The following is a 72,089-nucleotide window of genomic DNA, read 5'->3' as shown; positions in this document are numbered from 1 at the left end:
GAGAGATTCAGCACAAATAATTACATTTTTTTTCTAAAAGATAATATTTCTAGATTTTGGTTCTGTATTTACGCTTCAACATCCTACTTCTACGTGCGAGAATGTTAAGACATCGCTCCAGCAAGAATATTGCGAAAAATGATTCTAATGGGGGAATGGTAGGTTCAGGAGCTTCATATTTCCATTCATACTCTACAGATGAGGCTCACAACAACCACTATTGCCTACATCGCAAGCTTTGCCTGGTGTAAGAACAAGCGAGCGCTGGCCCTGGCTGGGTCGACGCCAGCCGAGTATTCACTTTTCACTAGCTCTCAGGCACAGGCTGTGCTTCCTACATGTGAGAGGCTGATGAGCAAAACTCGTGTTTTGCTGCATTCAGGGCAAACTCCAAAACACGGCTGAGATTTGGTCGCTGTGGCACAAGCAATTGGCTTCATGCTGTGGAGATAGCCACTTCTAAAGCCATACTGCTGTGAAACATAGGCTTTGAAGAGGTTCTACAGGAGTTGGTTACCCTCCGACTCGGGAATTGTTAGCTCTGAGCAACCAGAGAAGAATCAAAAGAATATATGGAACACAGAGAGCTGAAGCTATCAGAATGCAGCAAAGAAAGCCCGGCTGAAAAGGTGAGCTCACAAGAGTTATCGGGATACTGCAACACCACCACCACCACCGACTGGCTAACCTCCCTGTCTTTCCGTCTATTCCTGCTTCCTTCTTTTCTAATGCAACAAAATGTAAGAGTGATATTACTGCTTCAAAAGAGCTCTTGCATACAAGGGCTGTGAATGACATGCTAAAATTACCTGGCCAAATTATTTTCAGTGTGTTTCAATTAAAAAGTGGAAGATGACTTGCAGATTACAAAACGGTTGATTGTTAAAAAAAATGTAGGGGGTAGGGCTATGTTTTTGCAGTATGCACAAGGGAAATACTTTTTGCTGCCTGCTTCTACTGCAGGGCATTGAAAAAGAACATGGAGGATTGGGAGATTATTGTCACACTTACTACAAGTTAAAGGATCCCTCCCAGTCAAGAGGTAAGAGTGAGTGCGGTAAGTGCGTCCTCTTCTTAATTGGCAAACAAGTACTTCCTTGTACCATGGTGTCACTTATTTATCCAGTTTTCCATAGGGGTCAGTCGTGTGCTTGTGGACTTGACAAGTTTGAATTATCCGGCGAAAGCTAAGCTTAGGGCCGAAATAACGGAACCTTGAATGCATAGAAATGCATGATTTCTGGTCTGGATTCTTAGCAGGGATCGAATTAACCAAATAAATTGAATTACGCGGAGTTGCATTAACAGAAGTCTATTGTATTTAAGAAAAATTCTCCAGAACTCGAGCCTAATATGTTATTTCTAAACAGCATGACATGAAGCTTGCCTGGAGTCGGCCTCGTAAAAGAAAGGCTTATGGACTGTATTTACAGGGCTTCATAACAGACATATCTAAATGCATGCAACATTGTTTGCAAAAAGACACACTTCACTGCACACCTTGTAAATGAAAACAAACTGCCTTAAGTTATTTCGTGCACTGTGACAATGTCAGCAATGAATTATGGAACAGCATGTCCCCAGATGCACGTAGAATGTCGAGTTTGTTCAAGGAGAGAAGAGCAGTGCCATAGCACTGCATATGTTTTAAAGGGGCAACGCGATGGGGCAATAGGCCAAATAATAAATTGTTTTGCATATGTCGAGACCACAAATTTGCATGCATTTCGCTAAAAGTGAGGCATGCAGAATGAACCACTGGAAACCATTTGACCAAATTTATATCTGCAACGTGCATTCACTCAGGAACTGGTGCCGCAACTGCAGCTCCCCTGCAGAAGTGTCGTTCGCAACGGTACTCATTTTCATTGTTCTCTGTCAATTAAGACTCCAGTAAGTAATGTTGTTCTTTACATATTCAAGAGCGGTGAATATTATAAGCTTTCATATAGTGACTTCTCAAATGGAATACGAAAGGAGAAGCAACCACTATTTGATTTCCATTCGAAGTTTTAAATATTTTGACGGCACTAATAAATATCTGATGTATTCTCCCATTTTCCAGGCTAAGCTGCCGCCCAGTGTCAGGCACGCACAGCATAAAGGAATGTGCGTATCCATTGATTACACTGCCACAGTCAAGTGTAGAAAGGGTGACTGAATGAAACATCTATTTCATGCACATCCAGCCAGAGTGCAAGTGTTTGTTGGATAGGACTTAATTATGTAATCATGGAATTATGTTTGGCGATAGCAGCCATTGAGAACAAATTGATATTCGCAAATGCATCAAAAAAAAGGTTGCCTGGGTACATTATAGGCAAGTTTGGGAATATAAGATCACCTGACAGATCAAGCTTGTAGCCCACCACTACGTGCCATAATGGTCCGGTCACAAAATACAGCACGCCCAGCACGCTGACGGTGCGAGAGTGGTGGAAACGGCGAAATCAGGGTTCAGCCTTATTGAGCTGGCCTGACTAAAATATAATTTGTGGACACCAGGGGCAAGCATCTGTCTGGTTTTTCTTCACCCACAAACTGGTGACTCGGGATCTCGTGTCATCGCTATTATCTCTAGGTGCCTCAGCCGCTTTGCTGGAACTACTACTGCAAGGAGCTTGAGCCACGTTGTCTTCGTAATCTGCCTTCTGTCCAGTCAGCCATGGCCTCGGATTCTCCCGATCAAGTACTGCTGCCAGCTCACTACCCTGGGATGCCGAGGTCTCCACTCTTAAGCTCCCAGAGTACTGGTCATCGGGCTCGGAACATTGGTTTGTTACAATCGAGTCCTCATTCCGTAGCCACCGCCTCAGTTCACAGTTGGAGCACTTCCACCTACTACTGCTGCGATTGTTCACGATGTTCTAAACTCCCCGCTTGTCCACCGCCCCTATGACCACCTTAAGGCGGCGATCATCCAGCACACCGTTGAAATGGAGCAACATCGATTACAGCAACTTCTTACAATGGAGGTGCTCGGTGACCGCAACCCTACCGACTTATTGTGTTGCATGAAAGCTTTGGCTGGAGACCTGGCTCCTTCAAGTGACAGCACACTTCTCCGGGAACATTTCCTGCAGCGCCTCGAACTGCAGGTGCGCAAGATCCTGACTGCGTCTTCATTCTCAACACTGGAATCTCTGTCCCAATTGGCCGACAAAATAATGGATGTTGGTGCTCCCTCCGTAGCCACAGTCCACAGTACATCGTCCTCCTGACCCTCCGTCCCACGGCGCAGCCGCTGGCAACAGCTATGCACGTCGCTTAGAACAACAGCAAGTAGCCTAACAGGTGAGGTCACTGCCATCCGAACAAGCTGGCCACGTTTTTCGTGATGACCTCGCCGCCCCAGCCCCGGTCACTTTAACGCCATTCTTCTCATCCCGTTAGGCTTTGCTGGTACCACCGTCGCTATGGCTCTGGCGCAAACCAGTGCCGCCAGCCCTGCCCCTACGTAGGAAACAGTTAGGCCGAACCCTGAAAATGACCACTGTTCCCGGCCCCAGATCAAGCCACCTTTTCAACGTCACCGAACACGTCACCAAAGTCCGCTATCTTGTCGACACTGGCGCCGAGATTTGCATCCTTCCTCTTACGTAGGCTGAGCGCCGCCATCCTCCCAACTCGCCTTCTTTTACAGCGGTCAACAGATCGACCGTCCGGACCTACGGACAAAATTCGGCGACTCTTGACATAGGCCTCAGACATAGCTTTCCCTGGCTCTTTGTCATCGAAGCCGTATGCCAGCCCGTCATCGTAGCCAACTTTCTTTGGCATTACAATCTCATCGTCGACTTGTGGCACAGCCGCATCTTGGGCTCTAAGATGAGCTTAGCCGTCCAAGGAGTTTCCTGTTACGCTCCACCACTTCGGATTCTCCAGGCGCACACGGCTAATCACAACCCTTGGTCAACCATCCATGCCGAGTTTCCAGACGTCTTCCGACCCCCCTCCTTTCAGTACTCGGTCGTTCACGGCATGACACATCATATCGTCATGACTGTCCCTCCCATGTCTCCTCGGGCTCGTCGCCTCTTGCCGAATCGTCTAACTATTGCCAAAGAGGAGTTTGAACACATGCTTGACCTTGGCTTTGTTCGTCACTCCTCCAGTCTTTGGGCCTCGCCACTCCACATGGTGGCCAAGGATACCTGTGACTGGCGCGTGGCAATTACCGTGCTCTGAAAAAGGCCACTGTCCCGGAACAGTACCACATACCTCACACTCAGGGTTTTATGTCGGCACTGCATGTCTGCACCATTTTTAGCAAGGTCAACCTCGTGAGAGCATACCACATGAATCCTGTGGAACCCTCAGGTATTCACAAGACCACAATTAGAACACCCTTAAGCCTGTTCGAATATCTTTGCATGCCTTTCGGTCTTCATAATGTGGCCAAGACCTTTCAGCATTTCGTTGACCAAGCATCACACGGCTTGACGTGCTGCTTTGCCTATCTTCACGACATCCTCGTCTACAGCACCCCTACCGAAGTTCATAAGCTCCATCTGCGTCAAGGGCTCGCAAGACTCACCAACTTTGTTCTTGTCATTAACAGTCCAAAAAGCAAGTTCGGCGTTACGAGTTGGATTTCTTCGGCCATCGCATCAACGCACACAGCATTTGTCCACTCCTGACCCGCATCACATCCACCCGCGAGTTTCCTCAGCCATCCACCACCAGGCAACTGTGCGAATTCCTTGGCCTCGCGAACTATTACCGCGGCTTCATTCCTCTGTGCCAATATACTGCAACCTCAACAAGACCTTTTCTCGGGCCTCAAAACACAATATACTCCGGTGGCCTGGAACGACACTGCTGAATACACGTTCAGAGGAATGAAAGAAGCCATTGCCGGTACGACGCTCCTCGTCCACCCCAAAACGCGATGCCCCAACATCTTTCATGATTGACGTATCGGGCACTGCAGTAAATGCAGTCTTGCAGCAGTTCGTTGCTAGTGCTTGGCAGCCCATCGCCTTCTTTTCCAAAAAGCTTGCACCCCCTGAGCGCCGCTACAGCACATTCGCCAGACAGTTGCACGCCGTCTATTTCGCTGTGAAGTATCTTAACATATTCCTGAGGGACGCTCCTTCCGTGTCCTTACCGACCATAAATAAACCACTGATTTCTGCTCTAGCTTTCAGCAGCAGCTCCTACGCTCCCCGCAATATCAGACAGCTCGCCTACATTTCTGAATTCACCAGCGTCATTCACCACATCAGCGGAAAATCCAAAGCCGTTGGCGACGCACTTTCTAGCTCGCACCGCCCTCCATGCAACGGACCACGGCCGACCGGTAAACGACTTCTAGGCCATGGCTACCGCCCAGAGCGTCAACACCGAGCTCCAGCTGCTTCAGACGAGATATCTGCTTCGTCACTGCAACGTGCTCCTTGTTTGTGATACATGGACCGGACGTCCTTGTCATTATGTGCCTCGCCCATACCACGGCGACGTCTTTGATGCCCTCCATTCTTTGGCTCATCCTGGCCTTCGCCCAACTGATTGACTTGTCACTTCTCGTTATGTGTTGCGCAGTGTCAACGTAGACGTGCGTTGCTGGTCTTGCGTGTGCCTCAGCTGCCAACAGTACAAAGTGCATTGCTACTCTGCAACTCCTCTGTGCACCCCCGCCCCCGGGCGCCCGCTCCAGTCAATATTGTTGATGTCGATATTGTCGGCCCTCTTCCTCCCTGTGGGAACCATTGCTACCTGTTAACCTGCATTGACAGATTCACCAGATGGCCTGAAGCAATGCCCCTCCTCGGCATAACGGCAGAGTCGATAGCTCGAGCACTCATTACACTCTGTATTAGATGCTACTGTGTCCCTTCCACCATTATGATTGACCATGGCCATCAATTTGACTCAACCTTACTTGCCACTCTATCTCACCCACTCAGCGTAAATCACATCAAGATAATCAACTGTCACTCGATATACAATGTGATCATCGAACGTTTTCACCGCTAACTTGGTTGTCACCGCTTTGCTTATGGCTTCAACTTCTCCTTTATCATGGATCGAGCACCTTCCTTTCGTTATGCTTGGCATTTGCACTGCTCTTCGCAGTGGTTCTTCCACCAACGCAGTCGAGCTTACGTTTGGCACAACTCTGCGAGTCCCTGGCGAATTCTTCGGCGACTCACCCACCGCACCTGCTGACGTTTCCAACTATGCCTACAGTCTACGCAGCGCTATGCGTACGTTCCTCCCCTATAACAACGTTAATCCTGACGTATACGTCAACGCTGGCCTTGAGAACTCCACACACGTCTTTGTGCACCACGATGCACAGCGTCTTCCCTCACGGCCTCCGTGTGATGGTCCGTTCAAAGTACTCAAGCATGCGCCTGAAAACTTTCTTTCGCTCATCAACGGCCTGGGAGATGCGGTCTTAAGCCTGCCTACTTGGACTCTGACGCTTTAGCCACTTCTGCTGTCACATTTTCTCCCAACCAGCCCAGTCCTACTTTCCACATGCATTTCGCACCACCGCCATCTGCGCTTGGCCATTTCCAAGCTTACGACTTCCTCACTAGAAGGTGGGCCCTGCAGTGCACTACTACCTGCCACAATGATCCGGTCACAAAAGACGACGACGACACGCCCAGCATGCTGACGGTGCACGAGCAGTGGAATCTGCAGCATCAGGCTTTCGTTTGATTGAGTCAGTTCAACTAAAATAGAATTCATGGACACCAAGCATCAGCGTGTGTCTGGTTTTTCTTTACTCACAAGCTATTTTAGCCCACAAGGTTATTTGCTATAATTGCATCTGACTGTATACAGTGGAATCACGATGATACGAATCTCACGGGGTCACGAAAAATATTCGTATTAGTCGAAATTCGTATCATCAAAACAATTAAAACTAGCTAAATTAAAGAGTCAGAGGGGAACTCACTCAGGCACACGTATGTAAAAAGCATTTATTTCTTGAAGAAAAAGTCTCTAATGTCCTTCTGCTTCTTTTTCAGGTCACCTAGCAGGCTTTGTTCAAATCCATAAAAACGCGTGCACGTGTCGTCGCTGATCTCATCCGCGGCCATAGCACGCGTCAGAACTTCGAGCGCGTGCAGCGTTTCAGCCGCCCATGGTAGTCCTTCGCCGTCGCCCACGTCTAACACGAACGCGTGCCGAAGCACAGCAGCTACTCCGTCCGATAGCACGCGGAAAAGGAGGAAAAGCACAAAAGCAACAAAAGCGCCGGCGCTTCAAACTAAACTTCAAACTCTTCCGAGCCCAGTCGCGGCCTCCGCGCTGTCCGGCGCTGCGTCCGCGCCTCCGGCAGCCTGAAGGCCGCCCACAACCCTGCTTTTTATTTGTTTTTACTTTCAACGCGACAGCGTTAAGGAGCTCGTGTCGCAGAAAAGCCGGTGCCGTCGGCGTTGGTGTCGGCGTCAGCGGCGTTGGCCGTGAGCGATAAATCCCAGAAGGCACTTCATAAAAAAAACATCTTGCAAGATGGGTTGGTGGGAATCGAACCAGGGTCTCCGGAGGGTGAGACGGAGACGCTACCACTCAGCCACGAGTTTTTTTTTTCTTTATTGCCTGACTTTGACAAAGAAAGAACATCAACAGCAATACACAAATCAAAACATAAAAGATACAAAGAACACGTCGTATTAACATACAGCCTGGTAGGGGGCTGGCTTCGCCACATTAAAATTCTTTTAGAGCCATCAGTGGCTCCACCCTTGACAGCCACTCGGGGGTATCGCCGCCGGCCTTCAAAATTTCAACAAAACGATGCACAGTTTCGCGGAAATAAATTCGCGTAGGTCGTGCGTCGGGATCGCAGTAGTATCCTGCCATTCGAGAGCGCCAAATACTGTGGAGGCCAATTAACATTATTAAATCAAACGGAAAACCATCCTCGTTAGTTATGGGTAGATACCGTATTCCATGGGGGTCGAGGGGAAATTGTTTCTTTAACGTTCTTTGTAGTACGTCCCAAAAAAAAACCCCTCCCCAACAATGAAGAAAAACGTGATCTATCGTTTCTGGTTGTTTGCAGATAAGGCAGTGAGATCCCCATGGAAGAAATAAGCTCTTTACCTGTAAAAACATTTTTACTGGCAACGTTCCAGTGTGTAACTTAAAAAAAAAGGTTTTAACCCCTGGCGCAATTTGCATTTCTTTTACTCTCTTTAACACGTCCCTACCAGGACCTCCACTGTACAAGGCTCTGTACATTGGCTCCGGCAGAACGACATCACACAAATCCTTGTACAATTTTTTCTTTTTGACAGTAGATAAATATTCATTTGAAAACCTCGTTGCAAGGAATCGTACACTTGCGACAACTTCTCTAAAATATCCAAAAATGCCTCCCGTGAGTGTTTCGGTTGAAACAACAAAGTCTGGCAACGCGCGCCCGAGCCTTACTTGGCATGCGGTGCGCAAAAAAGGATCGCTGACGTCACGAAGGAAAAGAAACCTGTTAACAATCTGCCGCAAAAAGAGGTGTCCCAGGCACGCTGTCCGTTCCTTCAAAACGGGACAAAATCGCCTCTAGTGAAAGCGGTGTTGCCTTAGAAACGTGCCGTAGAAAGTTATACTGCGGTGTATATCGGTAATTATGACCATGTAACTTACAGAAGTCGCAGTTTCACGAGTAGCGAAGTAGGTTACCGCTACATTTCTTCTGCGCTCTGCGCACACGCAGAGCCATCTTGCGGCAAACACAGAAGACCCCCTCCTTGAAATGTACGGCGCTGCCCCAACATGTGGCGCGCCACTCGCCCCATGATCGCGTCCGTCTTCATGGCGCGTCGGGGCCCGGCTATCTGTGCCGATCGCGACGTTTGGCTGGCGTAGCGCGTTTGAGTAGGCGGTGAGAACGGGGTGCGATGACGCTGTCGCGTTCCACTCTTGAAGGCGGAGCTTAAGCGTCCTCCAATTTTTGGCCTTCTCATCAATAAAAGTTTTTCACCACCACCGCACCAAAAGAGAAAGGGAGAAATCGCGTGACTGCGCGCTGTTCTCTTTCGCGGCCGTCGGTGGGTGCGGCGTTTATTAAGGCGAAAGTCTTTAAAGGGACACTAAAGGTTACCAGAAACTCAAGTTAAAGTGGTAGAGCAATGTTCTAGAACGTCTAAGGCGTCAATATAATCGGGAACAGAGCTTTAGTAACCGAGAAATTGAGGTAAATGCATGACACGATTTCAGACCCCCCAGCGACATTCCGGTACTAGCCCGATGACGAAAGCACTCCTCATAATTTGTGTTACTAATACTCAACTACTCGGATTAAAAATATCATTTCATTCGATTATAAGACGGAAAAAAATGCTACTTGTCTACGTCTATTCGATTCTAATAAAAAATAACATTTTGACGTTACCCTTCAGTAATATGGGTGTTCGAAAGGTTTCGTTTTCGCTCGACTCTGCGCGCTCGACTCTGCGCCGCGCACGCTTTGGAGTTTCAGTAGTTTGGTTATCGCCTCGTGCTGTGAGGGTTCTGCTGGCTCGCGAAACTTTCATTTGGAACAAGCAGCGAGAATGCCACGTCCATGTGATGTCATGGGAAGCCCTCGTTGCTTTGCCGCTCCGCAGAGCCGGTGTCGAGGCCGCCGTCGTAGTACGCAACGACGTCGGCAGCGCGAGCCCTCAGCAGCACGTCGCGCTCGTCAGTGCTCAAATCGCTGAAGTTGAGCCCACCATCGCGAGCCAATCTGTCGGTGTCAGGGTCCATGGGGAACCAGCGCTGGATAGGCGGCGCGTCGAAAAGAGTGCGTTGCACGCCGCCCTGGCGACGAAACGCGGCATATTCCAGCCACACAACCAGACGACACACACACATACGCAGCCGTATTATAGTTCGTATGTTTCCGTTTTCGCGCCGCTTCAAGTGGACAGTTTTTGTAAAGAAGCTAGCGCCATCAAGTGAAGAAATGACGAAAGAAGCTTTTTAAGCTTTATATATTTTTCACAGTGCGTCGCGGCGAGCACGTGTGTTTCTTTAACGGTTGCGTCGTGTATCGATATCATGCTTGCGTGGCTGCCTGCCTCGCAAATCTAGCAGTTATGGCTCCGGTTGTGCTGCGCTATGGTTTCGCAAGTATTAGTTGGCCTGAAGATATTGCATATTTCTCTGGCTAGACATAAAAAATTCTGATCTTACTTCGCCACAGCAGTCAATGGAGAAGAAAGCTTTGTCGCATCAGCTGACTCGCGCAAGCAAAGGTTGGAGTGCTCCGCTGCTTGATCCGTAACAATCCTGGCTACATTTAGCACAAATTACATAAATTTGCCGGATGCATCTCAGCGCCGATTCCTCATCCGCATGCGCATTTTTATAAACATATAGGTGGCTTAGTCGCGCGTGCGCCGGCACTATGCGCATACAACTCGTACTACAAGGCAGCTTCCCTCCCACATAATTCTTGGCAATGAATGGATAATTTTTACCTTTCGTATCGTTCACTTGGTGCGGTGGCGTTGGAAGGGGCTTGGCGGTGGCATTGCGAAGGAAAAATGGTACATATGCCGGATGGTGCATGCTATTACTCATTTTGTTTCCGACGAAATACCGACTGCAGATTCTGCTGTTTGGTACTGTCTGCCATGGCTGACCGTCTTCAGTATCGAATAAACCAAGGATACACGGGAAATTTGATTTAGAAACCAGCCCGACACCGCTTGACAGGGCGACAAGACGGGAGCTTACTCCGCTCGCCTGACTGCTTGGATCCAACGCCGCCTCCATTCTTCTTCGTAGGGTTTAGATGGAAAGACGCAGAAGGATACATCCTCCCTCATCCCGACTTAGTTGTGGCACTTGTATACGCAACAGTATCGTCGGCTCCCTTTTGTTTTCCTTCGACTTTCAGGGCACGCAACGCAATTTTCGTCCGCGGGGGAAGCTGCATTGTGCACGTTCTGACCGCCAGGGCGGCGCTGCCGGCGCCGTGAAAATACGTGAAAACTCCAGCGCTGGTTCCCCATTGCGACGAGCGTCGAAGTTTGCGTCATAGAATGAAGTACCAGCTTATGGGCGTCTTGCGCTGGAGTTTGAGGTATAGTAGCGGCGCCTGGTGGCGGTGCGGGAGACGACATCTGGGTCGTACCAGCTTGGGTCGTATTGAGCCCTGGCTGTGGCGAAGCACGTTTCTAGGCCGAGTTTTGCGTCGATTCGCACTTTTTTATGCCCTGTTGCGAGTGCGAAAAGGCTCGTCACTTCTCACAGACCACGCCGACCACGCTGCGAGCTCGCCGCAGCCTATAGTTTAACGAAAACGGACTCTCCGTGTGCCGTGGGACGTAATGCTGGGAGCAGAAGGAATCGGTGATGCCGATCCGGAGAGACCTAGCCCAGCCTCGAAAAGGCGTCACCGTCATTATATACTTCTGCGTCGTGGGCTGCCATGAACAAGAAGGCCTGAATCCCAACATCAGATTCTACCGTTTTCCTTCAAGGCCTCACGAAGTGGAGCGTCGGGCGCGCTACACAGCTGCAGTTCGTCGCGCTGAGTAAGCGAAACTTCGTGCCATGCTGACTGCTTCGCCTGTCTTGAAGCTTGCTTCATTATCTGCGTTCGAAATTTTGGTCTTTTGCACCTACAGTCCCGACAGCAGACGGACATAGCAGCAGGCATGGCTGGTAATTCACGATTCGAGACCCGGCCACAGCGACAATTAACAATTCGACCGATGCGAAGTGGTGAAGTGTGTGCAAATGAGCACAGATGGTCGGGCTCATTCGATGACAATTCACTACTCCACTACGAGCAGCACAGGTTAAGAGAGTAAAATGCGCTTATCCTTGATCTCAAGCCAGCACGTTGAGGCAGCGCAGCAAGGCAGTATTGATTGCAGCACATCGATGTTCGAGCGCTGTCATTAAAAGCTACATCAAGCGAGCAGCGCACAAGCTCGCGCTACAGCGCGATTCGCACGTACGTGCGAGCGCATATCCATTGCATCAGTTTAGCGGCATGCAGTCAACAAAGATTGCAGGAGGCCCGCCGTTTGGCGGCATGTCGAAAGACCGCTGCCGTCGCGACGCGTACGATCGTGCGCTCGAGCAGTTCGTACATCGCGGCGCGTACCGTCGTGTGCTTGAGCAGTTCCGTACACATGATGTCTGCTTATCGCTGCTGTGGATTCATTTATAGCACGCATTTCCTCGCGTTTGTGCGCCTCAATCTAGCAGCTAGCGTGCAAACCTTACCTGTAGTTCCACTTCGTACGCGACTCGCTTCACTTGCGATTGACACCGTGCTAAAGCTTCGCCGCCTAATTCTTGAACGGCGTACACGTATTCGGCACTGCATAATTTCTTGCCTTTACGCAGCGTGCCACCCCTGAAAAAATCTTCGGCGCCCGATATACGCAGCAGGCCGTGCTACAACACAACCGAAAGTGGCGGGTCCATATTGTAAACGTGCTTTCCGAAGCAGACGACCGAACTTGGTACGACCGATTTTAGGACAGAGGGCGCTTTTTAGCACCTTTCTCGCAGCGCCCCCTGGGCAATGCAAGAGCCCCACGGTCGCGCGTTTCTCCTTCCGCTAGCCAGCATACTCCCGCTTTAGCTCTGCTGTCGGCTCTGTCTTGGCTCTGTTTCTGGCCGCGCGTTTGCGTTTTGCGTAGAAAGGCCGTAGCGCCGTCTGCGGACGCCGTTCTACTCACCGATGGCGCAACGTCACTATGAGACCATGATGTCAGTACTCCTCGATCGGAGGGCGGGCGATTTGAACTGCGCTAGAGGTACGCGGACGCTTCAGAACGCATTTTCTCTTAAAATAAGTCTCTCCTTGGCACGAAACAAGCGTTTCGAGGTTTCTGGGATGGTATTTCAACAGTCCACGTTGACTTAATAGTAACCTTTAGTGTCCCTTTAATGACTCATACTCGCGGTCGCGTCCGTCCGTGCGCTGGAATCGTGCCAACTGTGGCCTCTCCTCCGCGCCGCGGCGCAACCTCCTCCCCTCCTTAGCAACCGGCGCGCCGGTGGAGGGCGCAGCTTCGCATAGCAACCATGACGTCACAGTAGCGGTAGAACGCGCGCGCGTCGGCGGTGGCAGCTGCACCACGCTGCACCGCCGCTCCTTCGCCAGACCATAGAATAAAGAACAACTGCCAGACATCTCGTTGCAGTCGAGTAAGTGCGACGCATGGCTCCGAAGCGGCCCAGTGATTCCGCGCCAAGCGGTTCGGGGAAGCGGCAGCGGACGCCGGATTCCCCCAACGCCAAACGGAGCGAATGCGCATGCGACGACTGAACATGTCACCAGATGCGAAAGCAAGGGAGGCAGAACGGAAACGCCAACAGCGACTGATTAGATCGCCGGGTACCAAAGGCAGGGAAGCAGAATGAAAGCGGCAGCAGCGACAGGCGATATCGCCGAACACCAAAGCGAATGAATTGTAGCGCAGACGGCAGCAGCGACTGACTCTGTCACCGAACAGTAAAGCCAGGGATGCGGAGCGCAGACGGCAGCAGCGTCTGGCTTTCGCCAAGCACACTTTAGAATTTCCAAAGTGACTTCGGTAATTTTCGTATCAACCGACGCGTGTCGAAAATTGATTCGTAACAACCGTTCTCTAGCACGTTACAAAGTAATGGGGCTCAAACGGGCCCAGAAAAAATTCGTATCATCCGGAAATTCGTATTAGCCATGATCGTATCATCGAGATTCCACTGTAGTTTAAACATCGCAAAGTGAGATGAGGGGATGTGTACCGTTCGTGCATGCTTCCACGTGTAACATTTCCGATAAAGGTACGCTTGTAAACAAATTGCAACAAAGTAATTCACATTACTGTCACTTACTTAGCATATTTATTTTCTTATATCTCAAGCTTCTTCCAACATTGCAAGAGGCCATTTTTGCACATGTTTTATGTAGTTTATGCCCACGCCTATCTTTGTTTTGTGGTCTTCAGGACAATGAATGCCACAGGAAAACAGCAATATAACAGAAAGTGCCCTTATCAGAAGCACACAGCAGCCAGTGTTCCCAACACAACACAAGAATAAACACTCTGCAGCGTAAGCCTCTGAATAACATAGTTATGGGCCCTCACAAATATATAGACAAGGTGCCCTCTTTGCCTTATATGTTCGTAATAAAACCAGATAACGATACATATGCTATGTATAAATGATGTACTACGATGAGGTGATGTACTAAAATATGTTGCTACAAGAGGCACTACTGCCTCACCAAGGCCGTTAATCACGAGAGCCTGGAGGCATGTTACATACAGGTCACTACTATCGCAGCATCAGCCTCTAGTAAGAGGGTGTGCTACAAATATCGTGGGTTTATAATGGACAAGAAATTGACAGCTTGAAAAAAATTCGAAAATTATTCATTATTAAAATTGGTTCTGCTCGGAGAAACAATACCGGATGAAAGGGAATGTGGAATCTGTATATTAGACGAAAGTGCTATTTTGGTTCGGCTTCTGCTTCCCAACACTCCATCAAGACGTTGAGAACGGTCAGCCTCTCACCACACCTACTACAGAGGGAAGCTTGACTACCGGTCAGCAGGCAAAAATGAGTACCATATGCATGTTTTATTCTCAGTCGACAGAACATGACATCAGTTTGTCATACTTTTGTTACAGAAGGTCAATTTTGTATGTGCGGTTTAATTAAACAAAATTTATTAGAGGTTTCACGGTCAGAGATGAATTGCCAAAAGTTTCGCAGCATTCTGCGCAAGAAAGGCTTGAAGTCTGTGGAGGGGATAGCTATGATAGTGTTACAGGCTGTCATTGTTATGGATGTAGCAAGTTCGTCTGCAAGCATATTGCCCACTATGAATCTGGCCTGGCACCCAAAATGCTACGATATGTTGGTTAGATGCATAATTGTATTCAGACACGATTAAGGGTCATTGATTACGGCATTCCTATATTTCTGTAGACACTAAAGCTCTTACTCCACTTAGGAAGTCCATAAATATTACAGCTTTTTGTAGTTTTAATGCCTTTATGTGTTTTACAGCCGAGAGTAATGCCTAAGCCTCTGCAATAAAGATGCTCCTTTCTGCGTTCAGAATTATTGAATTCCGAGAAGGATGGTCCGACTGCAAGTGAGATACACAATTAGGTGACTTTTATGCGGCGGTATGAAATTCTGGACAGGAGTACTTTGACTGGAGTTCCAGAAAGTGCATACGGATATGCATCTCTGGAGCAGGCTTTGTAACTTTGACAAAGCAAGTGTCGTATTCTATCAGTTGCCACGGCCACGGTGGCAACAACCTTGTTGGGTGCACATGTAGTGGGATATTTATTTCCTCGCTCAGCTTCCTCACGTGTAGTGAAAAAGGTTTTCTCGTGGAAGGTCGGTTTTGAAAGAGTGTGGCAGACGTCAAATTATTAATGGTTTTATAACAAGGGTGTTCAGGATGACCTCAATAACCAGGCTGATGATGATGATGATGTTCAGGATTAGATTTCACTTTGAGGAAGTATGTGAATCTTAACTATGTTCTTTGCAGGCGGAGTGACCATTCATTAGACTCCATGTAAAAACTCCGTATGAGACTAGTTCTGAAGGTGGCCGTGGCTCGGCAAATACCTAAATGGTGAACGGGATCAAAAATTTTCAATGCAATTGGAGCAGCAGATTGATATATTGCAGAACCATAGTCCATACGTGACAGTACGAGGTTCCTGTACAGGTTAACTAGGCAGCCCCTGTCAGTGTCCCATGTCGTCTGTGGCTGGCAATGGCTTTAATTTCATTCTCATATTGCCTGAAACACAGCAACCTACACTTTGAAAGTGCAGCTGTACAGACCATCACAATCACAAGTTTCACTGCCCACACACAGCAAGGTATGCAGACTGTTTTTGTAGCAACTTCTTTCAGACTGGCAATTAATCCAACATTTCTACAACTCTTTTCAGGCTTCAATAACCTATCAGAAACTATGCTTCATTAAATGGTGATGACATCTAGAGAGCAATCACAATCATATGCAAGAAAGTTTTTTCAATAGTGTTGAAAACTACATGTTCACTCAAAATGGACACCAAGTGTATCCCCTTGCTCTTGTATTGTATTTCCCGGGACACATACAAGGGTTAGGGGGCCAGCATTTTTAACCTGCACACCCTGTTATAGAGCTTCTAGAATATATGCGACTTTATTGACAAAATGCACCTTAACCAATTATTCATTTTTGTTGTCCGAGACACCTGTTGCTTTGCATCATTTAAAAGCTATTAGGTTTTTAAATGCTGAGAGCATTACAAATAAAAGCCAGGCCTTATTCTACTCTAGTTGATGCTAGTTTGCATTCGTCACCTTATAAAGGCTTTGGTTTGACTCGAGTCCTTGATGATTGAGGCATGATTTTGCATGCAGGGTTATGTCTATGGTATGTCATTTCATCTATGTTGAGTTGTTGTGTTCATGCAGGTGTCAGGATGGGAAGCTGCTTGAATTTATCCCACTTTGCAACACGTAGATTCCATCACTTAAATATAAGGGACATGCGTACTTTTCAGTTGTCACAAGTAACACTGGAAATTATCACTTCCGAATAGCCTATCTAATCATTTGCCAATGCAGGCAAGGAAGTGTGGATGCAGAGACTGTGACGTCTTATGAAAAATTACTGTTATGTGTAATGCTACAAAAAGTAAGCAACTTTGTATTAAATGAACTTGCCACAGAGGACGTCTGAAGATTCTCAATAATTTGCCAATAATATCCCATGCTGACCTGCGCCACAGTGAGTTGCAAGTGCATATATGTCTCCAACAAGAATGTACGAGGAAGGACTAAGATGAACCAGATTTTCAATATCGCCTCTAACTTGGTGGTCTGGTAGTGTATATAAAGAACACACTGTTGTTGTCTTGTTAAATAATATCGCCCGTATGGCAATAGCTTCAAGTGGCGTATGGATACTCCCATGTTGCAATTGCCATTCCATCTGAGTAATGTGGAATAAAAGCACTTCAATGTTGTCAGTATTTCATAAGAGACATCTAAGATATTATAGTGCTTCTTGCATTGCCACTGAAACCTAGAATAAGAGAAATAAAAAAATTATGTGTGGGTGGTAGTCAAACTAAATGGCAGGCTTATTTGGAGCAGTTACTCACAGTCTATTTTTTGGCACACTCAGAAACGTGCTGTGCTCTTGGTACTAAAGTGGATGGGCCAGCTACTACTTCAATAGGTAATGCTAAATGATATTCACCTCATTTCTGTAAGAGGCGTTTTGGAGTTTGGCATGAGTCAAGACAGCTTACCTTCGTGGACTTGGGCAGAACACTGGAAATGTTCAGAGCTGGAGGAGGAGATTGGTGGACCCTCCACTACAGTCCGCCCACTACAATGAAATTTTCACTGTTCCAAACCACCTATCTGTAGTGGAAGATAGGCCTAGGTCAGCAAGGCTCTGCTGTCATCCTGTGGAAACCACAATTCTGCCTCGCGACCCTGCGAGCTGCATCGCACAATTAATGCCTGAACACAGTATGTGCCCTGTGCATAGTTTGGAGAAATATGTTTTCTCACACTTGTACCTAGATTATTTCTTCTTCTGAAAATGACACATGCACGAGGGCAGTCATCATCAGCACCACTGCAAGTTAAGGCCCTTCACAAATGCATTCGCACAACCGTCTAAGTTGCATTCATGTTCACTGCATTTAGCGCACATGTGATTTTCCCAGACTGTTGGTATTTGGAGTATCTTGGGTTTGAAATGTCCAGTGCCACTGAATGCTGAGGAAAGCTAGTGTCTTTTGTGGACAGACATATTCGGTTAAATGTGAGGCCTAGGTGTCGTATTCATATTTCTCTTGGCTTTTTATCGTTGTGCACAAAACAGGAGACCCGCTTGGCCATGCAGCGTTTCTAGCATGTCTGTGTCTTTGTCGGTTAAGAAATCTCTCCCCAAGAGAAGACCTTGGATAGCATTTAGACTGCGGTGCAGTGAAATGGTCTGTTTAGCAATTGCAGCGAATACAAAAGTGGGTTTGTTTGTATTAAATATACTTGAACCAGAGGAAGTTTCAAAATGCTCAATAAGTTTGCCTTTGGTATCACATGGTCGCCCAACCCACAATGAGTGCAAGAGTTTAGACATCTGGCAAGAATGCATTGGGAAGGAAGCCAGTGAACCTGGCTATAAAGACAGCCTCCAAGTAGGTGATCTGGTGGTACATATCAATACCACTCTATTTTCACCTTGATATAAACAATTGCTCAAATTACTACAGCTTCAAGTGACGTATGGAGGTTCACATGCGATGGAACTTTCTACGGTAACTGCCACTCCACCTGTCTGATGGGCATGTGTCATATTGATTTTAAGAAATTTGTATGGTTCAGGACAAGGTGAGTCTCTTGAAGACAAAGTACCTTTGACTTCCAACATCCTATTGTGATATTCGTGTTGCCCCCAAAAAGTATAGGAGAACTAAAAGCAAGTGTTGTGCATGTGTGGTACTCAAACTTAGCAGCAGAGTTATCTGGAGGAGTTAATCGCTGCCTATTTTTCTTTACGCTCTCCGGAGGATGCTGTTCTCTCGGTGCTCAGGCTGATAAGCCAGACGTACCACAACAGGCTCTAGCAAAGAACTGAAGGCTAGTCAAAGGCGGCCGATTCCTCCCCGACCTATTTTAATGTAATGATAGATGATCTTTGCATCGTCTCTACAAGGGAGAACATGGCGTTCGACAAGGAGTCAAGAGAACACACCTCAGTGAGCTTGGTTTTAGTACTGGCGGAGGTGGCATGGTCCTTCCGGAACAGTTTCCGTGGAATTTTTATTGTTCCGATCCATGCATCTGTGGCAGCTGCCTAGGCCTAGGCTTACTGGAAGTGGAGCATTGGACCCGGTCAGCAAGGCTGTATTGTCATCCCGTCGACAGCAGATGCTGCCCCACAACCCCGATGATGATGTGTGGTGTTTAATGGCGCAAGGGCCAGCTATGGCCAAAGAGCACCAGGACATATTCTGTGAATTTTCTACATATTGAATTCAGTTGAAAATGTAGATATAATGTGGCTGTAAAGAGGCAAAGGATTGGGTCACTGTATAGAGTGTAAAATATGTAAGCAACAATATGATCATGACTCATGATAAAACAGCATAAAGATTTCACTATAAAGAAGCGATATAACATTATCAATACAGGCACTACTGCCTTCACAAAGCTCTTGAAGGACTGAGAGGCACGCGCTGTAACAACTGATCTCATTGCAGCTATAGCCTCAAGGGTGAGGCTGTGCTACACACAATGGCCAAATTATTTCCAAGATACTAGCGTAATCTAAAACACAAAAACTGTTTTCAGGTTAAAAAGCGGTTTGTGAGCAAGAAAAAATGCTGGGTGAAGTGGAATATGTTGACGATATGCAGAGTGAAATTACTTCTTATCCTCAGTTTTTATTTCTCTGCACCGGACGAGGGCATGGAAAACTGTAAGGCCTTTGCTGCACCATTGACATGTAGGTGGATCCCTTCCAGTCACTAAATAAGAGTGGGTGCCGAATGTATGACCTATTCTTAATCGACAAAGCAGCACTTCGTTGTATCGTGATGTTTTTTCTGATATCCAGTGCTCTAATCCGGGTTTGATTAAGTCCAGTTTATTGGATACCCGAGTATTCCACTTTCTGCCAGTGCATCTTCAGCTTACGACATAAGTGTGGTTTAAGATCCGAGGCGGGGATGGGTACATTTGTGTCGGTGTCGCCAATAGCTGCTGAGGTAGCATTCCCGTCAGCAGCTTCATTGGCCTTTTCTACCACTGTGGCCAGGTACCCAGCTTAGCATGATGAGTTGTTTACCACTAAAGGCTGAGCATAGTAATGTATATGGTTCATTAAAGACAGTGTTTTTATGCTTTCGTAGGTTCATTAGGGCTCAGACTACACTCAATGAATCAGAGAACACAACGGCCCTAGTGAGTATTTTAGGATTGTAGCGCAACTCAGAACGAGCAAGAAAGGAAGGTGGAAGGGGTAATGAAAAGGAACGGAGAACAGGGTCACCGCCAGGGTGAGCGCTCACCCTGTTCCCCATTCCTTTTCATTCCCCCTTCCACCTTCGTTTTTTGCTCGTTCTGAGCTGTGCTACAAGCTTAAAAAAGTCACGACATACCAACTCGCCCCAAACTGCTACGCTTTGGCCCTAGCGATATTCGTTTGCTTGGTGTGTTTAACTGCAAAGAGTATTGCATATGCTTCAGTGTAAAAATACATGTATGTGGATTCAATGTACCAGAAATTAAAAACGATGGTCCTACTGCTGCATAAGCAACACCAGAAGGGGACATAGAAATATGTTGCAACAGAACTGCTTCTGTGTAAAATTCAGCACAGGAATACTTCTGCCGACGCTCAAGAAAATGTGAATGTATGTGTGCCTGAGGTGCTCGTTTCGATGTTTCTATGAAAGAGACGTCACACAGGATATTCTGACACTCCCATGGTGGTAGAAGCCACGTAGGAGCCATTAAGACATTCTCTAGAAGCGAGGCGCCCGTTTCTTCGGACAGTGCTTCCAACTGAAGGGTCAGAGGTGGCCTAGTAGTTGGGTGGTTACAGAACAGCCTAGCCGTGGACAGGTCGTCAATAACTGAATGGCATGGATGATGGAAATCTCATATCACCTTCAGGGGATAGCGGAAACTTAAATATATCCTTCGGAGATGTAGAGACGATTTGTTGAATTCAACGTACAGGCTTTCTACAGGACTAATCCTGAATGCACCTGTAGCAAGACAGATACCCAAGTGGTGGAAGGAATCCACAAACTTCAAAGCACTAGGTGCGGCATAGTTATAGACAATGGCTCCATACTCAAGGCCTGACTGTATAAGACTTTCGTACAAGCTCAAGACGAACCTTCTGACTTCCCCAAGATGTGCAGGACAAGAGCTTGAGTAGATTTATTGTCTTCAGGCACTTCATTTTCGTATATTTTAATTGAGCGATAAAAGTTAATTTAGAATTTAAAATGAGGCCTAAAAATTTATGCTCATGGCTCACAGATAGCCGTTCTCTATTAAGGTCATTAACGGGGTCCGGTATTACACCTATTACTTGTGAAGAGAATGCACATAAGCTTTTTGAGGGTTTAGTTTAAAACCGTTCTCGTCCGCCTACTTAGACAATTTATTCAAGCCAAGCTGCACTTGTCGCTTGCAGGTACTAAAATTACATAATTTGTAACCTATTTAGATATCATCCACATACAACATTGTACGTGGTATGATAGTCTGGAGCGAGTTCATTTTTACAACAAATAACCTACAGCTCAGCACTCCACCTCGTGGCACACCAGTTTCCCGAGTAAATGGACGAGGCAGGTCGTTACCAACCCGAACATGAAATGTGTGGTTGGAGAGATAACTTCGAATCAAGTTTAGCAAATTGCCTTGGACGCCCATACCAGCCAGGTCACGAAGGGTTCCGAAACACCAAGTAGTGCCATATCCTTTCTCCATGTCTAAAAATACCGACAAAGAAAACTATGCACAAAGGCAACACGGATATTTGCCTCGATGCAAACAAGACTACCTGTTGTGGATCTACATTCCCTGAAGCCGCACTGGAAGGGATCTAGTGTTTTGTTGCTTTCAAGAAGATGGATCAGGCGCTGGTTAGTAATTTTTTCAAAAGCTTGCGTAGGCACTTTATTAGAGCTATAGGCCTATATCTGCTGACCAAAGACGGGTCCTTGTATTCTTCAAGAACAGGAACTATGACTGCTTGCTTCCAGGCGGACAGAACGTAGCTGGCAAAGAATATGGCGTTTAAATATAGGAGTGTTTCGTGTGCTTTGAGGTGTAGGTGTTCAATCACCTCATAAACTATTCGATCGTTTCCAGCAGCCAACTTATTGCACCAATTTAGTGCAGCCTGAAATTCCGCCGTGTTAAAGATGGTTGCAAGATTCACTTCTTTTCCCTTTCCTATCCAGAGGTAGTTGCTCCACTTTTTGCTGGTACCTCAGGAATGTATCTGAATAATGGGATGAACTAGAAATGTGCTCAACATGTGCCACTAGAGAATCAGCTTGATCCCCAGAGTATTTCCCTTTGTGTTCACTAATGGTAGCGGATGAGTCCGCCGACCTTTGATTTCGTTCACTCTGTTCCAGGCTATTCTTTCATCAGTATCAGAATTAATGGTGGAAATTATTTTCGCAGCTTCCCCTTTTGGCCCGGCGGCATGTCCCTCTCCTCTCAGACTTTATTTTCTTGACAACGATCAGATTCTCTGTAGTTGGAGAGTGTCGAAGATGGCTCCAAGCATTATTTTGATTTCTGTGCGCTTCCTTACACTGGTCGTTCCACGAGGGAACACGTCGCTTACAGGACAATCCATTTGTTTCGAGGATACCACGCCATATCAACTATAAACGCCATGAAATATGCCACTGCATCAATATAAAGTGTACAGATGTCATTCCAGGCCAAATGCGCAAGTTCCCTGTACCGTCTTCAGTCGGTACAATCAACTATCCACCAGGGAACATGTAGAAAGCACTCATCACCTTTTGTTAGCTTCGGGACAATGGGGAAATGGTCACTCCCATAGTGATACATAATCCACTCCACTCCAGATGTGGCAAGAGTATACTCGATGCGATGTTTAAATCGATAGATGAAAATGTTTTGTTTGCGACACTAGAATGTAGGCTCTTTCCCTTTTAGCAAGCAAGCATCTGAAGAGAAAAGGAGGTCTTCTACTAAGCGCCCTCTGGCATTACGACAATCTCTTCAAAGGGTGTTGTGTGCATTCAAATCTCCTACGACAATATAAGGTTAAGGCAGTTCATAGATAAAGCTATGAAATTTTGCTTTTGAAAGATGGCAGTTCGGAGGGATGTATAGGCAGGCAATTACGAGCAGCTTATAAAAGAGCACCTCCCGGACCGCAACTGCCTCATAGGGTGTTTTAAGCTGTAACTGCTGGCAAGTAACACCCTTACCTACAGCTATGGCCACACTGCCCGACGAGGAAAGGGCGTCGTTATGGTCTTTTCGATGAATGGCATACTGCCAGACAAAGTTTGTGTGTGAAGGATTAAGAAGCGTTTCTTGGACACACAGCACCCTTGGACCGTATTTGTGTAAGAGTTCCTTAACCCATTCGCTGGCAAAGCCGGCGAATCGACGGGCATAGCTGAAGTGGCATTCTTGCCGAAGCCGCCGAATCGCCGGCCTGCTGCTTTTAGGATTTCATAAAGCTGTTGATAGACAAGAGCACTTATCACCACATCTGAAGGTGCTTGGATATATTACTGATTGATGGCAGTACCGAGTTGTGTCGTTTGAACTCACTTTTATGTTTTCGTTTTTTTTTTCGTGATGATCTCTGGCGCCTGAAGGAATGGTGGCGCCCAGTGGATGGCGTGCTCTCTCCAAGCATGAGACACCTGCTTGTCCTTTCATTTTAATAAATGTTTCTCCTCCTCCTCCTCCTCCAAGCATGAGATGGTGGATATCCTCTTCGATAGCGACAGCGATGACTAGCCAGAAGGCAATCCCAGGTGTGTACGGTTAAAGCAAAGAAAACTGAAAGCAACTGGGAGTGCGAAAAGTGTGCTGCTGCTCTGCACATGCCTCAGTGCTTCCACATTTTTCACACGGTGAAACGCCTGTGATCTGTAAAAACTTTCCACAATAAAGTGCGAATATTTCTCAAATGTTGATGAATGTATTTTTATCCAGTATTTATTTTTGTCCAGTAAATAGTTTGCTTAGGCGCTCATGACGCGCGAGCGCTTTCGGTGAGAAAATGCGAGGTACGTATGGCTTGCACATGCGCACGGCGGGCGCCCGCGAATGCGTTAATGTCGTCTAGATTGTGAGGTAAACCGGGACATTCCAATGCATTATCTGTGTATCCATGTTATATCTGTTTCGTGCTCTATGTCTAGGAGATATAGATTAAGTTAGCTCACGAGACCTTTCCAGCATTTCTCTTTGTTTCCGGCACTTGAGTTTTCCCATTCCTTGGGCGTCTGAGACCGCCGTTGTGCTCGTATCCATCACCTCATCCGAGGCGGTGGATAGTGCCTGCTTATCGGGCATGTAAACGGGGTTTTACGGCCCACCTGCACGGGCAGCGGCCCTGGGTCCGGCAGGCCTGAGGGTCTGCTGGTGCTCCTTGGCGGGGGCCAAAACAACACTACATACTACAGCCGGAGAGGGGGGGGGGGGGGGTAGGGCGCTGATGACATGACCCTTGTCAAACTTTGTGCTACTTTAGCAGCCAACAAATGATGTGGCCCTACCCCCCGGTGTGCCAAATCGGTGTAGAAAGGACTTAACTGATTGAATGGAAACACTTATGTGCCTCTGGCAAAGATTGATTTAGACTAACCTTCAGTTCCATTATTTGTTTTTCTTTTTTCCAGTGGCGCAGGATCGCGAGTAGACAGGGTGGTCTCCTTCACAGTTGGCACAGTGGGTTGCTGAAGGGCAGACGTCAAAAGAGTGTTCAGTGCAGCTGCACTTAGCACAAATAGCACACCCTCTCAGGCACGTACGCAGGATATTTTTCGGGGGGGGGGGGGGCCCAACCCAAGGTAACATTTCTATGCAAATGAGGGGGAGGCTACTTTTACTAATACGAATGTGAATAATGCCCACCATTCACCATAAAGACGCGTAAACCCGCAAAAGAGAATAGAAATAACGTGTATCTCACAGGTACACCTGTGAGAAACACCTCTTCTTTACTTGGCAAACAGAGAACCACATCAAATGGACTCGCGCATGAAAGATGCCAGGAAGAACCTTGCCAAGAACAAGTTAACAAGCGAAAGTGCCAACTAAAGATTTCTAGTGGCGTTTTTTGAATTAGCTCTGGAAGAATTATAGAGAAATGTATATTTGCGGAACAATCACAGTTCTTTTGCATCCCTCGTTTACTGCTCTACCAAGTGCCAAAACCAATTCGTGTTGTTATTTGGGAAGTTGCGTAACGACTCGTGGTCCCCAGTCCCGTACAACCGCGTAGAGCGCAGGACGCGGTTCTATGGGGTTCTAGACGTACTGAGGCCACCGCGGAAGAATAGAAAAACCCCCATTAGCACAACAGGGAAGTGGCTACGTCAAGCGGCTCGATTCATAACTTTAGAAGTGTAATTGATCTGCCATACGCGGTTTGGACCACGACTATGGCATCTGATATACCAGAGATGTGCACACGGAATTATTCTCAACTTCCGGTGGCGTTTTCTCTACTTCCTGTTTAAATAAAAAGATACTGATCTATAAATATTTTCACGAACAATTTTCGCTTTTCCTCCCTGTTTGGCTGCTGCCGTGGCTTTCTCCCTAAGTAGATCGCTTAATTTCTCATCTGCTTGCGACTCTTGTTTCCAGTTGCCAATTTTGCACGAAAAGTGCTGTACAAGTAGAAAAAAACCAGACGAGGTAACGGGTCACAGTCATATTGCTTATGAGTTTAACGGTTATTGCAGGGTCTGATGATGGACGCTGTTTCGCAATATCTAATTTTGCACCTTATCTAACCCATATCGCGGATATATGGTTCTGAAGATCTGCCAGCGTCGCGGCGAGCCATCACTGGAGCAAATAATGAAGCAAAAGGAAAAGTTAAACGCAACTGACAGTTTCTCCGGCAACAACTCGTCCCACGAGCATACAGACCAGCTGACTATGAACCGATTCCATTTCCTGGCCCCTGGATCAGTCTAAATAAGGAAGGTTGAACTAATGAAGCAACAGCGATGCGCGTGATCGTTGAATAGATGGTCAGGTAAAAATTTTGTTGGGCATTATAAATAAAATATTATAATTAAAACAGTAAACTATGCCCTGCCTGCTACAACAGATGGTGACAACTGAATTCACCTTGAGTTAGTAGCGCGGGCCGATGAGAAAACTGGTCTCCACACCCCAGGAGATGCTGATAACTACCGCCATCCGAAAGGAGTGCAAAAATTGACAACCATTTCACTCTGTGAAGATGGCATGGCTGCGAAATCTGACGACAGTTAAAGCTCCCAAACGAGAAGCAAAGTGTTTCACCTCCGCTGCGGGTCGGCCTGAAAATAATGCAATATTGGGCCGACCCGCGGCGAAAGTGAAGCGGGCGTTAAGCACCCCGCATACGTGGGCCGATCCCGAAGATAGTGCAACACCGGGCCGACCACGGCGGAGGTGAAGCAAGCATTAAGAGCTCCCCATACGTGGGCCCATCCCGAAGACTCCGAAGGGCGCGTTGTAAGTTCCTGAGTCCAAAGAGGTATGTGCCATTGATCTTCGACCCTTTCTTCACTATCACCAGGATCGGTCCACATGATGATTTTTTCTGTTAACGGACGCCCAAAAAAACTACAGAAGTTATTCATACATTGCTTTCGCTTGTAAAAGGCGGCAAAATGTTGACCGCCAAGTAGATTGATTTGTCGGCGCTTTAGGAATGTGTATGAGGAGTGGTGGTGTGGGTTGATAGGGGGGGGGGGGCGCTTGATTTCGGGGGGGGGGGGGGGCCGGGCCCTCTGCAATTTTGCGACACATGCCCAAAACGCTAACACTTGAAGCAGTGACGCGGATTTGGGATGTATGGCCTGACAGGAAGCTTACAGTAACTGGTTTCGATTGATTCAGGAAGGTTGCTGGTTCCAAAGGAAATGACTATATGCCTAGTTAGTAATTGCTTGTCATGTCGCCTTATTTTTATCCTTTGCACCTTGACAACTTTCTGCTCTTGCCACTCCTCTAGTTCACTTTAGCTAAGTTCAAGGAGGTCATCTTCCAAGATGGCACAGCGCACTGTGTTCATTGACCTATGTGGGCCTACTGAAACCGGAATGTCTCTGAGTGCTACAAGTTTCGAGAGCTTGTCGTACTGTGGTTTGTCGCGAACTTCGAGAAGATTGCCTGTTCACACCTTCGCTACTTTATAACCTGGGCCTATTGCATCAGTAAGAGATTTGGCTACAAGAAATGGTGAGATCATTCGGACAGTCTTAGTTTCATACTGACTGTGAACAATGTGGTACTTGGGGAAAAGACACTCTTGGTTGCATAAAAAAATTGAATGTTTTATCAATGCGTCTTCTCTTCAGGGAGTGATCACGTAGTGGTGGAAAAACATATGCCATACAAAATTGCAAAATTCAGCAGCAACGGTAGCCACCCACCACCAAGCCCCACAAGGTTGGAAGAATACCTGCAGATACCAGCCATGCATCGCCGCTATAACCTAATATACCCAAGGTTGGATAACTACACCAGGTTAACCCTTGCCGCTGAGAAATTCGGAAGCGAGAAGTGAAAACAAGACAGGAAAGCTGAAAATGTGAGAGAGAAAGAAAAGGGATGAACATAAGGACAGGAAAAGGCAACTGCATATATCCTCCAGGATGGTCAATCTGGAGGTGCCGTCTACGTGAAGCCAACGCCAAACAGGTGTGTTGCCTAAAGGTCCATACGCTCAGCATCGGCTCAACCCCCAGGATCCCCTTTTCCCCGGACACGGCTAAGCCACGCACAGCTAGCTACAAGCGGGAGGGTCCAACCCTCATGTGCTCGGGTACATGGTGGCGCAACTCACCAAACGTCTGCTGATGCAGACACCCCTACGGGGTGCCCGACAACCCTACCACACTTCATGGCATAGTTCATGTTTGAAAACTTAGCAGGTTGCACACTTTTGGGAAAATGTGTTTTCTTGAACCTTTAGCTGGATTATCTTTCTTTTTGAAAATAACAAGCGACTGAGAGGAGGCAGCGCGTGAACCACTACAGTTGCGGCACTTAGTGAATGTGTTTGCACAGTTGTTCCAGATGTGTTCACCTTCACTACACTTTGCAGGTGCAAGATTCCCATGAACAGATAGTGAACTATGACAATACCACTTGCACTTGAAGCATCTTCTTGCGTCTGAAATGTACACCACGACTGGAACGCTGTGAAAAGCTACACGGCCTTTCTCAGGCAGAGATATTCGGTTATATGTGAAGACTAGCTGTAGGGCACTTATATCTTTGCCTTCCTTTTTCACTAGTAGGTGCCAAGTGGCAGTAACCACTTGGTCATGCTGGGCATCTAGAATACCTTAAGTTCTTGTGTAACATCTCTTAATGAGAGGAGGCCGTGGATAGCATTTATACTGCAGCAGTGTAATTGTCTCTGTCTGATGTGTGATTACATCCCGTTTCCGGAGATTTTCGGATTGTCTTTTAGGCTGTGTGCTTGGACAAGCAAGGCCCCTGATGCTGGCTGTGTAATTAGTGTTGACCGCACTCTTAATGCACCGTGCAATGGCAATAACAGGTTTTGTGGTGATTGGTGCATTGTCATTGCAATTAATCGCTAGGAATTTTTTAGTAAATAATGTGTTCTTCCTTCTGAAGTTTCTTCAGTGGAACCCCTTCTTGGGGCCTATCATCCTTTTATAGTTGAAAGTCTGATGAGAATCTGCAACAAGGTAAGCCGAGGTTCACTCCCATAATTTCCGCGATGTCCCATAGCACTCTGCTTGGCAGGGAGACAAAGAACACAATGGCCGAGGCTTGGCCAAGGCTCCAACCGACACCGTTTGCAGTTTGTTACCCTCCACCTTTCGACGCATCTCCACCGTACAGCGTAAGCGTTTGGTTGCGAGAGTTCAAAGCGCACGTTGGTGGAAAATATAAACACATTGATCATTGAAAGTGCTCCTGTTAAGCTATGGCTCACCATGAGAAAGTTTTGGCATATTTAAATGGACACTAAAGAGAAAAATTATTTCTTTTGTATCGGTAAATTACCTTTCTATGACACCAAAAACACCACTCTAACCACAATAAGGCACTTGAAAAAGTGCAATAAGGCACCAGAAAAAGTGCAAGAGCGAAAGGCAGGTGGTCACGCCTCCATGAAGTTCTTGCCCCTGGTCGCTATGACGTCATGGATTTTGATGGAATCTTCTACGGCCTACTTAATTATATAGCGGTACAGATTGACAACATTGTGTTCTAAAGGAACCAAATATTAAACATTGCAAGTTTCAGGAACCTTTAATCAGCCAACGCGGTCGTAATGCGAAAACATACTTTGGAATCCCTGACGTCTCACTGATGTACCGGCGTCGGGGTTTCGGCGCAAAATTCAAATACCGATACTTCGACTTTCATTTACTAATCTAATAATCAAACTATTATTTTTAAATGACTGCCTGCAGGGTTCTCAAACAATGCTTTCTCTCAACTGATTGATGGTTTCGCTTTAGTGTCCCTTTAAGGATACGTTAGAATCCCAGGAACTTCAATGCTTCAGAATGCAGGATGCACTAATAAAAGCGAAGAAAATGTTCTTCGACACATGCTACCGATGCATAAAATATAATCAAAAAGCTTTATGGACGTACATTAAAGGCAACGGTTGAGAGCATGTCACTGATTCCACCCCTTGATCAAGACTGTAAATAGACAACAATCTCGCGAAAGCTGCTTGCTTCAATTCTTTTTTGAGCTTGGTGTTCAAGTATGCACACAAGATGGCAACTTTGATCCTTGGTATTGTGAAATGGATAGCAAATCCACGGAACGCAGGCTCCTTATCACTGCAATCCACCAAAAGTACACAGCAACCTTAAGCGAGTAACAGCTGCAGGCTTGACGACACCAAAAGTGTCGTTCAAGTGCATTCTCAGTGAAAAAATATTCATTTTTACAAGGTCACTAGAAGAAATAGCCCCACCTCAAGACTGGAAAACCGCAAATTATGTGCTGCTGATAAAACCTAACCTCTGTAGCATTGTTACGAACTACCGCGCAGATTTATTAACAAGTGCAATATGTAGGACTCTTGAACACATTTTTTTTTCTATTACGGATCACTTGAACAGATATTTTTAACTCAATATTGAACACAATGGCTTTTGCAAGGGTATTCCTGCATAACACAATTCACTGCACTCGCACGATTTAGCAAATTCATTGCTTAAATGTTTCTCTGTTCACTGAGTAGTTATACATTTTAAAAACGCTTTTTACACTGTCCATCTGATAAAAAAAATGCAATTGTATAACATATAAATCTATGTAACTTCATGGATTAAAGAATATTTACACCTAGGGCTCCATAGGGTCATTATGCACACCTGCCATGCTAAACAAGTCGAAGTGACTCCGGGTGTACCGCAGGCTTGAGTGTTTGTACCACTGCTGTTATTAATTTACATAAAAGATATTGTAACGGATACGAAAGGCGCGGGCAAGAGAGAAGAGAAGACGAAGAGAACGAGGAGGTTTGAGAGGCCGGGCTGCGCTACGATCACACTACGATCATCGTCCATCACCTGTAAATAAAACCATTTCTTCGCAACTCTTCGTAACAGTTGTGGTGGAAGGTGCTGGGTAATCGACACCCGAAGACGGAGGCTGAACCACAAGTTCTTCGATGGAGCCGTCGCCTTGCTGGACTCCCACCGAATCCACCGGAGATGAATATGTCCCACGACGCAGACGAACAACGGCCCATTCCAACTGCTGCCCCGACAAGTTCTGTTCTGCAACTGAGAGATGCGCGTCCCTTCGCCGGAAGATCGGACGAAGACGTCGAGGAATGGCTCATCCATTATCACCGGGTGAGTGCCGCCAACAAGTGGAACAGCGCCTCTCAGCTTTCGAACGTCGTGTTCTTTCTAACGGATACTGCGTTGTTGTCGTTCAACAACCACGAGGAAACGTTCACAACATGGGGAAAATTTGTATCGGAAATCAAAGAGCGATTCGGCGACTCCGCGACGAAAAAGAAAAGGGCAGAACAGACGCTACTGCAACGTGCGCAAGTGCCAGGCGAAACCTGCACGACCTACATTGAGGCAGTAATAAAACTGTGTAGGATGGTAGACTCTGGAATGTCCGAGGAAGACAAAGTCGGGCACATCCTAAAAGGAATTGCCGAGGATGTTTACAATTTCCTCATCGCAAAAGACAACCTGGCTTCCGTCGCTGACATCATTCGGCACTGTCGCACTTTCGAGCAACTAAAGACGAGGCGCATAATGCCGAAGTTTGGCAGGCTAGCTAATGTGACGACAGTTGCAAGCGTGGACAGCAACCTGCCCCTTGATCTTGCATCAACGATCCGACAAATAGTTCGGGAGGAACTCAGCCTGCACGCGCAAGTGACACATCGAGGCACTCATTAACCTCCGCCTACCACCAGATTTTGAGCCAAACGTGGCATCCTTCTCCCCGTATCCTGCGGCAAGGGGCACTAGGGATTATGAACTCTCGCCCCGACAGCAGCCACGTCCCTACGACAGAGGCCCTACTTATGCCGCTCGGCCACAACGAGAGCAGCGACGTTTTTATCCCCGAGGCCCTGCAACTTCTGTCAGGCCGCGACAAGAACAGCACCGACCCTACTACCACGACGCGACTTTTGAAATGTATAACGGATTTCAGCAAGCAACAGAGACATATTATCCACATGACAACGAACTTTCTCGCCGCCCGCAGCCGCCTACCATTCGTTTCAAGGAAGACGCTGTGAACCGCGACCCTTCCGTGTGCTACAACTGCGGTTCCACAGGCCATATAGCTCGGTATTGTCGCCAAGCCCGTCAATCAGGTAGGACACCATCGATGTTCTCGCCACCCAGAACCCGTACTTCATATGACTGGCGGACGACCGATTTGATTCCATGGGATCACTTCTCACACGAGACGAGACGCAGCGATTCGCCAGCATCTGAGCGGAGTTTGACGCCACCAAATAGGCGTTCCCGTCGCTCTCCGTCCCCTCGGCGCCGTTCCTCCTCACCACCGCCGGGAAACTAGCATCCGCGGCCAATGGAGGTGTGGTCGCCGGATGGTCTTTGCAAGAAATACCTCTGCCTGTTGTGATGTACAAAAACAAAGTGAATGTCTCGATTGACGGAATACCAACCATGGCGTTAGTTGATACTGGGGCGACTGTGTCTGTGATGAGCCTCGCTTTCAAAAACTGTCTAGGCCACAAAGTTATGTTTTCTTGGAACGACGGTATTACCTTTCGTGGAGTAGGCGGCGAGTGGCTTCATCCCCTTGGTGTTTGTGCTGCGAGTGTTTTGTTAGCTGGGAAAGTGTTTGTGTCGGAATTCCTTGTTCTTTCACGTTGTTCGCACGATGTTATTCTTGGTATCGATTTTCTTGAACAGTGCGGCGCTTCCGTGGACTGTGGTTGTGGCGAAATATCATTGAACAAGTTATTTATATCAGCACATTCTGAACAAAGCGCGGGTGGGGAAGACAGGGACACAGACACACTCAGTGTTTTTGATGAAGTGATTGCACCATCGTGATGCCTGACGCCCGTTCGTGTTTCGGCAACTACTGTTGATACTGACTGTGTTGACCTTGTAGTTGGGCCTCTCCGAATAAACGGTGCTAAAAAAGATATACTTGTGCCCTGCTCTGTCGTGTGCATGACGAAAGGAGTCGCCACATTGTGGACGCTGAACTGTTCCGCCACGCCGATTGTCCTTCCTCGCGGTATGAAAATCGCTCTCTTCGATAAAGCCGCTTGTAGCTCAATAGCGGCACTAACTACGGACGTCTCTACAGCTTTGTCTTCTTGCGATAATCGCCATTGTGAAGAGCTAATGCTTGGCATGATCAGCAAGGCTCTTGGTACATTGGAACGGCAAGCACTAGTACAGGTCCTTGCCAGCCATGAGGCTGCGTTCGACTTCACGCATGGAGATGCAGCCCTTCATTTACTGTCGTCCCGCGCTCGTCACAGAATAGATACCGGCTCAGCACACCCCATCCGCCAGAAGCCCTACCGAGTGTCATCGTCCGAGCGCAAAGTTATTGCAGAGCAAGTCAAGGAAATGATGAACAAAGGTGTCGTTCAAGAGTCGTCTAGTCCATGGGCAGCCCCAGTAATCCTGGTGCGAAAAAGGATGGCTCCTGGAAATTCTGCGTGGATTACAGACATCTAAACGCAGTGACGAAGAAGGATGTCTATCCACTACCGCGAATCGATGACGTCATTGATTGCTTACACGCTGCTTCTTACTTCGCAACACTTGATTTGCGATTGGGGTATTGGAAAATACCTATGGACCCTGCCGACAAGGAAAGGACTGCTTTCGTGACTCCAGATGGCATATTCGAATTCAATGTTATGCCTTTTGGCCTTTGCAATGCTCCTGCTACCTTTGAAAGATTCATGGACACAGTACTATGTGGTCTTAAGTGGGAGATATTTATGTGTTACCTCGATGTTGTAATATTTGGCCGCACGTTTGAAGAACATAACGAACGCCTCAGCCTCGTTCTCGACTGCATTGAGAAAGCTGGACTGGTTCTAAACTAAAAGAAGTGTCGGTTCGGCGAACGTCAAACACTGGTTCTGAGACACTTAGTCGACAAGGATGGCGTCAGACCCGATCCTCATAAGATTGAAGCGGTGAGCTCCTTCAAACCACCGCAGTCAGCACGAGAACTCCGCTCATTCATTGGCCTATGTTCGTATTTTCGTCGTTTTGTTCCCCAATTTGCCGACATCGTTTACCCATTGACAAATATTTTGCAACAAAATGCCTCCTTCGATTGGACACCAGAGTGTGACGCATCATTCTCTCAACTGAAGTTTATACTAACGTCAGCATCTCTCTTGCGTCACTTTGATCCATCTTGTCCGACTGAAGTTCACACTGATGCTAGTGGAATCGGGATAGGAGCGGTGCTTGTACAACGTCACAGTGGCGCAGAGCATGTCACATATGCTAGCCGTTGCCTGAGCAAATCTGAACGCAATTATACGGTTACGGAACAGGAATGCCTGGCAACCGTTTTCGCCATACAAAAGTTTCGGTGTTACCTTTACGGTAGACCTTTCAAGATTATCACCGACCATCATTCTTTATGCTTGCTGGTCGGTTTGCGTGATCCCTCTGGTCGCCTCGCACGTTGGGCGCTGCGCCTCCAGGAATACGACTTTGTGGTATCGTACAAGAGTAGCCGTCGTCATGCTGACGCAGACTGCGTCTCTCGGATTCCTCTTGCGACTACCGAGTGCGATGCTGAGAATTTTGACGACCGTCTCGCTGCTGTTACTTCTACGTTCCCTGACACGGCAGACTTTCAACGAGAACAATGGAATTATGTTACCCTCGATCCGCTTTTTGTTGCCGCCCGTACTTCTAAAGGCAGCGGTCGCTTTACTGTCCGTGATAAATTGCTCTACAAAACTAATTAGTCCGGGCATGGAGTGCGTTTTCTGCTTGTTGTCCCCGAGAGTCTCCGCTCCGACGTTCTACGCGCCATGCATGACAATGTGACATCCGGCATTTCGGCTTCGTACGAACGCTGCACCGCACGCAGGAGCGCTTTTACTGGCCCAAGATGTACGAAACAACCAAGCGCTATGTCGCTAGTTGTGAGACGTGCCAAGGTCACAAGCGACCGACCACCGCAGCCTCGGGTCCCCTTCGGCCGTTGACACCGCCCAGCATGCCGTTCGAGCAAGTAGGCATAGACCTTTTGGGTCCATTCCCGTTATCTAACAACAAGAACCGTTGCATAATTGTCTGCGTAGACCATCCTACACGGTATGCAGAAACTGCCGCCATACCGTCTTCCACCGCTGCTTGCGTGGCGGTCTTCCTGCTGCGTTCCGTGGTCCTTCGTCATGGCTCACCACGTGTCATCATCAGCGACCGTGGTCGCCAGTTCACTGCTGATGCCATTGAAGAGTCACTTCGTTTGTCCACTTCACAGTTCCGTCATTCCACGCCGTACCATGCACAGACCAATCGCTTCGTTGAAAGGACGAACAGAATGGTGACCAACATGCTTGCAATGTACGTCTCCTCCAATCATAAGAACTGGGATGACATGCTTCCGTTCATCACTTACGCATACAACACGGCGAAACACGAAACCACGAACTATATCCCATTTCATCTCCTGTATGCAAGGTTACCGCGAAGCCCTCTAGACACTTTCTTACCCTTCGTACTGCACAGTAACGATTCTGTATCGAAGACATTGTGTCTCGCCGAAGAAGCCTGTCGAATAGCTCGTCTTCGTACTCTGGCCTCGCAAAGTCGCTCGAAAGAGTGATACGACGATCGTCAAGTACAAGTATCGTTGGAAAAAGTTGACTTGGTCCTTCTTTGGACACCGCAACGCAAGCGTGGATTGTGCCAAAAGTTCTTGTCACATTATTCAGACCCATTTTTAGTTGTGGACCGCCTGAGCGAACTCACTTACATCATAGCTCGCCTCCTATGCAATGGTCAGCAATCAAGCAGAACTCAGCTGACTCATATTGCTCGCCTGAAGCCTTTCTACCCTGCTTGTCCATCCCGACTCGCCTCACGGGCTTCATCTGCTTGCGGGAAAATGTAATGGATACAAAAGGCACGGACAAGAAGAGAGAAGACGAAAAGAACGGAGTTTTGAGGCCGGGCTGCGCTACGATCACGATATGATCATCGTCCATCTCCTGTAAATAAAACCACTTCTTCGCAATTCTTTGTAACAATATATTTAGAAATAGCACAGCATAAATAACACTATATTCTGGCAATTCTGTGCCATAGAAGATAATTATGAACGCAGATTACTGTTTTGCAGACTTACATTAATAAGACGTCTGGGAGCTATGATCACTCACACATGCAGGTTACATACAGAGGAGTTCATAAAAGCTTTACAAGAAAAAAAAAGGAGGGCTGATGACACCGATTTACGAGTTGTCAAGTACCCTTTTCTCAACTGAATTCCTCTGGCATCGTCATACCGATCACTTAAGTGGGATGTCACACACGGGAGTCACACCGAGGCCAAGCGGGCCCATGTCATCATCCGAGTTCTCTTCGCAAGGATTGCTTCTTTAGTGAAGAGTACGAGGTTGAAAGGATTAGGAATGGAAGTGTTTATTTACATTGGAAAGTGAAGCTTATTTACATAGAACAAGGGGTACTCGTACTGGCTGGAGCACGGAGTGCAGTATATTGTTATCATAGCATGAGCTACAGCTCAGAAGGCTACATCTTTTTGGTGAGCACACATCAGAGCACACTAGAATAGCACAGGCCTCCACGTTTAGCCCCTCTGTCCTCCCTAGATCCCTAGGCCAGTGAAATCCCCAGTCAGATCGTCTTGCAATCAGAGCGCTCGCAGTCGCCTTGACGGCGAGTGTGCACGATCACTCCAGAACATTTATCTGAACGCCATCACATAAATGCCCCCGAGCGCGCATGGCTCACTGTCCTAAAGAAAGGGATCCTTGTAGACAGGGTTGTCACACTTGACTGCAATTGGGCATCTTGGCTCCTGGTATGGCCCAGAAGTGACCATAATGAATCTGCAAATAAAAAACTTTACCACGAGTTTCTTGGTCTCAGCGTCGTGCCATAAATCAACCTCATAGATGTCAAGTGCATTTTGCCTTGGTGTCGCCGCTGGTCTGTCCGACGGAACGTATTGTGAACCTCAAGTGATTTATCATAGTAGGGCAGCAGAGGCTGGAAGGTGACATACCGCACTGGCAGATTGTAACAGTACATACATGTAGCTCTTGAACGAACCTCTTCTACGATGTCACGGGTCGCGGTAGGTACGCAACTGGGTCGGTACTGCTGTTTGAAGAAACTCCTTTATGCCAACTTGGAGCACTGCGTATGTACAACAAGCTCAGTACTGGTCTCGAATGAGTCGCTTCAATGCCAACTAGGTTCACTCTGTATGCACAGTAGGTGTGTCCCACTATACAATGATGAAACAAACCTATGTCACATACCTTGGCTTCGCATAACTTGGTTATGCCAAAAGAAAATGCTAAGGACTTCTGCTTCATCTGTGTACTTCGTTCAGCTTGGACCAGTGTTTGGAGACAGAACCCTATAGGTTTGTCTATGCTGGCAACACAATGGTAAATCCCCTAAATGAAATAAAGTTAGTGCCATCTCTCCACCTGTGCTAGCCTTCACTCTCTGTTCTGTCGACCGTGGCTTTCCCTACCTGGCGCTAAACTAGCAGACGCTCTCCATGCATCTCTGTCCAACGCTAAGCAAGCAGTGAGAACACAAAGCACGAAGCTATGCCAGCGCTCGGCACTCTTTGTCGGCATTGCAGATTGTTTTCAAGGTACGGTCCCCGCAGTGTTGCCATCGCCGCAGTACATTTCGTCACACTTCATAACGGTTTGACGTGGGTGGATAAGGTGCTAAAGAGAAATAACGGCTTATAATGATTGGAATGTAATAAGCGCACCTGTGTGCCTACGTACCGCCACCTATTTTTAACGAACGGCGATACACTCAAAAGGTGCTGTTAGCATACATTCAGGCCAAGCAAAGACTGCGCGTGAAATGTCTGACTGAGTCGACAAAAAGCATGTGCGTTTGAAGACTACTTGATTGAAGTCGGGCAAGAAAGTTGCAAATGCAGTGAGAACATGCGGCACTTAGGAGAAAGAAAAACTAACGTAGCCGCGTACAACAAATGGCAGCATATGAGATTAGTGATGAGCAAAGAATCGCTCGCCTACCTCAGAGAGCTGAGACCATTGCATTGGGTTGAAATCACCCCAGCTGATTCATTGAAGCCAGACCTCCCTCTGTGCTGCATCTCGCTTGGCAGATGAAATACAGAATAGTTGCGTGCCATCCCTTTCACTTGTGCTGCAACCAAAGGCACAGCAATGCAGCATTGCAAACATATAAATTCGTACAAAAGCACAATGGAGGTGCGAAACGTGGTTCCTGCATACGCCGCTCGCAATGTTTGGCACCTTGAAGGCGGCGGAAGCAAAAAAACAAGCAACCAAAAGGCAAGTGAGGACACATGTCATTCAGCCAATGGGAGGGCCGAGCGTCAAGGTAAAGAGCGGGAGAGAAGGACGGTGGTAAACTACAAAGGGTGGAGCTGCTTTTGATTTTTATTGGCTGATGAAAACGAGGGGGCACCGCTCCTACTTATACGTAGATGTGTTGCACTTGAGGCGCAGCAACTTCGTTGCATCAAAGTACGTGAACATTTTGACATTTCGGAGGGCTTTCATATTGTTCTAAGGACTGCTGCTGCTTCGATGAGAATTTCAAATGACAATCCTTCACAAAGTTGCACAACGAAGCAAACATTGTTGCCACACTCAGTAGGTAAACTGCTCCAATAAGCGAGAAGACTTATGTAAGAATGGAGCTTGCTCACATTCATTAAAGAACACTTATGCTCCCGTATTTTGACACCACATTCACGAAAATGCTGGTGGACTGCCTTGAGATTGATCCACTGTTGCATTTCCCTTCTGAAAACCAGTAACTTATCCATACATGTCTGTATGCCTGTTAGACTGCCAAGCATATTTTTTACGATGCGCTGAAAGATAGCTGGTGCGTAAGACACTCCAAAATGGAGGCGATTGAAGGAAAGCAACCCTTTGTGGGTACTGATGGTCTTCAACTTCTTTCACGTTTCATCCAATAGGATCTGGTTATAGGTATCCTACAAATTGAAGGTGCTGTAGATGTCTCCATTGTGCACAGCTGAAAAAATATCATCAATGACTGGAAGATTATCTTGTAACGCATGCTGCATTTACAGTTAGCTTGTAGTAAACATAGATCCCAACAGATCCATCTTTCTACAGCACCAGCACAATTGGCGTAACCTATCTTCAGTGAGTCACAGGAGAAAGCATGCCTGACTTGACTAGTCTTTCAAGCTTTTCAGTCGCCTTGTCTCGGATTGCATATGACAGTGGCCTCGCCTTGACAAACTACAGAACGGCTCCCCCTTTGACGTACAGGTGAACGGGCAGAGCCTTGAACAGGCCTAGTTCTCGCTTGAAGACGCTGATACTGCAACATTTCTTCGAGGTCTTTATGTCGTCTGCTGGTACTACTGAGGCTTGAAACTGTAGCACCTGGGATTGTTCAGGGCTCGAATAAGGTTGCGACCAGACAAACATGGCCCTAAATGATGAATTACAGTCATGGAAGCAGTCAGCGACTTACACTCGTAGCAAACTGTCAATGTAACCTTGCCAGCCATAGCCAGAGCTCCCAGGTAGCAGGACAACCTCAAGTCTGTCTTCTTGGTTTTAAGCCACTTTGTGCAGTGTATGCTGTAGACATTGCAGGGAATTACGCATTACATGGTGCCCATGTCCATTACCATTAACGCCTTCACAGAAGTGCTGCACGGAACGGATGACTTCATTACTCAGCACCGATGCTTGGCTTTCGGTGATTGTGAACAGTCACCAAAGTTGCATTTGTCAACTTGTTGTCTGAGCTCGACAATCAACTGCTGCACTGATTTGTCTTCATTTTGGACAAGAGTAAAAATCTGAAGCTTTCTTCAACCTTGCTGGGTTTGGGTTTCTAGAATCCCTCCAGAATTTCAACAGTCCCGTTGATGGTGAACTGGTTCATCTGACAAGAAGAACATCGCCTACTGAATACTTCAATTCACTTTGATCCGAGAGCCAAGAAAAGAAGTATTATCTTCTGTGCATCCTTTGCAATGCTGTTACCTCATCAAACAGTGGTATTTGTCATGACAATGCTCAAGCAGCAAAGCCTTTGCATTCCAATATGCGATTAGATTTCTTGTTGCCATTGCTACACCATGCTGGCAGGCTCAGAATGCAGTAGTCAAGACACAGCAGACGTACGCTGTGAAAACAAGATTTATTTTGTCACAGGTGTCTTTTAATAGCCACCCATCAAGATCAGACAAACACAATCAAGTAAAACTCGCTGCAAGCATAAACAAGCACTATCCCTGGATGGCAGGAACCTATGCACGCGCACTGATAGCAGCCTACAGCAGTTTCCTATATGCATAAGAATACACAAATAGTAATGATGAAGGCATATCTTTGATACTAGACCCAAAGCTTTATATGTCTTACAGAGCATCTTTAACACTTGCACAGTTCTGACAAGTAAATAAGGAGTTTACTAAAAAGCTCTTAAAACAGAATTAGCATTGAAGGGGTCACTTGCCCTTGTGATGGCGCAGGTGCTTATTACGGCCGCTTCTCGCTGTAAACGTCTTAAGGCATAAGTGGCACTGAAATGGTCTCTCGCCTGTGTGAGTGCGCACGTGTTTATTCAGAGTGCACTTAAGCGAGAAGCTCCGAGGGCATGAAGGGCACTGAAATGGTTTGTCGCCTGTGTGAGTGCGCAGGTGTACCTTGAGGTTGCACTTTAGTCCGAAGCTCTGAGGGCACAAATGGCATTCAAACGGCCGCTCCCCTGTATGGACGATGGTGTGTGCTTTCAGATGAGACATACTATCAGTCTTATAGTCACAAAAGTTACAGCGGTGGCGGCGTCCTTGATCTGACTTGTCACTTTTCATAGTTGCAGCTTGACAGCTGGAAGGCCTCGATGCTGCAAAAACAAATTAGAATAGGTTACCATAGTAATGCCTTTGATTTGAAAACAAAATTGTAATTATGAAATGTCAATGAAAAAACGCAACATAGATACTAATACTGACAATTGCTTTTTTCTTCATTGAAGAAATATTGATTGTAATTTCAGATTAGACCAAACATTTGCTGAATATGAATTTTCCAGCGTATAAGTCCTTTTTTATAAATCGCACCCCCCTCAGAACGGCAGCTTTTTAGAACAAGATGGTATATAAGTCGCACCAGTGTATAAGACACAGCTGTTCAGTCGGTAAGCGACTTAAAAAAAAACACGGTGACATTTCACTTCGTGAACGCAGGTCATGCGCAAGCAATGATATTTTGTGTATTTGTGCCATCATGGTTGCTGCGATCTAGCGTATGCAGTCCAAGGGCAATAACATCGTCCCCATGCGCCATCTATGCTGTATGTGCGATTGAAAGTGTGCAACAGTGAGCCGAATCACGCACAAAGGTGGAAAGCGAGAAAGCGGACACTGGAGGAAGGCTTGTACTGTGGTAGCAGCTGCGTAGTTTTCGCAAAGGCACGCGCGTATCTTGAAAGCGATCTGATAGGCGTTGACTTTTAAGTTGGTCGACTTGTGGCCTTCCACCACTCACGTTGCTGCTCCATCCGTCTCGGACTGTGTGGTCCCCGACTATCACAAAAAGAACCCGGTACCGCCATATCGTGCACACAACCTGTCGCAACTGCCAGAGGTCAACACAGCGGGTTGCTGGAGGCCATAGCATCCAATACGATTTTGACAACCGTTTACCTCAAAAGAAGAAACAAAGAAACAGGAAAGAGCCGTATACAAATTGCACTGGTGTATAAGACGCACCAACGAAAATTTCAGAAAAAGAAATTACTTATAGAATGGAAAATTATGTGTTATTATTATTAGGTACATTATTATGTGTTATCAATGACTCAGACGGAAAAATTCACACGCATTCCTGCCAAGAAAACAAATTCAAATTGTAAAAACATCATAATGTGAGAGGACGGGGATTGCAGTATTATTGCAAGCTGCTCCTGCATGGTTTTCAGTTTTTTCTTTCTAAACCCGAAGTTCAATGACAAAACACGCAGTCTGGTACATAAGTACATCAGTAAGGAACATAGCTACTGGCTTCACAAATATATACACTTGAGGACTTCGCTTTATATAGGACCATACAAGAGCAACAACTATTTTTTAAATGCAAAAAGCAATGCAGTATATGGTTCCTCAGGTGATGAGAATAATAGCAGGATGCAGCTTTGAACTGGTACCAGTTACTTTTAGTCGAATGTGCAACATTATTACCACTATTTTGCAATTTTATGAAAGGTATTTATTCTCTCTGCTATTACCGCATAACACTCCGTACAACAGAACATTTCTCTTGGAAGAGTATGCATCATGGGTGGCGGCTGTTAGCCTCATAACTACAACAGGGTTCAGCAGTAGACTGTACAGACCTCTGCTTGATAACTGGAACATCTAGAAAATCCGCCAGTGCTCAACAGTCATAACTGCATACAGTGGTCTAGATGTTACTACAGCAATGCTCTTGTTTGCAAACATTTTTAAGTTGCATTATTGTGTCATACCTTCTTTTGTTAAGCATAAAAGATCTGAGCAACCTTAACACGTACAAAGATAAAAAACTGCTCAATTAAGACAACAACAATCTGACTTTGCAAGCAGGCTGATCCAGATATATTGTTTTACTGTGCAGGAACTCGTTTAACTCAAGACAAGTGGTGCACAAAACGAGCTCAGAAATCAGAAGCTTGTAATACCTTGGTTGCTCATGAGCAGGAAATGGCCATGCACATGCATGTATGTACAAGAAAAGAAACCAGACAGATTATACAACACACTGAAAATGAAAACGACAAAGTATGGAAAACCTCGTTTTACCAACTACTGTGCAAAAGCTTCTGCATCAACAAATGCAATAAAATTTGAAATTTCGAAAGACTCCAGAACAGAAAAGGTAATCTATGGAAAGAAGCGACCAGTCGCCATATAAAATGCTTTGCTGCCATAGCCCCAGCACAGTTGCCTCAATAATAAATATATTTGATTTATACCACACTTTTAGTATATATCTACATAAACATGTCTCATAAAACAAAGCAATAGCAAAAGATACTATATCCAGTACACAAGAGGGAAAAGAAACAATGTCTTGAATCTGCAATTAATGCTTCATTGCTGAGAGTGTAGAAACAGGGGGATGATTCTTGTAAACATATCGAAGAAGACATGCTGCAAGAAAGTTGCAGTTTCACCTAAAGGCCAAAGCATTGAATGCGATAGCAAATTAGTAGATAGCTATATGAAGTAAGAATAGTAGATTTACCGGTCGTACAAACTTGTAAACATTCCCTTATTAAATATACAAGCACGGTGCCACGTGTTTACACAGGTAAACATGACCTTCAACAGCTCACTTCTTGACCGCGGAAACTTGCTGTGAAAATGCTGGAGTGAAGAATCGTGGCAGCAGCAACAAGCGAATTGACCTGCATGCATCTCTCATTTCAATGCTAACTAAACATCAAAAGCACAGTGCATACGAAGCTACTGAAACTACGTGAACTCTGCAAACATTGCAGATCCATTTGAAGATGAGGCCAGCGCAGGCGCGCACTTTGGCGACGTCGCAGGCTGGTTTCGAGTTACGGCAGCCAATTTCAGTGAATCTGTTTCTTCAAACAGTGGTGCAATTAAGACCTATTGCCTGTATTAAGTGAAATTGCAAGTGCGATCACTCAACTTGCCTTGGAGCACCAGACACAATCAAATTCTAATGATGCCAAAAGATTACATATTACAAGTGCAAGAATTAAAACATCATCAAAATTGAACAACAAACACTGCAACTTTTAAACTGAGGCAAATTGACCAAACTGAATTTCTAATCAACATTAAACAGTAAATACTATTAATAGAAATGCTTACATGCAAACATAATGAAAAGGCTGAAACAGTATAATAACCAGAGAAAGCGCCAAAGAAGAGCCTACAGGAAAAAAATATGTGAGCGTAGCAGAAAAATATCAAATCATATTGTTTAGACCAGTAACACTACCGGAGGGACCAGTCACAAAGAAGCAGGAAGGTTTACAATGTACAGCCACGAATAAAAAGTAACATCACATATTATCAAGATGGTAGATGGTGGGGGCCACAACATGACGCTCTTTATCCACCAGTGACACACACCTAAAGAGAGAAAGAGGACGGCAAAATGTTATCAACAATGAAGAGAAGCTCAAGCATAGTTACCAGGCCAACAAACATTACAACACACTATGCAGTTGTGAGCTGCATTTTAATTTTGAGAGCAAGACATCATTACAACTAGTTCATGGTATAATATGGTGGTTGGTTATTTTCTGACCTATTTACTATATAACACATAGCAAAGTAAATTTCTGTATGCAACACACGGTAACCTGTCACAGCGTTTTTCTGAAACTGGTTTCTACTTGCACTGTACACACCCCAAATCTAAACGCACAACCAAGCTCAATGGCAAAATGCTGCTGCAACACTGTTCATGTACATTTGCATAACTTGAGCTGTTTCAACACGAGACATTTTGTATTGCTAAGCACAAACAACGTCAATGACATTAACAGATGCATTCATAGATGAGATAAAGAAAAACAAAAGTTATGCTAACCTCGCAGAGAGGCTAAGTTCAACATGTCTTCTTGCATTGCTTGCATGACCTGGCTTAGCTCAGTGCAAGTACCGCGATCAGTAAATCCTCGAGAATGCAACTAATCATCTGCCATAGTATGCTATTGCCCTGTTACCCCTCAAAAAGTACAAGACGGGAGGCAATGTACAGCTTAATATAGATTATGTACGAGGTCTTCGTCTGGAACTCCATCATCTATCTCATTGTGCGACTTACCTGATTAAGGAGAGGTGCAAGCCGAAAAACTATTTTTGTTTAAAAATATAATGTTTCTAGATTTTTATTCTATATTTATGCTTCAACATCGTATTTCTACATGCAAGAATGCCAGACGTTTCTCCAGCAAGAATATTGCAAAAAATGAATCTAATGGAGGCACCACAGCAGTAAGAGCTTCAGATTTCCGTTCATGCCCTGCAGATGAGGTTCGCAACAACCACAGATATACTGGCGACATCACAAGCTTTCCTGGTGCAACAACCAACGAGCACTGGCACTGCCTGAGTCGACACCAGCTGATTCTTCACTGTTCACCAGTGCTCAGGCGAAGGCTGTGCTTCTTACATATGAGAGGATGATCAGCAAAAATGAGGTGCTTTGCTGTATACTGCACAAACTCCAAAACACGGCTAAGAATTTCAACCACCAGCAATTGGCTTCATGCTGTGGAGACAGTCAGTTCTAAATCCATACTGTTGTACAACATAAGTTTTGAGGAAGTTCTACAGGAGTTGGTAACCATGCCAACTCGGCAACTGTTAGCTCTGGGAAACCAAAGAGACAAGAGAAGAACCAAATAATTTGGTGAAACGCATTTTATCGCTAAATGCTTTCATCAAAGTACATCAAAGAAAGCCCAGCAGGAGAGCGAAGCTCGCAAGAGTTATGAGGATACCGCCAACACAGCAGGAAAATGTTAAACTGGAACAGACTGTCCTGCGTTCTCGGCAAATTTCACGCAATGGATCATATGCAACAGTAATGCCAAGTTTATGAACTTTCAACCTGATTTTCATCTTTCTTTTCAATCTTACATTGTTTTTACTAGTACTTGAGCAAAAAAAAATTTTTGTAGTTAGCGTGGCCCAATCGAAGCCAAATTTTGTGTGCACATGTAGAAGAATTCAGAGGATGCACGTGTCTTGCAATTATTGTATTATTTAAGGATATCAATTATCAATGCTCTTGATAACTACATTTATGATTAATTTTTTACTTTAATGATACACCTAAAAGAAAAGGATTTTCTTGGCTGATTTTAAATATTCTTTAATAAACTGTATATAGCAATTATAAAGAATCTCTCCTAGGCTCCATTTTAAGCCAGAGCCTTGCACACTTTTCCATTCCTGGGAGTACACAAAAATAATGTTCAAGTTGATGTAAGGTCCTGTGAAGCTGTATAGGTTCAGATTCGTGTTAAAATGGTAAATCTTTATTCGTGTGTTCCTTTTATTGGCTGCCTAGCAGTAAGGTAAGCATTAATGTGGACTTGCAGGCTGCAATAGAAGTTTTAGATGAACTGTTTATGGTTGTCTCTGAAGTCTTTATTCGCCAGAATATTACTAGTGCCAGCACAAACTCCAACATTATGGCATCAGTGCATCAGGTAATAAAATGTTAATGATATAGGATTCTTCCTCCTTTTATTAAATGGTACAGACACAATCTCGCAAGGAGAAAATACTAGAAAAAATATTTACAAATCTATATAGATCTGTTCAGTCTATATTGTATTACCCAGTGTAAGTGATCATTGTTCTGTGTGTTGCGAAATGAACAGTATGCAATAGTTGCCTGCAGTGCTAACAGTATTGTAGTGTCATAAAAATGCATCTACGGAAGAAATAATGCTTGTGCTCAATTCGTACTATTCCAGGGAGCACACAGAAATAATTAGATACAACATTGAGAAACTATTATCATATTAAAAAAAAAAGGGTTCTCTGTTGGGCTTGAATTCCATCTAATTACTTTTATTATTAAAAAACAAAGAATCTTTCAGGTGCTTCAAAGAAATATTACTAGAGAAAGATGAAGCGCCAGTGCCAGCAGAACTGTCATAACTGTAGTTGTACCAATGTGGAGATGGAGTAAGCCGATGCATATTAACAGCTCTCTAGTAACTTAAATTGCCGATTAATATTTGTCATACCAAGTGCATTCAATGGCAATCACAAGCAAACTTCCAAGTGCAATCGCTCAAGTTCTCTTGGAGCAGTCAACAGGACATACACAGCATACGAAACTGAATAAGTTGATTACATGCTATAAGTCCAAGCATGGAAATATAGTAAGCCATCATTAACTCGAACGCTGATAACTGGAAATATCGGTTAAGCTGAAAATTTTCTCCGGCTTGGTGTCAACCCCATATATTTTTCAGTTCTTCTCTAGAGATCCTCTTGTGTAATACTCTGGATAAGTATCTCGAATCTATGAGTTAACAGGGTTTTACTGTATCAACAAGAATAAACAATGCGAAGTCATCAAACACCATCATTTATTTAGTGCACTAAAACGGGTTTAGCTAACTGAATTTGTATTCCAGGCTATGAACAACCAATTACAACAAAGAAACACTAGGTGCAAAAAGCTGATGACATACTGCCAATTCATTTGGCAGTAGTTGCCAGATTTTGACATGCCCCCGAATCAAATGCGTGCACACTTTCTATATTTGAAAAGTAGAACACGGACGTAGAAATGACATTAAAGCTCCTTAAGAAAGTATAAATTTAATGCGTGCCCAATTTTTTGGTAAGAAAAATTGGTGCACAATGGCGCCCGGCTTTTTAAAGAGGGCTTCGCCACGCAGTTTCATATAGTTATCTTCGCAGCAATACGGCCGCGTTCTGTGGAAAACATACAAATGCTGCAAATGCAGTTTTGGTTTATTGTGGGATTGCAGCATGCAGGCAATTTTCGGCTCAATTTTATTCTCAAGATTAAAGGCAGGCACGCATCAGAATCAGCTAAGTACTGTAATAGGACATTGTGAGCTAGGCTTATTGCTTGACAATTTTCCTAGAGAGAGAAAAAAAGCGGCGCTTTCGACTAACGATGACGTGAGTTCAAAGCAACCACTTCCTCATAAGCTCCGTCAAGACAGACGCTCCTACTAAAGGGGTCATTATTGGGGTCTCAGTAAGGGTCAGTCGCCTGCCTGTTCACTTGTCAAGTTTGAATTATCCGGCAAAAGCTAACCTTAGGATCGAAATAACAGAACTTAGGGAGCATAGAAATGCATGGACGTTGGTCAGGACCCTCGGCAGGGTTAGAAATAACCAAAAATTGAATGAACCGGAGTCAAATTAAGCCCGTCCATTGTGTTTGAGAAACCAATCTCAAGAAATGAAATCTAATATTTTATTTCGAAACACAATGAAATATAGCTTGCTTTGAGCTCGGGTAAAAAAAAAAGGCTTATACATTGTATTTACATGGCTCAACTACAGACATATCTAAATGCATGCAACATTGTTTGCAAACTGACAAACATCCCACTGCAGAGCTTGTAAATGGAAACCAACTGCTTTAAGTTAATTTGTGCCTTGTGACTATGCCAGGAATGAATAACAGAACAGCATGTCACCCAATGCATATAGAATGTCGAATTCCTTGAAGAAAAGAGCAATGCTATACCACTGTATATTGTTTCAAAGGGGCAAGACTATGGTGCAACTGGGCAAATAATAAATTGTTTTCCCTATGTCGAGACCACAAATTCGCATACAGGCTGCCTGAAAGTGAGGCATGCATAATGAATCACTGGGAACAATTCGGCAGAAATTATATCTGCAACATGCATTCACTCAGGAACTGGTGCAGCAACTGCAGCTCCCCTACAGAAGTGTCATTAGGAACACTACTCAATTTCGTTGTTTTCTATCGATTAAGACTCCAATAAGTGATGTTGTTCTCCAGATAATCAAGAGAAGTGAATACAGTGAAACCTCGTCAAACCGTAGTTGGCCGGAGCTCGGGAAAGGTACGCACCAAACGGTAGTACTGTTTAGCCGAATAGCATTCGGAGAGAGTGCGATGAAAGGGGAAAAAAAACATGCAGTATTTATTCACTTCGCGCGACAAAAGCGTTATTTTCGTTTGATGCCGCGGCGGCCTAGCACGACGACGACAGCGGCCTCAAACTTACTGAAGCTGCGTGCCAGCTTTTCAGCCAGCCCCCTATTCTCGGCAAACAGTCGCATGGCAGATTCCTCGTTGGCGTTACGTATTGACCGTGCACGTGCGCAGTAGTGCTGCAGAAGTCCCGGGGGCGCCTTTTTCGTTGCCGGGTGCCGGAGTTTGGAATAATTTTCATTTGGAATAGAGTTACGGTATCGCGCCCCTATTGTCGTCGCGACGATTGCATTCATGAGGCTGACGTAACGCGCGGCTTATGCCACTGTCGGGCCTGAATCGCCTGTGCTATCGCTTTCCGTGTCGTCCTCATCACTGTCGCTAGTCGACACTTCGGCAACAACACAGGCAACGATGGCGAAAAGTCGAACCTCGTAGCCGACATATCTTCGCGGTCGGAGCAGCGCTGCGGAGCAACTTCTTCGCATTCCAAATGCCACACACTGTAGTCAACAGCAGATCCCTGTTGCATGTCAGCGCCGACTTCTTCGTGTCACGTTCGATAGCACGGACGATGTCTAATTTTTCTTCTATGCTGAGCACCCGGCGTCTTTTCTATCCAAGCTTCGGAACGACGCGAGTCCTCGCTAACACGACGCCATCTCTCTGGCACCGCGTCGAAATGATGTTGATGTTGATGTGGCTTCACTCGCAAACGCACAGGGCGCTTGGAGGCCGTTGTTCCGATCTCTGAGGCGTGTTGTTCTGCCGGGCCGCCCGATGGAGACGGCGCAGCGCTGTGTTTGCGCGACGAAAAGTAGGAACGCTACGTTTTAACCGATGCGTACGCAATAAGCTGGAACGGTTTATGCGGATACGAAACACATTATGTTCAATGGCCGCTGAGTCGGGGATTTCACTTTTACTACTTTAAAACGAAACTACTGTTTAAGCGGGTACGGTTTAACGAGGTTTTACTGTATTCAAACTTTCAGATAGTGACTTCTCAAACAATACGAAAGAAAGAAAAAAGCAACAACTATTTGATTTGCATTAAAAATTTTGAATATTTGCATGGGAGTAATAAATATCTTTGAAGTATTCTCCCATTTTGCAAGCCAAACTGCTTCTCAGTGTCAGCTAGGCATATAGAATATGAAAGAATGTGCTGATACATTGATTACACTGCCACAGTCCCGTCTAGAAAGGGTGACCAAATGAAACATCTATTCCATGCACATGCAGCCATAGCCCAAGTGTTTGCTGGATAAGAGTTTAAGTATGTTTGGTGATTGCAGCCATTAAGAACAAATCGTCGGTATTTTAGAATTGCATAAGAAAAAAAGCTTATCTGAGTATGTTACAGGTGAGTTTGTGTATATCAAATCACCTGATAGATCAAGCTGTTTCTTAGCCCACAAGGTTGTTCACTATGATGGGTTTTGGCTGTACATTTAAAAAAACTGGCTAAGGTTTAGCTCAACAGCAAAACGTCTGTTTGGCTTGGTTTTACAAGACTATGCGCATAGTGCTTTAGTAAAGTTGGGCCGCAGTCTTTCATACACGTTACACACATTGCGGAAGAGGTTGTCCGTAAAGTCACGGTGAAACCTGGCAATTGCAGTCAAGCTTCCTGGGTGCCGTTGCTTATATTGATGGCTTCGTCTTCTTCTCCTTATTGTTCTTTGTGTTGCTGAACTACGACGGTAACTGCAGTACCTTTGACCTTGGCACGCTTACGGGCTTGGCAAGATTCTCTATAACAAGCTACTCAGGCTTCCTTTTGCACCACAGATTCAGCAGGCAACTTAGCATTTGCTTGGGATTTCGCAGCATGCCGTCTAGCTATCTCTACTGGATCATTGGACTCCGCCTGTCACTTGCGCTAAAGCGCAGGCACAGACAGCCCAGCCGGCGTGCCATCCATGGGGAGAGACTGAGCGACCAAGCGCCAGCGAAGCAGCTGTTAAAGGAGCATTTAAACTACGACCTAATTGGTGCTCGGACGAGCGTCACTCGATGCTGGGTGCTTCAAAGCGAGTTGGCTGTGACAGTGCTTCGAACCACCAGTCGAACTGTCAAACTATAGACGTTAATGCTCTTGCCAACATGACATAACATGTGCGCGTGCTCCCGGTACGTCTGACTATATATTAGCACATTAACCTTCTCCTACTGCGCTCGCAGCGGCTAGGCTCAGTGCGAGCGCAGTTGCGACACCTTTCCGCAACGGATCACGTACCGTCTCAAAGTAAATGCGACACGACACATGACCTTCAGAGACATGGAATAGTAGAGCTCTTGCTCTAAAATTGCAAAGCGAGTTGAGTTGGTGTGTAGCCTTCGTGCATACAGCCACTACTGCAAAGTGTAATGTTTCCACTAATGTTTTGATGACACACTTCATATTTTTCAGATAAAAGTATGCTTGCATACGCGCAGCAACAAAGCAGTCTACATTACTGCCAGTTCCTTAGCATATTTATTTTTTTGTGTCACAAACTTGACCAAAACTGTCTGCATCCAATGTTGGCACAAGTTATACATAGTTTACGCCTGTGCCTAGTTTTCATAGTTTTGTGGTCTTCAGAACAATGAATGCCACAGGGCAACATAAATAATATAAGAGAATGTGCCCTGATCAAAAGGACGCAGCAGCCGGTGTTCCCAATACAATGCCAAAACAAGCACTTGGCAAGAATAACGATCTGAATAACATAATTAGGAGCTCCACAAACATATACAAAAGGTGCCCATCTTGCGTTGACCATGAAAGAGTGAGTCCTCCTTCCCTATAAAACCTCAGACTATACATCACGGGCAATTTTTCAGAATTGTTTGCTGTAACTAATCTTCGTTGCTGAGGTGGACTGCAAGCACGGCATACCACCCATATGAAAGTTGCCAAATGCATATTCAGTGCTGGCAGTGACTGTATCTTCATCTTGACATAGCCTGAAGCACAGCAACCTGCATTTTGAAAGTGTAGGTGTACAGACCATCATAACGACAAATTTAACTGTCCATGTGCAGCAAGGTATGTACAGGGTTTTTGTAGAAACATTTTTCAGACTCTTAACTATATCGACATTTTTACGACCCTTTTCAGGCATGAATAATCGGCCAGCAAATATTGTTCATTAAATGGTGACAATGATTTACGGAATTAATGACACAAATCTTACTAAGTCCATAGGGTGCCTAGATAATAGTGACCCGTTGGCTCAAGATAATGATAATAAACAAATAGATAATCCATGTAGTAAAGCAGACTAAACATGCTGGTGTATAAGTCCAGAATAAAAAAAAAACATTGACTCACTATAGAGAAGCCCTAAGGAAATTGATGCCCAACGAAACTCTTCCAAAACCACCTGTACAACTGCTAAGGGCACTATGCAATGCTTAATTTATGGTTGAGGTATTTTTTTGCACTTCTACTTTATTTAAACGTATGCTGTTTTGTATGCTGCACAATATATTTCAATGATTCTTTGCACTGATCGCTTCACTTTGCCGAGTGCTTGTAGCCTCTGCATTACGAGGGGGATGAGCCTTTGCCGACAATAATTTATGCTCAAGGACAGACACAGAGATGCTAACAGCTTCGCTGTAAAAGAAAAAGACGACAAACATTTTCTTAAAACACTCTTGGGAACAAAATGTGTATGTCCCATGGCTAAAACAAATACAATTGCAGTGACAAAGAAACACTCACTGGTCCTAACTTAGGCAATGGTCAAAGTGATTTTAATTCAGCAGTCATGCTTGTGTGCAAGAAATTTTTTCCAGTACTGTTGTAAACTAGATATCCACCAAAATGTGCGCCAAATATCTAGCCTTGCTGTCGTAGTCTATAGCCCGTGACATAAACAAGGGTGAGGGTGTTAGCTCTTTTACCCTGCATACCGTGCTATAGAGTTTGTAGAATATGTGCGAGTTTATGGACAAAATGCACCTTGACCAATTACTCCTTTTTTGCTTTTGGACGCACCCATCTCCAAGTTGCTCTGCATTGTTTAAAAGGAATTGGAATTTTAAATGTTGGGTACACTAAATTAAAACCCAGGTCTTATTCTACATTTTGTGATGCCAATTTGCATTCCTCACCTTACAAAGAATTTGGGTTGACTTGAGTGCTTGAAGATGGAGGGGGGATTTCGCATGCAGCTCAAAGTATACGGCATGTCATTTCACCTATGAAGAGTCATGTTTATGGAGGTGTCAGGCTGGAAAGCTGCTTGAATTTATCCCAGTTTGCAAAACACATAGACACCATCGCTTTAAACATGAGGGACATGCATACTCTTCAATACCCTCTAGTAACACTGGGACATTACCACTTCTAAAGAGGCTTTTTAATCATCAGTCATTGCATGCAAAGAAGTGAGCAGGCAGAGGATGTGACGACTCTAGAAAAAACTATTATGTACGATGCTAGAAAAAAGTAGGCTACATTGTATTACTTATACTTGCCCCATAGGACATCTGAAAATTCTCAATGAGTTCACCAATAATATCACATACCGACCTGCCCCACAGTGAGTTTTTAAGTGCAGGTCTCATACAAGGACGTATGGGGAAGGACACGGGCAAACCAGGCTTTCAAAATGGCCTCTAAGTTGGGGATCTGTGGTGTATATAGAGAACATACAGTTATTGTCTTGTTAAATAATATCACTTGTATGGATACAGCTTGAAGTGACATATGGATAGTGGATATGGATGAGTGGATGGAGTGACAGTGGATATGGATGTTGACTATACAGCAATTGCCATTCCATCTGAGGAATGTGGAATAAAAGCCCTTCAATGCTGTCAGTATTTCATAAGAGACATCTAAGATTTTGAACTTCAGGGGACTGTGATAAATTTTTCATTATTCAGAAAGACTGTTATAGTGAAAGCCCCAAAATTAACCATTCCACCCATCAGAACATCAGTTCATAAGTTGTCAGCAGATGAGCTACCCCTGAAAACGTCGCTGTTGGCTCTCAACACGCGCTGTTGCAATTTTCCATAGATTCCGCTGCCTCGATCGCACCACCGAAGCACCATGTAATAAAAGTGACGTGCGCAAAATAGATGCTGACGCTGAGAAAACTACCGACAAAAAGGTAGCTTCATGTCACCTCCGAAGTGCAATGTCTCTTGCTTATTGCTTATATTTGACATTTCTTGGGGTTGATACCGCAACTTTCTAGCTCAAGGCAGACACCTGAACTATGTCAAAGCACAAGCACGTCTGGAAAGTGCAACGTGCGACTGTGTGTCATCCCCGCAAGTACGGAGATTACATTTCACCGCGTGCATAGCTAGCATTGCCACCGAAAGAAGCAAGAAAGAAAGAAGTGTGCATAAAAAGAAGGGTAAAAGAAGGAAGAGACGCAGTTCCATTGCTAGGCAACACTTTTCTAGGTGGAGCAAGCGCTTGCAAAACCTGATGTGTACTCGCCTCCGCTCGCCCACATTCTTTTTTTCTTGGGCACGCTCTCAGGTTTTGCGAACTCATGCCCTATTACGTCCGCTCTCTGCACCTTGTTTGCTAGCCTTCTGCTTCGGCTGCTGTGAAGGATATACGAAAATCATCATCATCATCAGCCTGGCTACACCCACTGCTGGGCAAAGGCCTCTTCCATACTTCTCCAACTACTCCGCTCATGTGCTAATTGTGACCATGTTGTCCCTGCAAACTTCTTAATCTCATCCGCCCACCTAACTTTCTGCCACCCTTTGCTACCTTCCCTTCTCTTGGAGTCCAATCCGTAACCCCTAATAACCATCGGTTATCTTCGCTCCTCATTACATGCCCTGCCCATGCCCATTTCCTTTTCTTGATTTCAACTAAGATGTCATTAACTCACATTTCTTTCCTCACCCAATCTGCTCTCTTCTTATCCCCCCCTTAACGTTACACCCATCATTTGTCTTTCCATACCTCGTTGCGTCGTCCTCAATTTAAGTAGAATGCTTTTCGTAAGCCTCCAGGGTTCTGCCCTGTACGCGAGTACTAGTAAGACGCAGCTGTTACACTGTTCTCTTGAGGGATAATGGCAACCTGCTGTTCATGATCTGAGAATGCCGGCCAAACGCACCCCAGCCCATTCTTATTCTTCTGGTTATTTCAGTTTCATGATCCGGATCCGCAGTCACTACCTGCCCTAAGTAGATGTATTCCCTTACCACTTCCAGTGCCTCACTACCTATCGTAAACTGCTGCTCTCTTCCGAGACTGTTAAACATTACTTTAGTTTTCTGCAGATTAATTTTTAGACCAACCCTTCTACTTTGCCTGTAAAGGTCAGTGAGCCTGCATTGCAATTGGTCCCCTGAGTTACTAAGCAAGGCAATATCATCAGCGAATCGCAAGTTACTAAGGTATTCTCGATTAACTCTTATCCCCTATTTTTCCCAATCCAGGTCAGCATACCTCGTGCAAACGCGCTGTGAATAGCATTGGAGAGATCGTATCTCCCTGCCTGATGCCCTCCTTTATTGGGATTTTGCTGCTTTCTTTAGGGAGGTTTACGGTGGCTGTGGAGCCGCTACAGATATCTTTCAGTATATTTACATACGGCTCGTCTACACCTTGATTCCGTAATGCCTGAATGACTGCTGAGGTTTCGATTGAATCAAATGCTTTCTCGTAATCAATGAAAGCCTTATATAAGAGTTGGTTATATTCCGCACATTCCTTTATCACCCGATTGATAGTGTGAATATGGTCTATTGTTGAGAAGCCTTTACAAAATCCTCCCTGGTACTTTGGTTGACAAAGTGTAAGGTGTTCTTGATTCCGTTTGCAATTACATTAGTAAGTACTTTGTAGCCAACGGACAGTAAGACGATCAGTCTATAATTTTTCAAGTCTTTGGCGTCTCCTTTTTTATGGATTAAGATTATGTTGGCGTTCTTCCAAGTTTTCAATACGCTCAAGGTCATGAGGCATTGCGCATACAGGGTGGCCAGTTTTTCTGGAAGAATCTGCCCACCATTCTTCAACAAATCTGTTGTTACCTGATCCTCCCCAGCTGCCTTCCTTCTTTGTAAAGCTCCCAAAGCTTTCTTTACTTCTTCCGGCGTTACTTGTGGGATGTCAAACTCCTCTGGACTATTCCCTCTTCCATTATCAAGAATCAAGAAATCAAGACTCCTCAATTTTTTAAATATTAGCTCATGGTACTGAGGCATTGTTAACCTCACAGGGAAACTGAATAATGACCGTAATTCTGAAAAGTTCAGTATTCTGAAGTTTGGAGTACTGAAATACTTTTACCTCGAAGCTGTAAATATTCAGGAAGGGATTTCTGAAAACTTTGTTAATGTGGTGTTCGAAGTAACGAGGTTTAGCTGTACTTCAGTAGGTAATGCTAGGTCACCTTCACCTCATCTGTACAAGAGGGGTCTTTTGGTTTGGCATGAGTCAAAACAGCTTACCTCCATAGGCTTTGGCAGAGCACTGGGAGCATTGGCGAGTTGGAGGAGGAGATGGCTGGTCGCTCCACTACAGTTCCTGTGGAATTTTTACTTTTCCAAACCACGCATATGCGGTGGGGCTTACCATCGGTGGAGAATAGGGTGAGGTCAGCAAAGCTATACTGTCCTCCTGTGGACACCACATGCTGCCTCGCAACCCTGTGAGCTGCATTGGCACAGTTAATGCCTGAAAACTGTATGTGCATTGTGCACGCTTTGGAAAGATTTTTAAACCTCAATACAATGAAGCCGGCAAAATTTGCAATTTGCTTCATTATATTGAAATTTCGTTGTACTGAAACTGGACTTTTTATGCAAATAAGTACAGTCACCGATAGACTTTTCTTGCACGTAAAGGGGGTGCAGAATTATGCGTATTATCGGGCAAACGAGAAAAGTAAATTTTAATGAGAAAACAATTCATTTTGATGAATACTGAAAATGTTTGTGCGGAGACACGAGGACAATGCCAAGAAAAGACAGGGACGAGCTCTAATGACAGGACGAGCAGATTTTGATGAATTTGGGAGTCTGTGACGAATGATACGGTTTCGCGTGACGATGACATCTTCATGTGAGCTGTACAAATTAAGCGAAGCCAGCCACACTTTCACGTGCACATGGCAGACGCTGTGGCCGGTCTATGAACGGCAGAAACGCAGGAAAAGGGTTTTCTTTGAATTTTTGCCACACAGAATGATCTTTTCGAGTGTAGTCAAAGTACAATCCGACACTACTATGTCTATACATTGTGTGTAAGCCGTACTTTATGATTTTTCTGTCTTTTAGCTTGAGAAATTCAATTATTTCAGTAGCTTCCCTGGGCCACGTGGAGGGCCTCGGTATGTGCGGTTCGAGAATCTTTTTGCCGAAACAATGTCCGATGCCGGATTTTCTGTGGCCCGGTGCCCTTAACGCCATTGCATTAAAAGCCGAGCAACCTTGGCCAACTGCCGCTGCTTGGCCGATCGTCGGGAAATGATCGTCAAACGACTATATTGGCCAGCGAAGGTTGGCGAGAGGTCGGTATGACAACGGCCGCCGCCTTTACCGGCGGGCAGTCGGCAGAGGGCGTCTTGCCAACCTCTCTGTCGGACTGACTCCCGACCCGCCAGTTGGTCGCCGGCTCGGTACGATGGCAACGCGTCGGACCAACGCCCGAGGCCGATGAGTAGCATAATTTAATTTTTATATCAATTCCTGTCTCTCGGTCTATACTTATAAAATTCTCACTAGGGAAATTTATTATAGATGAAGGTAATACATTGTTATGCTTACAGAATTTATAGTTTTCGTGACTATATACATACACAGCTGCATTAATATTATAAGGTATAGCGCAATGCGTTCAGAAAGAGCGATATATGTGTGTGGGACCGTTTTCTGAAGCAATATGAAACTCGTCGTACGCGTAAACATGTGAATTAACCTGCCATGTTTCTTTAAGGGAAATTCTCTGGATGCTTGCAAGGATTAATTCTGTAAACATGCGGAATTTCACGTGGGCTGTGGTATATATTATGAATTTTCGCTAATCCTTTTTTACTGTAATTTAAACACTAAACTTCTAGAAATATTTGGGGTTTAACAAAGCAAACGTCACTAAATTAAACTTGTACCTACCGCCCTAAACATGGCCTCCGAGATGCCATCATAGAGCGCCGACGAATCTCTGGGGCGGAGCGCTGAAGCGGTTAGTGCGACCAGACATCGCATCGCTCTGTTAGCTGCCCTCGGCGCGCTGCCACGTTCGCTGCACTGCTAGTTTTCCTCCTACTCCCTCCCACAAGCGTCTCCTCTCCACAAACGTCACCCCTGTCTTCCACCCGGACTCTCCGCCTCCGCGCCAAGAGCTGCAAGACAGAGGCGCTTTCCCCACCCACTGCATTCAGCCACCACTAAAAAGAGACGCGTTTTACGATGCTTGGCATCTTTCTTTCCCTCCCTCTAGCTCCTTTTTGCATCAACTAATAGCGCTTTCACTCGTGTGAACGACAAGTGCACCAGAACATACGTATGATCAGCCTGAAGTTAACTTATGCGAATTATTACAGACTGTGGAGCTAGGAGTCCTTGAATTCCGCTCAGCAGGCAGTACCGAGCGGTGATGCTTTCATTCCCAAACAGAAAAACTAATGCAGGCCTTGCTCCACAGTGAATTTTTTATATTTCATTTATCACGGCAAGGCTATTCGTATCCTCCTCTTTTGGATATTTGACGTAAGGAAAGTGTCAGAAAACTAGTTAAACATCTATTTACTACAGCTGGCGCAGATATATTGTTTACTCAAAATGAATTGGTCAGATGTGAATTCACAATTTAAAATTTTGGAAGAACATGCGCGACGAGGTGATAACACTGAACGCACGCTGAGCATTTGCCAAAAGGCGAACGCGAATTGAACCAAGAATAGAACTACGGTTAGGAAAATGCATATTATGTGGAAACCGCTAGAAACAAAAAACAGTGGCGCAAAAAAAAGAGGACTAGAAACAGAATGAGCCCTGTGTCCTCGTCTTTCACGCCATGATGTTTTTCATGAGCCAAATAGCCCAAGCAAACGTTATGCGACATACTAAGAATTAACTTCCCCTAATAAAAGTGCTGATGTCTTCATTTTGCAGGAAATGACTGGTGAGCGCCAGGTGTTTTCTGTTCCTGCTTTGCTACGGGACTGTGAAACGTAAATGCATCAATAGTATAACTTCGGTGTTGCACCTACAGCAACACAATCTCGAAATCTTCTCAGCCAATCTTTTCTTCCTTTTAGTAGAAATAATTTGGCTGCTACGACGGCGCAATTCATCTGCTACGGCACCGAGTCCCACTACTCATTCTCTAAATTTTTGTTTCTTCTTTCAAGAACTGGTTTGCCAAAGGCTCAAGGATCCCTTTTTACAAGTGCGTCCCAGCAAGACTTCCTCTGTTGCACGCTTCTGCAGCAGCACTTCGCGCTCGCCCAGGTTTTCTCGCATAGTTTCCGCGTGGGCGATTTTCAAATAGCAATGCAAGGTTTTCCCTCATGGTGCTGGCTGCCGATTTCACACTCGGCACGCCGCTTGCCGGTTTTCCAGTTGGGCTGGCAAGCGCTCTGTTAGGCACTCATACATAACAGACAAATGTATCCTCGCAGTAAGCGCGTTTCTCTTCGGTGCAACAAAAAATGCGTTCCTTCATAAATAACACGTATGATTTCGGCTCATATGTATACCTACAGCACACCGACCTCTTAATGGAATAGTGCTTTATGTTCAGATTCATGATTTATCATTCGCTATGTGCCACTGGCTGCACGCAATTCAGTCTAATCCTTCAGACTGAGCATGTGCCATCTTCTTCGGGTGATTCGTGACAGACGGCGCGGCGCTGCTCGAGACTGTGGTCTCCTTTCTTTTCGAACTCGCGCCAGCTCGCGCTGCTGCTTGCGGACGGAATGCTTTCCTCCGGAGCCTGAGGGGACGAAACTTGTTCTGGCCATTTTTTCTTTCTTTTTTCAGCTTCTTCTTGGATCACTGGTAAAGAAAGTTGTGAGTTCGGCGGCAAGCGAACCGCCTGGTTTCCGCGACCCCGAATGTAAAGACGAACACAGCCAACACCCTCTAAAGAACTAGGAGGTGTTTACACAGCCCCCTTCACTCCCCCCCCAACACGTCGCGCGAGAGCAGGCGGGGACCATTCATGCCGTGCAGGCGGCGTCAGCGGGGCTGGGGAGAGGAGCGGGCTCCCTGCCGCCGAAACGCGCCGGCGCGCGTTATACTACTCCTTGCCCCGGAAAACACCCAGTGGAAAGCGCGTGATATATCCTAAAAATTTGAAAAGGTGGTAGCGCAAGAAGACACGGACGGAGACGAGAGGACAAGGACGGGTGCTGAACTTCCAAAAACATTTATTGTTAATGAATCACGAATATATACATGCTGTCCGAGCCCGGTGTAATCATCTGCGCATTCGTAAATATGCCAACTATTTGTCTGACAGCGTGATGGATGCCATGTTGACACATCCCTATGCTTACACAGCTTTTTTTTCCTCTCCTCCATCGATGATGGAAATTAAGTTCAAGTTCACTTCTAGAAATCCGTTCAGATTCTGCGATTTCCCGTATAACACGAGTTTTACTCTTCTTAATAACGAAAGTGTTTACAAGGTCGGGCGAACAGTCCCTGCAAGTCAGACAATGACTTGCCAGAAAACCTTCGAAATCTTTTCCTTCACGCGGATTTTTTACATTGTTTGCGTCCTTCCTTAGCCTATCATTAACACATCTCCCAGTATGGCCAATGTACACTATTCCGCACCTTAAAAGAATTTCATAGACTACCCCTTATGCGCATTCAATAAAAGGCGGCCTGTGCTTTATGCCGCAGTCACGTTACTGGCTTGCTTCCGGGTCGGTCATCCTACAAAGCTTTGACAGCTTATGCGGAGCAGCGAACACTCGTAACGCTGAGCCACCTTTTCCAAATTGTGGGATAGTGTGTGAACGTAAGGTATTACAGCTACATTCTGCCTACGCTGTGCGCGGGCTTCGCACGTTTGTGGCTTTGTGCGCATATTTCTCAGCAGGTTCCCTGCAGTATTCTTAGAAAAAAAAAAAAAAGCCCTCCTCCATTGCACCCTGTGAAAGTGGGTGTACAACGAAACGATTGCCGACGTTAGACGACGTTGCTCAGAAACCAACCACCACTAACACCACAAGCGACGTACGTAACGCGGGCACGCATGTATACGGAAGTGCAGCATACATGGCCCCCGCCAAGCGCAAGAGCCTTATGGAACTAAATGAATGTTTGAGGGTAAATTGTCAGAAAATGCGTAAAATACAACTTAAGCACAAGCTTCAGACATGATAACTTCGGATTGCAAATCGAGTATGCGGGAAAACATAATTCTGTTACGCGGAAACTGAAAGACAAAGCCCTTTTCTATAGCTGCCATTTGAGGTCTGTCTGAGTGGCCACGGCCGGTAGGTGGCGGTACCTCAGATTAGTACCACAGAGAAAGGCGGGAAAAAAAAAAGCGAGCTCGCCATGCAATAGGCTGCATAAACATGCAGGGCGCCAGAAGAAAGGAAAAGCGCTTATAAATTGAGGAGCAGTTAAATAGAGAACAAATAGGGGTGTATGCGGTTATAAAAACGCACCTTAGAGACTTAAAAGATGCACCAGTCATTGAGAATTATGTTTGGGAAGGTTGCAACAGAACTAAATCGAAAGGAAAGGGAGGGGGGCCGGAATGTTCAAATGGGAAAAAGCATATTCAAAGTGTCAAGGGCATCTTTAGTTTTCAGGCACAATGAGTGGAAATAAAACTTGGCTGGGCTTAACGTATTTATGAACGAGAAAACATTGCAGAGAGAAGAACCAAGGCTTAGCGGAATGCCTAAGTGCTGATATTAGGCGTATAGGAAATAATGCCGAAATTACCCTGTTAGGTGACATGAATGCCCACATACAGGATCTAGACGTTTATACCGACAACAACAGGAAGTTATTGCTGGACCTTTGTGAGCAACGTAACCTCGTTATCGTAATTACGGCCCATAAATCTGATGGTCAGATCAGATGGGAAGTTGGAAATAGGCAATCGACTATTGGTTACTGTCTGATGACGGAAGATATTTATGATAAGTTCAGATCAGTTGAGATAAGTTGAGCCATTGGCGAGTAAGACTGTAGTAACACAAGGACTGGCCATAAACGCACCATTTTGAAAATGGGATATGTAGTTGTGAAGGAGAGCACGGAGCGAAGAATGGCCAGTCCAAATTTGAACGCTCAACAAATAACAAATATAGCCGCGGGAGTCGAGAAAGAACACGGCAAATGGCCAAGCAATAAGTGGGAATACAGTGAGCTTCTAAATGTAATGACGAGAGAAATTAGGAAGGAGAAGCAACACGTTTGTTGGAAAACAAAAATGAAGTAAAAAAAGCTGGTGGAACAGCGTGATACCCGAAGCGATCGATGAACGACAGAAAGCATTACGAGAACATAAGCAGGCATAGAAAGTGCAGTTGCCACAGGTTGAAGTAGACAGAAAATTAGAAGTATACCGGGAGAAAAAAAATCTATTGTTATAATACTGGTTCAAGCAAAGTTCAAAGGTGAAAGTGAACGTTGGTTGTCGGAAATACGTGAGAAAAAGAAGGCCGCGCCTAGAATATTTTGAAAACACACAAACTTATTAAGCAGAAAGTCTGGAACAGAACAACATGTCCTAGACTAAGAAAAAAAAAACGGAAGGGGATGCGACATTAAATTACATCCGAAAAATAACGACCGAATCATTCCAAGGCAATGATGAAGTAGTTTTAAAAAAGAAGAGCGTTAACGAGAACCAGAGAAACTTCTAAAGCGCACAGCCATAGGGTTAGGCGAGGTTCCCGTTAGGCTGATTAGCGAACTAGGATCAAAAAGTAAGGAAGCTCTGTGGGAAGCAGTAGAAAAAGGCTTACAAGATAGGCGAATACCAGACAGCCGGAGACAAAGTAGAATGAATTTAATGTATAAAGATAACGGAGAAAAGAATTGAATTCACCCATATAGACCGTTGACCATTATATCGGCAATATACACGTTAGCAATACAGGTAATTAAATTACAAGTGCAAACATGGGCAGAGAATGGTATGGGAGAACTTCAGAACGGGTTCAGAATAGGCGTCTGGATGATAACTTATTTGTTCTTATTCAGTGTATTGAAATATCCAAAGAGAGGAGACTGTTTTATGTGGCTTTTTTAGATATTACCGGAGCGTATGACAACGTAGACCACAAAATCTTGTGGGATATTCTGGAAGGCATAGGCAACGACTTTATATAGCTTTTGACAGAGACCTACCTAGAAAATACAGTTTGCGTTGAATGGGGAGGGATGAGGAGCGAGAAGCAAGTTGATATCAACTAGGGACTGCTGTTTGTGATGTACATGGTAAGTATGAAAAGGCCGCTAGAGGGAAGCAATTTTGGGTTTTATCTCTCATACAAACAGGCGGTTAAAATAGTAGAGCAGTAGCTTCCAGGTTCGTTTTATGCCGACGGCATTGTGTTGCTAGCTAACAAGCGGAGTGTTATGCAACGCCTGGAGAATATATGTGCACATGAAGGTGAGAATTTAACATTTGAAATTTAGCGTTAGGAAATCAGCTTTTATGGTAAACAGTACTCAATGAAAACAGTGAACAGACAGTATCAATACAGGGCCAGGAAATACCTCGAGTAAAAGAACACAAATACCTCAGTATACACTAAAAAAAAAATCCACGCTTAATCTCACGCTAAACTGTGAGCTTTAGCGTGACGCGCATGTAAATGAGGCGCGGACAAAGACAATTGCACACGGTAATAACAGGTGTACAATAATGAACAAGTACAAAGGGAAACAAAACAAGATTATACAATATTTATGCAATACTCCCAAAAAAGAAAACAGAACCTACATGCTAACGTGCATAGCACCCAAAGTACTGTTCGACTCACTGAAGAGGTCAAAATTATTGTTTACATAAGCTATATACATATTCGTATAGAGCTACCAATCCCTCCAAAAAATTACACAGACGCACGCACGCACGCACGTGCACAGCACACACGCTAAAAGGAAACGGCGACGCGCTCACAGGAAGCGCCTGACAAAAAAAAGAAAAAAAAGGAAAAGTGTGGGGAACCGAGGTCGTATGCGCTGTCGCATCTCCCTCTCCCAGAAGGAATGAAGAGGTTCTTGGAAAGCAGGGACGGGCGATTCTCTCTGTCAGCATCAGCTCCCACCAGTGAGGACGGGGCGAGAAAGCGAAGCGGGACTTTCCTTGCTGTCTATTTTTTCTTCGTCACGCTCAACGCCGGCTGCCCGCAGGGGCGCAGGTTGTTGTTGTTAAAAACTTTATTTAAACAGAGGTGTTCGGGCCACGTAGGCCCCTGGGCCCCCGCACGACCGTAGTCCACTCAAGTGTTTATGTTCCGTAGGTCCATAACACTGGCAGCCCGGCTGGTCGCGATGTTTTGCGTTGCCGGGTCCTCAGAGCGGAGCACGGTCTCCCAGTCCTCCCACGATGTCAGGTGCTCCAGGCCCCGCGGGAGAGGGTCCGCCGGGCAAAGCGAGAGGATGTGGATGGCGGATGCGAACGGTTCGGGACAGAGGGCGCAGGCGGGCGTGGGGAAAGAGGGATGGTAATGGGATAGGGTGACAGGGGAGGGGAGTGTGTGGGTCTGGAGTCGCCTCCACAGTGTCGCATGCCTGTTGTCTAGGGATGGGTTAGGTGGGGGGTAGATCTGACGTGCTGCTCTATAAGCCTGCGTCAGATCGCTGAAAGAGTGCATGCGCTCCTTCGTGAATCCGGGATCGGAGGCCACCTGAGCCCGGTTAATAGAACCTCGGGCTAAAAGGCTGGCAGCCTCGTTTCCGGGATTCCCGGAGTGCGCAGGCACCCATATCAGCGCCACATGGCGGGGTGGAGGTGCAACGGGCGAGTCCAGTATGCAAAAAGCAGGAACATGGACTCGGCCTCGTGCAAAATTTAGTATAGCTGTTTTTGAATCTGTTATTATGTACCGGGCTTCCGTATGGGTGATGGCAATGGCAATGGCAGCTTCCTCTGCAGCTTCTGGGGAAGTGTGTGCGGGTAGGGGTAGTGTGATGAGTGGGGAGAGGGAGGAGTCCACCACGGCGGCAACCGCTTGCTCTCCCATGCATGCGGCGTCCACCCATACGGCGTCCGGTTCGGGGCCGTAATAGCGATGGAGCGCCTTAGCTCGAGCTCGGCGGCGCGCCTCGTGGTGTTGTGGATGCATGTTCCTCGGGAGCGGTTTAATAAGCAGCTCCCGGTGGATGTGGCGTGGGGTGGCGAGTTGTGTAGGGTCGTTGGCCGGTATCCGGATCCCGAGGGAGTCCAGGATGTGCCGCCCAGTGAATGTTCGTGTCAGGCGAATGTATTGCGCCATCCGGTGGGCTTCTACAAGTTCCCCGATAGTGTTGTGGAGGCCCAGGCCGAGTAGTCTGTCTGTGGGTGTATTAATGGGTAGTTTTAATGCTACTTTGTACGCCTTGCGTATTAATGCATCTAGGGCATTAGTATCGTGTCGGGATAAGTGTAAATATGGGGTTGTGTAAAGCACACGGCTGAGGACGAAGGCATGGATGAGGCGACATAGGTCGCGCTCCTTCATGCCTCTGTGGTGGGCTGAAACCCGGCGAATGAGGTGCGAGATCGCACCTGCAATCTGCTTGAGTTTCTTCAGGGTGGTGGTGTTTTTACCGTCACTCTGGATATGGAGTCCCAGTACTCGGAGGGTTTCAACCTCCGGCACTGGGCGTCCGTCCAGCTCGATCGTGATGGGGGAGCATGGGGAGCAGCGATTACGAGGTCTGATGAGTAGTAGTTCGGATTTTTCTGGGGAGCAAGAAAGACCGATACTGGCAGCATAATTTTGGGTCAGGGTGGCTGCAGATTGGAGAGTATCCTCTATGCCGCCGTCACTGCCGTGGGTAGTCCACAGCGTGATGTCGTCGGCATAGAGGGTGTGTTTGAGATGGGGTATGATTGCCAATTGTCGGGCCAGGGGGATTAGGGTGATATTAAATAGAAAGGGGGACAGGACGGACCCTTGCGGTGTGCCAACACTCCGTAAAGTAAAAGAGAGGGAGGTGAGTGGGCCAAAGTGTATCTGAGCAGTGCGGTCGGTCAGGAATGCTTGAATGTAGGTGTAGGTACGTGCACCCACATTCAGTGGCGAGAGGGCAGTCATGATCGCATGGTGTTCTACGCGATCAAAGGCTTTGGAGAGGTCCAAAGCCAAGACTGCCTTTGTGTGACCCGGGATAAGGGGGTCGAAAATGTCGTGCGTAAGTTGTAGCATGGCATCCTGCGCGGATAAATGGGGGCGGAAGCCCACCATGCTGTGAGGGTAAAGGTCGTTTTCCGCCATGTGTTGTGTGAGTCTCGATAACACTACATGCTCGAAAAGCTTTCCGAGGCATGAGGTTAGCGAGATCGGGCGAAGGTTTTGGAGTGTAAGTGGTTTGTTGGGTTTGGGTATGAAAATAACCTTCGCATGACGCCAGGACTGGGGGAGGGTGCCCTCCCTCCAACACTGGTTGAAGTAGTCCGTAATCTGTGTGATAGATTGATCATCCAGATTACGAAGCATAGATTTGGTTACCTGGTCGGCGCCAGGTGCGGAGCTGGTACGGAGAGTCAGGAGGGCCGCTCTGACTTCCGTCTCCGTTATGTCCGTGTCGAGTGTGGGGTTGGGCTGCCCTGTGTAGGGAGGTAAGCGAGTCGGTATGCCTGGGGAGGTGTAGGTTTTCTGAAGTGTATCTATGAGGCTGTCAGGGTTGTCCATGTGTGCGTGGACGAGTCTTGTTACATGGTGTTGTGTTGCTGTTTTTGTCTGCGTCGGGTCTATAAGGTGGCGGAGGAGTTGCCAGGCCCGCTTGGTGGACAGGTTCCCAGCAATGCCGTCGCATATCTGGCCCCAGTTGGACCGGCAAAGCTCCTCAGAATGTTGTTGGATTTGGGTTTGCAGCGCGGCCAGCCGCTTTTTAAGTGTCCTGTTTAGCTTATTCCTCTTCCACCGTTCTAGGAGGCTGTGATAGGCCTCCCAGAGGTGGGCCAGTCGGGTGTCTAATGTAGGGGTTTCGGTAGGGGTTTCAATGAGTTTTGTGTTGCATTGGACGTCATCCTGGAGTGATTTCACCCAGGTGTCGATATCGGAAATAGGGGTGTCAGAGCGGGCCGCCCGAGTGGTGCGGAGAGAGTCCCAGTTTATGAGTTTGTGTGTCATGTAAGTGTGACGGGGTTGTTTGTATGGGACAGTGACCTGTATAATGTAATGATCGCTGCCTAGTGTGTATTGTGTTCTGGTCCAGGTGACGCCTCGGAGGGAGTGGGTCAGCACCAGGTCCGGGCTGGTGTCCATGCTGACGCTATTTCCGATCCGAGTGGGCGTCAGGAAGTTGTTGTGTACGGTGAGGTGGAGGTTCTGGAGGAGCAGCCAGAGCCTGCGACCTCGGTGTGTTGTTGTTTTGTATCCCCAGTCTGTATGTTGACTGTTGAAGTCTCCGCCGACTAACAGGGGGTGCTTTCCTGCCAGCCGGTGCACCGATCGAAGTAGGGACTCCAGAGACGCCATCGGGTGTGATGGGAGGTGATAAATGTTGACAATAAATATGGATGGTAACGTGTGTTTATGGTGTATGATTTCAGTGATCACGCAGGGCGTCTCTGAAGTGATATGGTGTACCCTGTGAGTGATGCTACGGTGTATGAGTGTGGACGCCCTGGGCTTGTCTGTGGCGTCCGAATGTACTGAGGTGTAGCTGGGAAGTGTTGCGCAATGTGCAGCGTCTTGGAGTAAAAGTATTTGGGGCTGAGGAGTGAGTGTGGGAAGTAAAAGCTGCAGAGGTGCACGCTTGCCCCGGAAGCCACGGCAATTCCAAGTTAGAATTTGTAGGTAATTATTTCCCCGCGCCGCCATACTGGAGCGTGGGGGGGCGGAGAGGGGGGGTTAGTTGCGTGTCCATTGGAATGTGTTGGACAGGAGGGGTGAATTGTGTAGGCTGAAGGGTGGGTTGCGAGGGTATGGAAGGACGCATTTGTGTGAAGCGGTGTTCTATGTTTTCGAGCATCTTGTTAAGCATAACATCCATGCGGTGCTCTAATTTCTCCGTGAGGGTTTCTACGAGGTGAGTGAGTTTAGCCTCGAGGCGTGTTTCGAGTTCTTGTAGTTTACGATCGAATTTAGCCTCAAGCGCTGCGAGTTTGGCATCTATGTCTGTCAACTGAGGGGGTGGTATTTCCTGTGCGGTTCGCTGTTTTTTCGTGGGAGGTGTGCTGGGAGATTCCTTCTCGGTGGGTGGAGTGGAGTTAGGGAGGCCTGATTGTGTCGGAGGTTGGGTATGGACGAGGGAAGCAAGGCGACTTACCTCTTCCCTGAGGGCCTGGAGCTCCCGTTCCTGTTGCAGCGCTTCGGGAGTCTGGGTGAGCGGGGGGTTATGTCTTCCGGCGACCAGGTCGGCCCATGTGAGATGTCGAGCGTCCGAAGAGCGAGAAGCTGTGCTGCCGGAGCGTCGACGCGGGCTGGGACTGAATCGATGGTGTTGTTGATGTTCTGTCTTCTTTTGAGTGGATCGCGGCTGGCGTGTAGTAGGACTTCTTCGATTTGCTTTGCATCCACTTGTTCCGGTCATGCGTCCTCCACCGCAGAGAATGCATTGTGGAGCGCAGGTTGGGGGGTCCACTCTTTCATGAGTTTCGCCACATCTTGGGCATCGATGGGAGCGGGGCAGGGTACATACATCTGCTCGATGTCCTGGCTTTCTGCAGTTCGCACAGGCGTCGATGTGTCCCCGGTAGACCGTGCATAGGTGGACACCGCCGCCGTAGATGATTTTCCTCGGAACTGGTCCGTAGGCAAAGGTGATAAGGATTGAGCGTGTTTTCCCCATACGTCGGGCATCAATGATGGGGACTTCGGAATTTCGGGCCTGAAGGTCTGTGATGACCTCGCTGGGGGTTTCATACCAAAATGCGTTCGTGATCACTCCGCGCACCGCCCCGGCTGGTGGGGCGATGTAGGCTGTGATAGCGTATTTTCGGTCGCGTAGTGTAATTTCCTTGAGATTGACGAGCTTGAGGGCGGTCTCTTGGCACGTGGTGGCGATGGTGCATGTGTTGTTGGTGGGATGAACTCGGATCTGGATGTCTTGTTGGCCTTGTAGCTGCGCTGCCTGCGTGATTGTGGCGAGTAGCGGGCGCGGTGGGATGTCGAGAAGCGCGAGCCCTCCCTGCGATCGGTAGACAACCTTGTAAGCGTCGGCAGGCAACGGCGCGAGTTGGCGACCTTTGAACGCTGCTGCTCTCGCAGCGCGCAGCTGTTCTTGGCGAGGCTGGAACGCGGGCGGCGATGGCGTCGTGGCGTTTGCGTTCTGTGGCGTCCCCATGCTGGATCCTGGGCATGCGGGAGACGATTTGGAGGCTCCGGTCGTGTTCCGACGGGACGCGTGCATGGACAGGACATGCTTCCAGTCCCGGGGGTTGTATTCGGACGGGTTCAAGTCCTCTGCAGACACTGTGACCTGCATGCTTGCTGCGTTGATTGAGGTAGGCAGTGGAGTTCCACAGCGGGTTCGCTGACCGCTGAACAGGTCTGTGTGCCTGGTGTAGTCGTGCGCACTCGAGATAGCAGCGACCGGCAGTTTTCGCCGTCGCGGCGGCCGAGCGTCTCGCCGGAGCTGGGGAGCCGGAGTCACCAGGGGCGCAGGCGAGTTCCCGCCAAATGGCGCGGGGGCGCAAGCAGTTGCGTGAGTTGCCGCCAAATGCTAGCTCTGGATACCAGCTCGTTCCGCGTCTCTTGGTAGACTAGTTGGTGCATTTCTGTTATCATGGACTGCGCATATAAACGCAAACTACACAAAAGTGACATGGACAAAAACAGCGCAAGGCCCTTTCCATGCAGTGGAGCCGCCGTATCTCGCTGCTCAAATTATGCGTACTCGTAAGTGGCATTTTAATTTCACGTTGTGTAATGCATGACTGTCTTTTTCATGTGAACAAAACTCGCTTTGTATTGCGTAAATGGTTTTGCAACGTATGATAAGCTCCTTGTCTTTTGGGCTTATTTTTTCTGACAGGAAGAAAAAAAAAAGAGGCTTTATATGAGAACGATCAAGCGTTCGAGAGTTGGGACAGGGAAATGTGAGACGTACTTTCATGTATATATTTCTAATATTATTTTTTCGTCTTGTATTTTCCTTAATTTTTCTCTAGGAAACACTGGAACGACACTGCTTAAATTGAAGCACAGTGTGCGAATGACCTGCTACGCTCGGAACTGTCGCCACCATTCGGGAAGAAATCAGGTAAGACGCTTGTCTGGTTGTCATTGCGGACAAGTCATAATTAATTAGAAGTTGCTTTCGTTCCTTCCCACAGATGAAAAAACAAAACTGTATATGCCTATACGATATACGTCTGGTGCATTGCAGGTAAGAATGGATTGTGTGTGGCACATCTCCGCATGTGAACTAGAGTAGATCTAGGAACATCAGACAAGAAGCCGCGTATGTGAAACCCTGCGGATAGCCCATATGTAAGTTGTTCCTCAATTTTTCTGTTGTTGTATTTTCGTAGTTTACGTGTAATACTTTGTCACCGCGGTCTCGACGTTATGTATACCTATACATTTGTCTCGTGGCAGTCTGCGTGCTATTTTCTTTGTGCAACTGTGTTGTATTCATTTATCGCGCTGCCTGGATGTTTTTTTTTTAAATGATATTCTGAGCCAAGCCAGTAAATCTATCCTTCCTGTCCTCATGTTTCCTTGGGCGGCTCTAAAGTGTATCTTAGAGGAATATTTAGCTTCAGATTCCCGCATGGAACAGATGGTGATTGACATGCTGTGTTTTCTTTTTAGAGAAACTATGTATTCATATTTATATTTGGCTGATTTTCATTTTGTCATTCATACAATACCGCAGCAATATGTCGTTCTGTCATAGAACGTTGTTTCTAGATATATTTGTTTTATGTGGTTAAAACATTTAAAACGAGAGCGATCATATTTCTTATCCTGACCATTATCTTTTACAGACCACGATAACCACGTATTTGGATGTCTGGTTTAGCTCTACATGCGCTGGTTCGTGCAGGTGAACTTTTTTTCCAGATACGGAGGAGCGGACACCGGTCATGCCGTGCGCACTCTTCTGCAGGGCATACTTACAAATGAAGCTGCACTGCAGTTCAGCTGGAAAGGGTCGCAGGGGAGGAAGCACGCCTTCGTGAAGCTCCCGGCCATCACGAATCTCATTCTAAGTAAGAAATATGGCATAACAATCAGCTTTCTTGTGCACGTTGCGAACATCGGTACCAACTGCATGCTTCGTTTTTTTTTTTCTTCATTCAAACAAGCTGCTGCCTATTGCATCTTGCTGCGTCCAGTATTAGCACTTTCTTTAATAAAATAATGCCGTAATAAGTGAGTTCTACTTGCGGCGTCCATATTTTGTCACTGCTTTTGAGAAGTTTGTTTTGCTTCACCATATAATATATGCTGTATATGCTGTTTCTGCTTTAACCCACGTATGCAAACTGTTTTCTGCAAAACATAGACCTATCATCATTGCCATCATGTCAGCAAGTATATGTATCATGCCATAAACTTCCCCTCTTGCCTCTCCAGACATTTACCTATTCACCTCCTTGTGCCGCTTGGCGCTCCTGGCTCCGGCGCGTTCTTTGTCTCAGCGTTTCAACTTGGCTGTTTCATGCAGTGCTCACGGGAAGCAACAAGACGGATCGTAGTGTAAATAGCCGCACTACCAGTAGTGCGGCTACCAGCCGCACTACCGACACAGTAGCCACTGTGTATGCGTGTTTTGTTATGGTTCCGTGTTGAGTTCCCCCTATTGCTAACGACATATAAATTATCAACTATCCGGTACTTACACGATTTGTGTCGTCCAGCCACTCTTCCTGACAGCTTCGATACTGATTTGCACGTCCCTAATATTACTTTGTTATCGTTCCTTTATCTGGCTTATGATCTTTTTTATTGTTTCATTTCTTCAAATGGAATGCGACTAACCAACTGAACTATAAAGCGGGGGCAGCTTTCTTATATGTGCCGCTTTATTGCAGCATCTGTGAGGAGCACCTTCCCAGACGCTTCACTGGCTTCAGCGGCTGGAGTCACGAAACGCTGGTTAGTCGGAGCAGCTGACAGGGATGGAGGCCGGAACGAGAGAAGGCGTCGTGACCCCGCTTCAAGCCCACCATGAACTAGCATTTGAAACGTTTGTGAACGTGTGGGTGTACATATCCAAGACAAATACAAGAAATAAATACCTGTATAAGAACATCTTGCCTGGCATTTATGTGGCATGAAAAGTACAAAAAAGCGTTGGCTTTCGTCTGGTACTTCTATGGCGGCCACCACACAAGCGTGATGCATGATGCGCATGCTGTTGTAAGTGCATGATGCAAATGCTACGATTATTCGGGGCGTCAAAAGCAACGTCGGCTTTCAGCACCGGGCCGGTGCAATGCCGACCATTATTATCGTCAGGGCCATGGCTGGCCCGCGTGTGGCATGCGCTCGGCTGCGTTGGCCAAATAGAATGGCCCTACGGCTGGCCGACTGACTACGTACCTAAAGCCTTGGTAGGCCCTCGTATGGGACGCCGTCGGCCAAGTCGGCCACAGTGGTCGGGCCTACATCGATTGCCGACGATCGGCCGACGTTAGGCCAATGTCAATCCCCAAAGCTGGGCCGCCCTCGGTTGCCGAGGTCGGGCCAACCGTTTTGCAGTCGGCCGGAGACGTCGGGCCGACTTTTTGCCACGGTCTTTTTGTTGCTTGAATTTCTTTGTAAAGCTCCCAAAGCTTTCTTTACTTCTTCCGGCGTTACTTGTGGGATGTCAAACTCCTCTGGACTATTCCCTCTTCCATTATCAAGAATCAAGAAATCAA

General features: G+C 46.3%; 2 long non-coding RNA genes across 8 annotated transcripts; one reads left to right on the top strand and one right to left on the bottom strand.

Annotated features, from left to right (window-relative positions):
• Positions 1-39,608: 39,608 nt before the first annotated feature.
• Positions 39,609-48,808, bottom strand: LOC129381476 (uncharacterized). 2 transcript variants are annotated; one of them, XR_011890903.1, is made up of 2 exons: positions 48,219-48,808; positions 39,609-43,578 (listed from the first exon to the last, which is right to left on the bottom strand). It is a non-coding gene; the product is annotated as an uncharacterized lncRNA (long non-coding RNA). The 2 variants fall into 2 exon arrangements; XR_011890904.1 differs by having other exon boundaries at positions 48,577-48,808.
• Positions 48,809-61,943: 13,135 nt separating this feature from the next.
• LOC129381023 (uncharacterized) lies at positions 61,944-71,468 on the top strand. Of its 6 annotated transcripts, XR_011891215.1 has the most exons (6): positions 61,944-63,483; positions 68,881-69,114; positions 69,387-69,478; positions 69,552-69,708; positions 70,268-70,433; positions 71,259-71,468. It is a non-coding gene; the product is annotated as an uncharacterized lncRNA (long non-coding RNA). The 6 variants fall into 6 exon arrangements; XR_011891214.1 differs by lacking the exon at positions 61,944-63,483 and having other exon boundaries at positions 68,232-69,114; XR_011891217.1 differs by lacking the exons at positions 61,944-63,483; positions 68,881-69,114 and adding an exon at positions 70,209-70,257 and having other exon boundaries at positions 69,124-69,478; positions 70,331-70,433.
• Positions 71,469-72,089: the final 621 nt, after the last annotated feature.

This window comes from Dermacentor andersoni, chromosome 11 (assembly GCF_023375885.2).
Source record: "Dermacentor andersoni chromosome 11, qqDerAnde1_hic_scaffold, whole genome shotgun sequence".
NCBI classification, from domain to species: domain Eukaryota; kingdom Metazoa; phylum Arthropoda; class Arachnida; order Ixodida; family Ixodidae; genus Dermacentor; species Dermacentor andersoni.
Note: the sequence above shows the minus strand (reverse complement) of the source record. Positions and strands in the feature narration are given on the sequence as shown.